Source organism: Oncorhynchus clarkii, chromosome 16 (assembly GCF_045791955.1).
Source record: "Oncorhynchus clarkii lewisi isolate Uvic-CL-2024 chromosome 16, UVic_Ocla_1.0, whole genome shotgun sequence".
Classification (NCBI taxonomy): domain Eukaryota; kingdom Metazoa; phylum Chordata; class Actinopteri; order Salmoniformes; family Salmonidae; genus Oncorhynchus; species Oncorhynchus clarkii.
In genome coordinates, this window is record NC_092162.1 from 67023153 (window position 1) to 67084100 (window position 60948).

Below are 60948 nucleotides of genomic sequence, written 5' to 3' on the forward strand. Positions count from 1 at the left end.
GTGCTGATGGGGCTTTACCTGGTGCTGCTACTCACCTCTTCCCAGTGCTAATCGGGCTTTACCTGGTAATGGGGCTTTACCTGGTGCTGCTGGTCACCTCTTCCCAGTGCTGATGGGGCTTTACCTGGTGATGGGGCTTTACCTGGTGATGGGGCTTTACCTAGTGATGGGGCTCACCTCTTCCCAGTGCTGATGGGGCTTTACCTGGTGATGGGGCTCACCTCTTCCCAGTGCTAATGGGGCTTTACCTGGTGATGGGGCTTTACCTAGTGATGGGGCTCACCTCTTCCCAGTGCTGATGGGGCTTTACCTGGTGATGGGGCTTTACCTAGTGATGGGGCTCACCTCTTCCCAGTGCTTATGGGGCTTTACCTGGTGCTGCTGGTCACCTCTTCCCAGTGCTGATGGGGCTTTACCTGGTGATTGGGCTCACCTCTTCCCAGTGCTAATGGGGCTTTACCTGGTGCTGCTGCTCGCCTCTTCCCAGTGCTAATGGGGCTTTACCTGGTGATGGGGCTCACCTCTTCCCAGTGCTGATGGGGCTTTACCTGGTGCTGCTACTCACCTCTTCCCAGTGCTGATGGGGCTTTACCTGGTGATGGGGCTTTACCTGGTGCTGCTACTCACCTCTTCCCAGTGCTAATGGGGCTTTACATGGTGCTGCTACTCACCTCTTCCCAGTGCTGATGGGGCTTTACCTGGTAATGGGGCTTTACCTGGTGCTGCTGGTCACCTCTTCCCAGTGCTGATGGGGCTTTACCTGGTAATGGGGCTTTACCTGGTGCTGCTACTCACCTCTTCCCAGTGCTGATGGGGCTTTACCTGGTGCTGCTGGTCACCTCTTCCCAGTGCTGATGGGGCTTTACCTGGTAATGGGGCTTTACCTGGTGATGGGGCTCACCTCTTCCCAGTGCTAATGGGGCTTTACCTGGTGCTGCTGGTCACATTCCAGTTCCCTTATTGATAGCAGTTTGATAAAATGTAGGTCTAGATGTGCTGACTAGATGACCCCCTGGGCTTTAGCTGTAGAAGCATACAGATCCCCTGGCGTTGTGCATTCTCTCCAGACTGAAATGTAGATAGATGTCTGTCTGACATGCAGACTCATGTCAGCAAAATTAATTCCTCATGTAAGCAAAATGCACACATTTTGTGTGCTGTTTTGATGTGTTATTATCAGTGTGCAACAGTGCAGTGATGGCTGATGCTTGCTGGGTCTTTGGCAGCACGTAGGTTGTTGTTGTTATTCATGGGAGTGTGGGGCCTTGACCCTCAGTCTCCCGCTCCACTCTGATCCTCTGCCAGAACAAGAAGGAGGGACACTACTTTAGCGTTTCCATATGAACAGAGACCCTTGCCCCTTACCCCTGTCCCAGCCCTCACCTCTCTGAATAACGCGATGCCTAAAGTCAGGCATCAACAGTGAGTGCTGTGATTAATGTCTGCAGTCCTCTGCGCCCCTGCCACACAGTGCTGTCATGCGCATATGGTGCCTTCAAACTGACCTTCGACCCCAGGCCTTAAACAAATTTCCAGTCCCTCTGACTATCGCAGTGGAGAAAACACAGGGCCTGCTTTGAGCTGACCGGGACAGCTTGAGAGGAGAACAGAGAGAGACACATGAAAGAAGAGAATTGTCAGGAAGTCCCCAAAGGAAATTATGGCAATGAGACGAAAACAAGAGACAGATTTGAATGGGGAAGAGGGAGGGGAGGGCTCTTTTTCCATAACGGGAGGCCTGAAAACGCACATCCACAGATACACAGCTCAGTTGGTCTCTCACAGCAAGCAATCACTGCAATAGATTTTCATGTTTTAAAGATAGATTCAGCATAGATGCAGAAATTAAACTGCATAGTGGGTAAATTCCCGCAATAACTAAGAGCGTTGAAGTGCGAGGCTCAACTTCTCTGCTGTTTTGGTGCTCTGGCTACCAGGCTGTAACAGTGTGAAGTTAACCCATGCATATTAGTGAGGGGGGGGGGGGGGGGGGGGGGGGGGGGGGGGTGTATACAGTTACATATTAGGAAATTATTTTTGACAATATATGGTATTCTAACTAAGAGTTGTGAGAGAGGAGAGTTAATTCTAACTAAGAGTTGACTGTGAGAGTGAGGAGAGTTGATTCTAACTAAGAGTTGACTGTGAGAGTGAGGAGAGTTGATTCTAACTAAGAGTTGTGAGAGTGTGGGGAGTTGACTCTAACTAAGAGTTGTGAGAGTGAGGAGAGTTGATTCTAACTAAGAGTTGACTGTGAGAGTGAGGAGAGTTGACTCTAACTAAGAGTTGACTGTGAGAGTGAGGAGAGTTGACTCTAACTAAGAGTTGTGAGAGTGAGGAGAGTTGACTCTAACTAAGAGTTGACTGTGAGAGTGAGGAGAGTTGATTCTAACTAAGAGTTGTGAGAGTGAGGAGAGTTGATTCTAACGAAGAGTTGTGAGAGTGTGGAGAGTTGATTCTAACTAAGAGTTGACTGTGAGAGTGAGGAGAGTTGATTCTAACTAAGAGTTGACTGTGAGAGTGAGAAGAGTTGACTCTAACTAAGAGTTGACTGTGAGAGTGAGGAGAGTTTACTCTAACTAAGAGTTGACTGTGAGAGTGAGGAGAGTTGACTCTAACTAAGAGTTGACTTTGAGAGTGAGGAGAGTTGACTCTAACTAAGAGTTGACTGTGAGAGTGAGGAGAGTTGACTCTAACTAAGAGTTGACTGTGAGAGTGAGGAGAGTTGATTCTAACTAAGAGTTGTGAGAGTGAGGAGAGTTGACTCTAACTAAGAGTTGACTGTGAGAGTGGGGAGAGTTGATTCTAACTAAGAGTTGACTGTGAGAGTGAGGAGAGTTGATTCTAACTAAGAGTTGACTGTGAGAGTGAGGAGAGTTGATTCTAACTAAGAGTTGTGAGAGTGAGGAGAGTTGATTCTAACTAAGAGTTGTGAGAGTGAGGAGAGTTGACTCTAACTAAGAATTGACTGTGAGAGTGAGGAGAGTTGATTCTAACTAAGAGTTGTGAGAGTGGGGAGAGTTGATTCTAACTAAGAGTTGTGAGAGTGAGGAGAGTTGACTCTAACTAAGAATTGACTGTGAGAGTGAGGAGAGTTGATTCTAACTAAGAGTTGTGAGAGTGAGGAGAGTTGATTCTAACTAAGAGTTGTGAGAGTGAGGAGAGTTGACTCTAACTAAGAATTGACTGTGAGAGTGAGGAGAGTTGATTCTAACTAAGAGTTGACTGTGAGAGTGAGGAGAGTTGACTCTAACTAAGAGTTGACTGTGAGAGTGAGGAGAGTTGACTCTAACTAAGAGTTGACTGTGAGAGTGAGGAGAGTTGACTCTAACTAAGAGTTGTGAGAGTGAGGAGAGTTGACTAACTAAGAGTTAAGACTGTTGGTTCATTGTGACTTGCTAGAGTTTGCTTAAAAAGCACAAACTTGTATAGAGGGCTTTCAGCACGAACAGCATAATTATCCAAAGTACAGACAAATCATTTGAGGTAAGTGCCTCAGAAATGATTTTCCATTGTTGCATTTCCTTTCTATGCTTGTTTTAAAAGGATTTTCCAGAACACTACATTTATCCACTCCGCTTCCTGTACTGCTCACAGTAAAGCTGCCGTCCATACTAAACTCCATGAACTCTGGAGCCATAGCTGATAAAAGACAGCTAACTATAACTACAGCTCTCCTTTCTTGAAATTCTCATGATATACGTCATATCCTCTCTTATCACATATTATCTATGTTGTAGTTGAATCTAGGCAGGTCTGTTAGAATTTTGCTCAGAAACAGTATGCCTGAAAATAGACATGAGACATGCATGCCTCATCTGCAGCTCTCTGGAGAACAGGGCTACTCATTTCTCCTACATTGAGATTATCTATTTTCTCTCTCTCTCTCACCTGTCCATCTCCTAATTTGAATTCCATGCTGTCACTGTCCACTCAAACTTAACATTGTCATCTATCGCCCATCAGGTGCCCTTTGAGAGTTCCTCAATGAGCTTGACAACTTGAAAAGCTAATTTCCTGATGGTGGCTCACTGCTCTTCGTACTGGGCGACTTCAACCTCCTGACGTCTGCCTTCTATTAAATTACTTTCCACTGTCATGACCTGTGAGGATCACAATGGGTCAAATCAGCTTGGCAATGGTTGACAATAACCATACCTTCTCTCACCCACAGACGAGGAGAGGAGGGAACTGGTGTGGAGGTTTTGACACCTCACGCCCTGTTGTAAATTTAAGGTAGAAGAAGAATCTCTCCCTCCCTCTTAAAATCCACCAAGGAATGTTCTTTGTTAACAGACTTTTTCCCGCCCGAAACTCAAACAGTTTCTAAAGCGAATACTGGAACAATATTTCTAACATAAGAACATGGGGAAATGTCAGAGACGAGCTATAGAAAACTAATATCATATTGGTTTTTATTTTGTGATGTCATTAAAAATGGTGTAAAGTAAATACTGTAACTTGGAAAGTATATCCCCTTTATCTGTCAAGTTTATATGAAATATGAAAAATGATTAATGTATTTTTGTTAAGATAGAAATGTGATTTTAGGAGGTATAAGAGAATCTCCAAAAACGGTGCATAGTAAGTAGCCATGCCCCGAGTGAGGTCAGAGAGTGTGTCAGACTGATGGAACCGTCCCCTTTCAGAAAAGAGTGCCCAAAGTAAACTGCCTGTTACTCAGGCCCAGAAGCTAGGATATGCATATAATTGGTAGATTTGGATAAAAAACACTCTAAGTTTCTAAAACTGTTAAAATAATGTCTGTGACTATAACAGAACTGATATGGCAGGCAAAAACCTGATGACAAACCATCCAGGAAAAAAATATTCAGCCTACCACTGTTTCCAATGGCTTTCATGTTTAATATGAAGGGAAAACCTCCCATATTGCAGTTCCTATGGCTTCCACTAGATGTCAACAGTCTTTGGAAAGGGTTTCAGGCTTGTTTTTGGAAAAATGAGCTAGAATTTGTAGTTTTTCTAAGTGGCTCCCATTTTGGCTGTAATGTTTTCATGCGCGTGGATGAGAGCGCGTTCTTTGTTGTTTATCTCCGGTAAAGACAATAACGATTCTCCGTCTTTAATTTTATCATTTATGTACGTATTAGGGTACCTGAGGTTTGATTATAAACGTTGTTTGACTTGTTTGGAGAAGTTTATTGGTAACGTTTGGGATTCATTTTGTCTGCATTTTGACGGAGAGAAGATTTTTGAATGAAGCACGCCAGCTAAACTGCTGCTATAACAGCCTCCACTCGTCTGGGAAGGCTTTCCACTAGATGTTGGAACATTGCTTCCATTCAGCCACGAGTATTAGTGAAGTTGGGCACTGATGTTAGGCGTTCCAATTCATCCCAAAGGTGTTCGATGGGGTTGAGATCAGAGCTCTGTTCTTCCACACTTATCTTGACAAACCATTTCTGTATGGACCTCGCTTTGTGCATGGGGGCATTGTCATACTGAAACAGGAAAGGAGATTCCCCAAACTGTTGCCACAAAGTTGGAAGCAGAATGTCATTGTATGCTGTAGCGTTAAGATTTCCATTCACTGGAACTAAGGGGCCTAGCCCGAACCATGAAAAACAGCCCCAGACCATTATTCCTCTTCAACCAAACTTTACAGTTGGCACTATGCATTCGGGCAGGTAGAGATCTCCTGGCATCCGCCAAACCCAGATTCGTGCGTTCGACTGCCAGATGGTGAAACATGATTAATCACTCCAGAGAACCAGTTTCCACTGCTCCGGAGTCCAATAGTGGCAAACTTTACTCCACTCCAGCTAACACTTGACATTGCGAATGGTGATCTTAAGCTTGTGTGCGGCTGCTCGGCCATGGAAACCCATTTCATGAAGCTCCCGGCGAACAGTTTTTGTGCTGATGTTGCTTCCAGAGGCAGTTTGGAACTCGGTAGTGAGTGTTGCAACCAAGAACAGACACTACGCGCTTCAGTATTCGGTGGTCCTGTTCTGTGAGCTTGTGTGGTCTACCACTTCGTGGCTGAGCCGTTGTTGCTCCTAGACGTTTCCACTTCACAATAACAGCAATTACAGTTGACCGGGGCAGCTCTAGCACGGCAGAAATTTGACAAACTGACTTGTTGGAAGGTGACATCCTATGACGGTGCCACGTTGAAAGTCGCTGAGCTCTTTGGTATGGGCCATTCTACTGCCAATGTTTGTCTATGGAGATTGCGTGGCTGTGTGCTCGATTTTATACACCTGTCAGCAACGGGTTTGGCTGAAATAACCAAATCCACTCATTTGAAGGGGTGTCCACATACTTTTGTTGATGTAGTGTATCTCTGTCCTCCAGAGGTGCACCAACCAGAGCTGATGCTGACGACCACACGCGGCCAGGCCACAGTGGCGGGTCTGGACTCCAGCCAGGAGTACGCCTTCCAGGTCCTAGTACTTAATGACACCCTGATGAAAGTCATCAACAAAGAGACTTTTCACCAGTAAGAGATAGGAGAGGAGAAGAGAGGAGAGGAGAGGAGAGGAGAGGAGAGGAGAGTTAGACTGAGTGAATGCATTGGACTTAGAATGGAATTGTGGAGGGTATTTGGTATGGTGGGGTCGATAATGCATAGGCATAATGCATATTTAAAAAAGGAAGAGAGGCTATTAGGGCTGGGAATTGCCAGGCCTCATGATACAAAATGATCACCATACTTAGGTGCCAATATGTGTATTGCGATTCTCACGATTCTATATGTACTGCGATTGTATTGTGATTTGATGTTCCAAACATATTGCTCACTATTTGTCTGCTGTCAGTAGATACATAGATGACAGTAGCTACATAGATGACAGTAGATACATAGACGACAGTAGATACATAGTCGACAGTAGCTACATAGTTGACAGTAGCTACATAGTTGACAGTAGCTACATAGTTGACAGTAGATACATAGTCGACAGTAGATACATAGTTGACAGTAGATACATAGTTGACAGTAGCTACATAGTTGACAGTAGATACATAGTCGACAGTAGATACATAGTCAACAGTTGCTACATAGTTGACAGTAGATACATAGTCGACAGTAGATACATAGTTGACAGTAGCTACATAGATGACAGTAGATACATAGTCAACAGTTGCTACATAGTCGACAGTAGATACATAGTTGACAGTAGATACATAGTCGACAGTAGATACATAGTTGACAGTAGCTACATAGATGACAGTAGATACATAGTCAACAGTTGCTACATAGTTGACAGTAGCTACATAGTCGACAGTAGATACATAGTCAACAGTTGCTACATAGTCGACAGTCGATACATAGTTGACAGTAGATACATAGTCAACAGTTGCTACATAGTTGACAGTAGATACATAGTCGACAGTAGATAAATAGTCGACAGTTGCTACATAGTCGACAGTTGCTACATAGTTGACAGTAGCTACATAGTTGACAGTAGATACATAGTCAACAGTTGCTACATAGTCGACAGTTGCTACATAGTTGACAGTAGATACATAGTCAACAGTTGCTACATAGTTGACAGTAGATACATAGTCAACAGTTGCTACATAGTCAACAGTTGCTACATAGTTGACAGTAGCTACATAGTTGACAGTAGCTACATAGTTGACAGTTGCTACATAGTCGACAGTCGATACATAGTCAACAGTTGCTACATAGTCGACAGTTGCTCCATAGTTGACAGTAGATACATAGTCGACAGTAGATACATAGTCGACAGTAGATACATAGTCGACAGTTGCTACATAGTCGACAGTTGCTACATAGTTGACAGTAGATACATAGTCGACAGTTGCTACATAGTCGACAGTAGCTACATAGTCGACAGTCGATACATAGTCAACAGTTGCTACATAGTCGACAGTTGCTCCATAGTTGACAGTAGATACATAGTCGACAGTAGATACATAGTCGACAGTAGATACATAGTCGACAGTTGCTACATAGTTGACAGTAGATACATAGTCGACAGTTGATACATAGTCGACAGTTGCTACATAGTCGACAGTAGATACATAGTCAACAGTTGCTACATAGTTGACAGTAGATACATAGTCAACAGTTGCTACATAGTCAACAGTTGCTACATAGTTGACAGTAGCTACATAGTTGACAGTTGCTACATAGTCGACAGTTGCTACATAGTCAACAGTTGCTACATAGTCGACAGTTGCTACATAGTTGACAGTAGATACATAGTCGACAGTAGATACATAGTCGACAGTAGATACATAGTCAACAGTTGCTACATAGTCGACAGTAGATACATAGTCAACAGTAGCTACATAGTCAACAGTTGCTACATAGTCAACAGTAGCTACATAGTCTGCAGTAGCTACATAGTTCAGCTGTATTTTACATCCAGTACAGTTCAAGCTTGTCAGAATGTGATTGTGACAGGTTTTCCTATATTTTAACCTCTGTTCATCACTACTGTTTTTCTCAGGTTGTGATGGGCCCTTCAGGAAAAATGGCATGAGAAGGCGTATTTGGGCCCCTGGGAAATGGTGGCCCTCTGGGATATATACAGTTCAGAGAAAAGCAGTGGGTTGAACTGAAATTCTTCTTTATTTAGAGCTTCCTTATTGTTCCACTGTGTTTAAAAAGTTCTACATTTATTTTGAATTCATTTATCATGTTTGCCCTTCGAATTGTTTAAATTTGTATTGTGATCAATTGTAATGAACGTATCTAACATCATGTCAGCATATTGCAGATCTCTGCTGTATATCAAATCAAATCAAATTTTATTTGTCACATACACATGGTTAGCAGATGTTAATGCGAGTGTAGCGAAATGCTTGTATAATTATGCAATTACAACATTGTAGATCACGTATGACCTCTCTGTCTGTTCTGTGTCTAAACAGGGACCTCCATGGGAGAGAATTGTATTTATTTTTATTTGACCTGTATTTAACAAGACAAGTCAGTTAAGAACTAATTCTTATTTATAATGATTTGATTAACTCTGCTGTGATTTGTAATTATAGTTCATTGTTCTTCATCACCACAGTGGCTAGTGTTGGGCGGACCAGGGATGACTGGACCTAGAGTAAGAATGGATGATCTCTAGTGATCCCTCTCTCTATTCCTCCTCCCCTCATCCATCCATCCATACCGTACATCCATCTGTTTCAGGGTATGCCAGTGATAATTAGTAATGGGAAGTCACTACCATCATGGTAGTGAACATTCAACCAACATAAAGCATAGTGCACTTAATGTCAAAAAAAATATCGAAAACAGTGGTTATTTTTTAATAATCGAACCAATGCCGAACTGACCTCAAAAACCACTAATTGCTCAGCACTAATTAGCAGTGGTGGGGATACATTGTCAGTCCTGGTCAGACCACTTCTAGGCGATCAGAGTGTCTTTCATCAGTGGGTTCTTCTTTTCTCAAGGCGAAGAGGTGCCCCCGGGGGGAAAAAAACGCTTAGGGACCAACGTCCAGGGACACAAGGGGATCAAAGGATTTGCAGGTACCTTCAGCACCTGTCTTTCTATGGCTGCGTTTACACAGGAAGCCAATTCTGATCTTTTACCCAGTTATTCGCAAAATATCTAATCTGAATGGTCAATAGACAAATGAATCGCAAAATATCTAATCTGATTGGTCAATAGACAAATGAATCGCAAAATATCTAATCTGATTGGTCAATAGACAAATGAATCGCAAAATATCTAATCTGATTGGTCAATAGACAAATGAATCGCAAAATATCTAATCTGATTGGTCAATAGACAAATTAATCGCAAAATATCAGAATTGGTTTGCCTGTGTTACCGCAGCCTAGAGGAAAACATTTAAATAAAAATATTCAAAAAGGTTCATTGCTGCTTACTGACCATTTATGATTGTGTTTGTGAAGGTCTCCTAGGTCGAGAGGATGGCCAGGCGGGACCTCCAGGCATCGCAGGAGCTGTCGGACAGACAAGAGAGATCGGTCCCCAGCAAAAACAATTTTAAGCACTTATGCCATTGGACCTGATGGGAAGACTGGGGCTGACGAAGCACCACAATAGAGCGTATTTGGTGCGTTGGAGCTAGTCGGTGACTCAGAGACACATGCTCCACTATAAAGGGGAAAAGGAAGTTGACCTGGTGCCTGCTCTTCACCTCTTCCTCTTCCCATGTAACACAAACGTTTCAAGTGTTTTCTCTTACATAAAAAAAATTATGAAATGTACATTTGTACGTATTTGAATAAGTCAACCAAGTGTGTTAACAAAAGTTCTAACATGTTGTATAAGACAACATTTTAATGGAAGCTAGTGGATATTTTGTTAGAAAGTATTTGTAGTAGTTAACTGATGGTCCAAACTTCACCCTGAAAATGTTTGTATGTCTATTAATTATGCTCCATGTTTTATGTTTTCATGCACTCTTTGTGTATGCATGCGCAGCATTTGACCATGAGACTGGCTTTTACATAAATAGTCTTCATGTTTCTACAGTAGGATGACAATGAAGAGTAGTAACACAACCATGTCTATAAAAGTGCACTGGTTCTAACTTTCCTAATCCCCAAACAGTGGGCAAGTTTTTACTTCAACGAGATAATGATTATATTATGTAGTTATTGCAAGACAGTACTATTAAATAGGCTACTGTTACTGGGGAATAACATTTGCAGTTGTGTATGTATGATCAGTATTATCCAATATCTCAAATCAAGAGACGTATTCTTTGTTGCAAGATCGCCACCTAGTGGTAGCTATATTGCTAGGAACAAATTATTTTAAGAATTTGTTGCAGGGGTGGATATTTCTGAGAGCACCCTTATCCGGATCAACATTCCAACATGGCAAGCCGAAAAGGTTCACATCAGAGCCGGGGAAATGGTGATAAATATTCGGTGTTGTTGCCAACTTACAATGAACGTGAGAATCTACCTCTTATTGTGTGGCTACTGGTGAAATACTTCGGTGAAAGGTTAGTAGTCGTTTCAAGTCATTAGCTACACTAGCTGTAGCCCAGAGTGATTGACAAGATCTGTAGCCCAGAATCGGAGATGAGCTGTCACTAAAAATCAGAGTCGCTAGGTGACAGCCAATGGCTTACTTTAACAATCTGCTGCTGAGATTTTCAGCCGGTCATTTGTAATATAATTTTATGAAATACCCCCTGTTTTTTTTCTTTATTTTCCTATACAATATGACTAAAAAATACCTTAATTAGCTTATTACAAATGCCTTACCTCTTCATAACAACAAAAGGAATGATTTAAACATGAAACATTGTACGCCATAGACAAAAAAGACTAATCACATTTTACATGTTGTGCCTTTTTTAAAAGAGTAACGTTAATTCTTGTAAGTTAACTTACTCAATTTGAACAGATCTTGCACGTTTGTAAGACATTTTGAAGATATAACTGGAACAATGCTAGAGTTACTTGTAAAGTCCCTGTTTTAATCAGTTGTCAGATTAGCATTTTATTTGTGTGCTGAGTTGAAACATCTGTTTGCTTGTTATTTACAGTGGATACAACTATGAGATTATTGTAATTGATGATGGAAGTCCGGATGGGACACTTGAAGTGGCAGAACAACTGCAGAAGATATACGGAGAGGACAAGATAGTAAGTGATTGGAATATATATTAGTAGTATTAGTAGTTGTAATTTGACATTCACATACCTGCTGACAATACACATTCGTTCTGTTTTTTTTTTCCCTCAGCTCCTTCGACCTAGAGCAAAGAAACTAGGTTTAGGCAAGTGTCACATACTCATTCATCAAAGTGAACACAGTGTTGCATCTGTATTTTAGCACAATATCTCAGACACACTACACACACGTCTGATAATGTCATTTGATTCTTCATTCAGGTACTGCCTACATCCATGGCATTAAACATGCTACTGGGAACTATGTTTTCATAATGGACGCAGACCTCTCCCATCATGTGAGTGGATCTCCTGTATATCTGGCGGGGACAATACAATAGCAGACGAACAGGGTGGGATAGTGGCTAAGGACCCTGTACATTCAATATGTTTTAGTCCAATACTATATTTAGTTCATTTTACTATTCAGGAGGTAACTTGTGGTGTTATAAAACTTGTTTGGTTGAATAGGCTACTAGAACTAGAAGCACAAGCATTTCGCTACACTCACATTAACATCTGCTAACCATGTGTATGTGACAAATAAAATTTGATTTGATTTGAGGCCTATTTGTATACGAATGCTTCATAGCCAGATGGTCTTTGAAATCCTTTGAATTCATCCATGCTAAAATACATCCGTTTTATATTTTGTTTGCAGCCTAAATTTATTCCAGAATTCATAGAGTAAGTAATCTATTTAAAAATAATCCCAAAATGTTTTTCTTAAATGCACACATTCACTAATACGCTGCATCTCTACCACTTGATCGTCAGTTGCCAAATAGCGGATGTGAATGTGTTTGTCTCCAAGGAAACAGAGAGAAGGCGGGTATGATCTAGTGTCAGGCACCCGGTACAGAGGAGACGGTGGCGTATACGGTTGGGACCTGCGCAGGAAGCTCATCAGGTAACTGCAGTGGCACACGCTCACTTCTGGTACATTAAGACTGTTGGATGGCATTTTTAAAACATGTATTTGACCTTTATTTAACCAGGCAAGTCAGTTAAGAACAAATGACGGCTTAGGGGCAGAACGACAGATTTGTTGACGATCATACCTTGTCAGCTCGGGGATTTGAACTTGCAACCTTCCGGTTACTAGTCCAACGCTCTAACCACTAGGCTACCCTGCCGCACCATTTCTCCTGCTTGTGTTGGCACACAAAGCAAGCACCTAAAGCAAGCACCTAACTCTCATGAGAGTTTAATTAAATATTAAATTTTCCTCATATCTTTCTGTCCTTCCCTTCCTATCTCTCTTACAGTCGGGGAGCTAACTATGTCACACAGGTGCTGCTGAGACCTGGGGCATCAGACCTGACTGGCAGCTTCAGGTAAGTGGCAAAATGTAAATCAGTTTGAAGAACAGCAGGTACAGTTACCACACCTGTATACCGGTATATCAGCCTCTATCTGGGAACTATTGTCGGATGAAAACCTTGTAACTCCATTTATGTCAATAAAAAAAATACTAATATTTAACATGTATTGAAAGCCGTTCTCTAAACAGGACCAATAAAATTCATTCAAAATAACTTCTGAAGTTTCGTAATTATATGTTTGTTAACAGGAAAATATGGCAGTTTTTTTTCTTCTCTTCTATTTCCTGAAAAGTGAATGTTTTGGAGATGAGCGGTTTTCATTCGTCAGCAACGTAGTGGGTGTTATCTCACGTGGGTGTTTGTTCTAATGCATGATGACATCAGGCTCTACAAGAAGGAAGTACTGGAGAGTCTGGTGGAGCGGTGTGTGTCCAAAGGCTACGTCTTTCAGATGGAGATGATTGTCCGTGCTAGACAGGGGAACTACACTGTTGGAGAGGTGTGACCTTTCAACCCTTTGTGTGTTTTGTGTTCGTTGTACCATTTTGAACGCTTGTCATGTCAATAGGTTGTATGTAAGTTAAACTAGAATTTTTTTTCTCTGTCTTCCAAACAGGTTCCGATTTCGTTTGTGGATCGTGTTTATGGGGAGTCAAAACTGGGAGGAAATGAAATAGTATCGTTCCTGAAAGGACTGCTTACTCTCTTTGCGACAACATGATTTATGATGCTCTAGGTTCGGACTCAGCAACATTGCTTATATGATGTTTTTTGTTGTTGTCATTAAGTCAGGGCGTTTAGTGGAGTAATTAGCCAACATCAAAATGGAAAATGACAGACTATGCCCTTTTTTTATAAATCATTGATTATTGGCAAGAAAAGCACAGATGGTAATTAATTAGAATAATTAATATCCTCTCCCTAGAGTCTAGATGTATCTCCAAACCAGTGGAGGCTGTTGAGGGGAGGACGGCGTACAGTAATGGCTGGAACGGAGCAAATGGAATGTGTTTTGATGTATTTAATACCATTCCTCCTATTACGCTCCAGAGATGACCACGAGCCCATCCTCCCTAGTTAAGGTGCCACCGACCTCCTGTGCTCTAAACAGACAGATGTTGAAGCATAATTCCAGATTAATACAGTCACAAGATCCTTATGTATACTTATAGATGAACTTATTTTCACATTTTTCTAAGATTTGTATTCAGCCAAAACTGAGAGACCTGTGATTGTTGTAAAAAAATAAATCAATGGTAATAAATAGTTGACCTTATTTCCTATTATTTTGAATTGGTTGCTGCATGGCTCTTTACTTCATTGGAATCTATGTAAACTGTCAAATGTGCATAGGCAGAAACAAACACAATACACATGGTTAGTGTGCTAATTGGCCCGCATTGTTTAACCTGCGCTGTGTTCATCTGGTTTCCTACACTAACAACAGTGAGTGTGACAGTAATTTCTTTCTTTACCCAGTGATCTGAAGTTCTCACAAAAGATGTAACATGCAAATCAAACACAAAATAGCAGGATGCTTAGGCTCCTGCATGTTTCAACATTGAAAGGATGATATTAGTTTGGAATGTAATGCCCAGAACATGGTGCAATGGGGAGAAGTCAACAATGGCCTTCAATGGGCCTTGCCTTTGCTGCCTTGGAAGATTACAATCCTTAAACATTAAAAAGATGAGACCTTGAAGGAGACCATAACTAATCACCCATTAATTTAAATCCAATATTCACATGATATGGTCCCTCCATCCCTCCACCACCCCAATCTCCCAGAGGCCCATGCCAAGATGGGCAGAGAACAATTTGCACTCAGGCTTGGGAAATACCCCAGACTCAGGAAAGTAGTCCCGGTGAGTTTAGTGTAATGGGAACGTATCATAGAACAGCGCCACCTACTGTTCTCATTGCACTCTGACGTTGGGCAAGTGCAAAGGCACTGTGAGTACTGAGGCACTGTATACATCCGACCCTCTGCAATGTAGGAAGCCAGATGTAATCCTATAACGCATGCGTTCATGCCATGCTAAACTAGAGTGCGCCAGCTGTTGGTTAAATCTAGCAAATGCAGCTCGAGCTTGTTTACCCCAGTCCCTCAGGCATAGAAACTACCGACCCCTGACAGACGTTGAAGAACGACCTAGGACAGCATCTGAGGCCTGTCTTGAAAGGTAAGAGCATATAAAGCTAATTGATTTAACACACTAATTGAGTTGTTTAATAAGGCTCGACTCATATGGATATCACAATGAGTATAAAAAAAATGCTAATCAAACACCTATGTCACTTCCGCCCTTTCAATTGCGCCATTTTGGATAGGGCAGTTTCCAGGCTGCTAGGGGTGTATTGTCTCTATAGGAAGAGACGGGAGTGCGTTATCAGTGAACAGTCACAGAGTTAACACATTCTTGGACGAGGGGTTCCTCGTAATATTTACTACAACGCCAGCCACACTATATGTCCCTACAATGGGCGTTCTATGTGTTTTATCTAGCTAACTAAATGAGTTTCAATGGCACTCCATACCCGGTAGCCGAGAAGGATAGTGTGTGTCGGACAGTAGTGAGAGGAGTCGAGCTCCCTCTCTCGGTGTGGTGTGACCGCTTGGAGAGAAGACGGCAAGGCGGTTAACCCCGGCTGCGTATTTGGAGCAATAGGAGTGAACGTGCCTAACGCATTGTCTCCCTGTTTCTCTTGAAGTGATATAATTTACTACAACAAGAGAGCACCGGATTTGAGACCAGGTAAACACATCATACTCCGCTTTTCAGATAACCTAGCTAGTAAGGATACACAGCTAACTGGGTTTAGCCACCGTAACGTTATGATGATGCGTTGTTCGTTCATAGTTACGGTCGGGGAAGAAGATACATTTTATATATATATATATATACTCTTAACATGACATGTTATGTTGGGTTGATACTTGAGGATAACAAATGAAACAACGTGGAGTATTATGATATAATAGTTAAAAGGTACAATCCATTAAATAAAACAATTAAAAAAAATACAATTATGATAGCGTATATCATAAGTTGTAGGTGAACATGACACCGCTTTTGGCTCGCTAAACTTGGGCACTGAGTGGCGCTCAGAATCAGCACTGACCGAAGAGCTTTTTCTAATACTCGGTTAGCAGCTGCTAGTTCGCGGTGTTTCTACGTGCGCTTCCCTTTGTGGTGGCTCACTACTACACTAGCTACTGCTAGCAAGCTACTATCACCTATCGAATCTAACGTGAGTGGAGAATAATACTAGATCAGATGTCATTTTGGCGTAAAACCACGATGGAAAGATGCATGTAGTAATCGTGTTAGATCTATGTGTATCCTCTTTCGTTGGTCAACCAGATGTAGACATTAAACAATATAAATCATTGACTTCAGTCAAAGCCATAACCACATCAATAAGAGGGGAGATGGAGATAGCTCGTGAATAACCTCCCCTACTCGCTTAGTTATTACTAGTCACATTTGACCTATATTAGGTCCCTTTTCTTATCAAATGTAACCGTATTTTTCTAACATTATTAAAAAAAAGTGAACCGGGATTTATAATCAAGTCTGGTAACGTTACCAGATTCATTCAGCAACTTGAGAGAGAGACTAGGTGACACGGGGTTATTATCCGCACATCGCAGGTTTGATTTTGACTGTCGTGATGTCGTATGAGAAAGTAGTGTCCCGCCTCCTTTATTCACGTCACACAACTATCACAATTGCTATGTGATTTAATGTTCCAGCTTTTTTTTTTATGTACGGTGTCAACATTGTCTTGGAGGTTAGTTGCATACTCTGTTGATTCAACCCTCTGTTCACATGGTCCCTGTGTGAGGGCAATCAGGATGAAGACTGGTGGTGAACTCGATTGAACCTTTTGGTCATTTATGCTAGGTGTTCTACTTAAATGCCAACTCTCTTTATGTGGTGTTTATGGCCATAGATGACCCTTTGCTGACAGGATATGACTGATACAATCCATTTTTGTTTTGTTTTTGGTAAGCAATGTGAGTTTGGAGGATCAGAGGTGACCAGAGCAAATGGCATCATTGATTCTTAGGACAGACATAGCTCCGTTGTATATATGAGATAGGACATAAGGTTTATGGGTAAAATATAGACTACTACTATCTTCCTCTCATCAGCTGTTGAGTGGCTATTCTCTGCCGGCTACCCACCCAGCCCCCACTCCCCTGTAGACACATTGTAGATGTTGGGTTCTGCTGCTGACTCAATAGGAGGCGCCATTCCGTGATCACAGAGAGGCTGCAGAAAAGGGGGCAGGCAGAGCAATGGAGGCCTTACATAATGGAGGCAGAGCTGTCCTCTAGCGCCATCTACAAGCCATGGGAGAAGGCATCGGCAGGAGTAAGCCCAGCCAGCAAGGTAGTCAGGCAGTCAGGCAACATTCAGCTCGGCAAGGTAGTCGGGCAGCCAGACAACATTCAGCTCAGCAAGGTAGTCAGGCAATCAGGCAACATTCAGCTCAGCAAGGTAGTCGGGCAGCCAGACAACATTCAGCTCGGCAAGGTAGTTGGGCAGCCAGACAACATTCAGCTCGGCAAGGTAGTTGGGCAGCCAGACAACATTCAGCACGGCATGGTAGTCGGGCAGCCAGACAACATTCAGCTCGGCATGGTAGTCGGGCAGCCAGACAACATTCAGCTCGGCAAGGTAGTTGGGCAGCCAGACAACATTCAGCTCGGCAAGGTAGTCGGGCAGCCAGACAACATTCAGCACGGCATGGTAGTCGGGCAGCCAGACAACATTCAGCTCGGCAAGGTAGGCAGGCAGCCAGACAACATTCAGCTCGGGAAGGTAGTTGGGCAGCCAGACAACATTCAGCTCGGCAAGGTAGTCGGGCAGCCAGACAACATTCAGCTCGGCAAGGTAGTCAGGCAGCCAGACAACATTCAGCTCGGCAAGGTAGTCAGGCAGCCAGACAACATTCAGCTCAGCAAGGTAGTCGGGCAGCCAGACAACATTCAGCTCGGCAAGGTAGTCAGGCAGCCAGACAACATTCAGCTCGGCAGCAATGTTCCATCTTCTGGAACATACGACAAGAGCTATGGCATCGGTGGGTGGGTGGGTGGATGGATGAAGAGTGTTTGGCCTTGTACTGCTTGTTGCTAAAGCATCTTGTCCTGACCTTTGACCTGAATAGATAATCAATTCTATAGTGTTACCATTGTGCAGCATTCGCTGGAATATAACAAACCAAACAGCCCAGACAGACGTATAAAGGTGGTAGTGGTAAGGTCATAAAGGATAGACTTGAGTGATGCTGCTGAGGTAAACCACTGATGGATTTATGATGAAAGGTGACTGGCAGGCAGCAGGTATTCTTGTGGCATTGTTTCACAGGGGCAGTAGAGTAACAATCACTGAAGTGGATATTAGCTCTAGTGTTATTTGGGAAGTGTGTTTCCATCCCCCAGGGTTTTTGTTTTGGGTCTACTGAAGGCTGCTCTCTACAACAATGATCAGTTCATATGTTGACCTGGGGTGTATTCACTAGGAACTAAATGGAAGCAAACAGAATGAAATGGGGGCGGGACCTGAATTTGTTTTCATTGCGAAACGTTTTCCATTTGGAGTAAATGTTTTCCGTTGCAAAACGTTTAGCAACTGTTTACTACGGTCTTCATCTAATGAATACGCCCCTGATCTCCCCTATTGCTCTTTCCTGTCCACCTACCTGTGTCCCTCCCTTTTCCAGGTGGGCAGAATGTTCCAGCTCCCAGTCAACAACCTGGGCAGCTTACGGAAAGCCAGGAGAAATGTCAAGCGGGTTCTGGGAGACATTGGCCTGGAGTTTTGTAAAGACCACATTGAGGTGAGCTATCCATGTGCGAGCATGCCCCTTGATACACATTATCACACTGAAGAGATAATAGCTCATTCATTAATAGCAAATTTAATTAATCAGTCTAGAAACATTTCAGCCATCAACTTAGGAAGCCTCAAATTTCTCCCGTCTGTTTGACGTTATAATAAATGAGCCCAGTCCGCAACTATGATAGGTCGTCGACTCCTAGCCAATCATCTCTATCAGACTTGACGTTTTGTATTGACTCTATATGAATTGTGATTAATCGTGTATTTCTCTCCCCTTTAGGACTACAAAGACTATGTCCCTGATAATAACGAGTTCTACATCAAGCACACCACCTGGGATGATGTATGTGTGTGGGATCCTTCACTGACCAAATCCCAGGTGAGTGGCTCACTGCCTGCCTGGAGGGGCACACTGGAACACCTTGTATTTTAGCGTTGTTGCTCTTTTGTCTCTTAAAAGCTTTTAACTGGGTTGTTGTCTGTTTATTTTCAATAAATAACGTTTTATTTACATAGAGTAAATGTCATCACACGACTGACCACTGTCTCTATCTCTCCCCCCCGTCCCGTCTCCCAGGACTACAGATCAAAGCCTTTCTGCTGTTCCGGCTGCCCTTTTTCCTCCAAATTTTTCTCAGCGTACAAGAGTCACTTCCGCAATGTCCACAGTGAGGACTTCGAGAGCCGCATCCTGCTTAACTGCCCCTACTGCACCTACAATGGGAACAAGAAGACTCTGGAGACGCACATCAAGCTGTTCCACATGCCCAACAACGTGGTTCGCCAGGGCCCCGGGGGCATGCAGGTGGCAGTGGGTGGGCTGAAGGACGGTATGCAGCTGGGCAAGAGGCCCGGCGAGAGTATCGAGCAGGCGGTGTACTACTGCAAGAAGTGCACCTACAGGGACCCGCTTTACAACGTGGTGCGCAAACACATCTACCGAGAACACTTTCAGCATGTGGCCAAGCCCTACCTGGTTAAGCTTGAGGAAAAGACCACGCCCAACGGTGCCGCAGCAGGTACCACCACGGGCACAGGGAACACAGACCGCAGCAGTAATGCAAACGCCAACAGCAACACCATCCACTGCAAGCGCTGCCTCTTTTTGCCACGCACCTATGAGGCACTGGTGCAGCATGTTATTGAGGACCACGAGCGAATCGGGTACCAGGTGACCGCCATGATTGGTCACACAAACGTGGTGGTACCTCGCGCCAAACCTGTCATCGTGGTATCCCCGAAGACGGGGGAGAAGACTGTCATCGGGGTAGGACCTAAAGGTCAGCTAGTGACCACCACAGTGGGAGGGGTCCGCTCCGTTTCTACCCAGAACCTCAGCAGGGTCGTCATCCCAAAGTCAGGCCTGAGCTCAACGGGACTCCTGTCTGGGGTTCACCTGAAGCAAGGGGCGTTTGGGTTAAAGAGTGGGACTACCCAATCCTTCTCTATAGGCGGGCAGCAGGTGAGAATCACTTTGCCTGGCAACGCAAAGGTGTCTGTGCCCCAGCATTCTCAAGCAGCCAAACAGAACCTCCCTGGTGGTTTGCGGAGCCCCATAGTGGTGAGTTCCTCCTCGTCTACGCTCAACTCCCGGGTCCAGGCGGCTGCCGCCACGGTGGCCTCAGTCACGGCCAAGGGGAAGGGGGGTAACTCTGTCCTGGGCACGTCGTACACACAGAAGTGGAAAATCTGCACCATCTGCAACGAGCTCTTCCCTGAGAATGTGTACAGCTCGCACTTTGAGAAGGAGCACAAGGCCGAGAAAGTACCTGCCGTGGCCAACTACATCATGAAAATCCACAACTTCACCAGCAAGTGTCTGTACTGCAACCGCTACCTGCCCAGCGACACACTCCTCAACCACATGCTGATCCACGGCCTGTCGTGCCCGCACTGCCGCGCCACCTTCAACGACGTGGAGAAGATGGTTTCGCACATGCGACAGTCCCACCCGGACGAGACGGTGGGGCCGCGCACCGATTCCCCTCTGACTTTCGACCTCACTCTGCAGCAGGGCAACCCCAAGAACGTCCAGCTGATTGTCACCACCTACAACATGAGAGACGCACCGCAGGAGTCCGTGGCCCTCCATGCCCAGAGTGCCTCGTCGTCCACTCAGACGGGCAAGAGGACCGTGCCCAGCCAACCCCCAAAGATGCCCTCTGATTCAGAAGATGGCTCGCCTGCCAAGAGTGCACCTCAGGCGGCCGTACCGTACAAGAAAGACGTGGGCAAGACTCTGTGCCCGCTGTGCTTCTCCATCCTCAAAGGCCCCATCTCTGATGCACTGGCACACCATCTGAGAGAGAGGCATCAGGTTATCCAAACCGTGCACCCGGTGGAGAAAAAACTCACCTATAAATGTATCCACTGCTTGGGTGTGTACACAAGCAACATGACAGCCTCCACCATCACTCTGCACCTCGTCCACTGCCGCGGTGTGGGGAAGACCCAGAACGGGCAGGACAGCAGGCCTGCGCCCTCCCCCAGGGTCTCCCAGGCCCAGGGCATTAGCCTCAAACGGGCCGGTTTCGAAAACTGTGACCCAAACGACCCAAAGCGGCGTAAGCTGCCGCCTGGAGAGCCAGAGAGCCCTGCAGCTTTCGTAGAGAATCCAGATGACCCTGTCAACCTGATCCTTGACCCCAAAGGTCACGAGGATGAGTCGTACGAGGCGCGGAAAGCCTTCCTTTCACAGTACTTCAACCGCGAGCCCTACCCAACGCGTAGGGAGGTGGAAAAACTAGCCTCAAGTCTGTGGTTGTGGAAGTCTGATATCTCCAGCCACTTCACCAACCGCAGGAGGAAATGCACGCGGGACTGTGAGACCCAGAAGGCTGAAGTGTTGCTGGGCTTCAACATGCAGGACATCAGCCAGCTCAGCCACGAACTGACCTTCGACTCTGAGTGCTTGTTTGAGGGAAAAGGAGACCGTGGAGAGACAGTGGAGAGGCGGACGTCCAGGATGTGCATCGGACGGTCTGAGCAGGCCATTCAGCGCATGGAGGAGAGGGCTGTGGCTAACGGTGGTGCTACTCCCCAGCTGGGTATTTCAACAGGGTCTGGCAGTGAGGCCAGGGTCACAACCCAGCCCAACTGTGGGGCCAAGAGCGACCAAAACAAGACGATCGGAAGCACCTTAAAACAGAGGGGGCCTAAGTATCTTTCAGAACCCATAGCTATTGACTCAGATAGCAATGAGGATGAAATAGATGATGATGAGGAGGAGGAGGAGAAGGAGGAGGATGAGGAGGAGAAGGATGAAATGGGAGCAGTAGAAGTGAATTCCATGGGTAATGACAGGCTGGCTGCAGGGAGAGAGGGAGAGGTGGTAGGGACAGGGGACCACTCCAGCCCAGACCTAGAGGACATGGAGGAGGAGGAGGAGGAGGAAGAAGAAGAAGAAGAGGGTCATGTAGAGAATGGATATGGCTCAACGCTGCTGGAAAGGCAGGCTAAAGGGAAGGAAGCTGTTGCCAAACTGGGTCAATCGGGAAGTGGAAAAACTAGGGCCCAACTCGGCAAGCATCAGGTCTGACCAATTGACACAAACAGATGACACGACGCGCACAGAGACGTTACATTTGATCCAACAGCTCTGCCTCACCAGAACTTTAGAGCTAGAAATGGTCAATGGTGTCATGAAGGAGACGAGGTGAGAAGGAGAGCCTCTTTCCTTTTCACTTCCACAAGCCATCCAATGATGTTTAAACAAGTCATGTCAAAAGGCCAATTTAAAGCTGCTCTGCAGTCCTAAAGTAGCTGTGAGTGATGTAAGATTTGTGAACAGTTTATATCTTACCTCCAGGGGGTAAGAGAACCCTGAAATGATTTGCCTTCTATTTACTTTACGAGAAAATTCAGATGAGTACTTATTCTTGTCCATTTGGCGACGAGTTTCACTGTGGCATATAACTTGAGTTATTACCATTTACTAGCTTTTAAGAGAAACTAGAGAATCCCCCATTTTTTTTTCGTTGCAGGTATGCAGGAATAGCTAGTGTATATTTGTACAGTCTTTTAGATCTGTTTGGAGAGAAGTTGCTATAGATGTACTCATGAAATAGTTTATTTTCTTTCTGTGTACAAGCTAGCTGTGTATGTTCTACATTGGTTTGCTAGATGTTGCTTTGGTGACTGGTATTTTCTCTGTTTTGTTATTTTTATTTTTTTAACAAAACCATAGCGTTTTTGCTAAATAATATATCTATATATATATATATATATATATATATAAATGCAAATTTTAAATGAACATAATTGATTGCTTTTTTTTTTTCGCTGTTTGTTTACTATGATTGATTATACTTTTTTATTTGCAGTAATAACTTTGGTTCTATTGAAAGAGTTCCTCATATCCTTCTCCTCGTTAGTGGAAGGACCATTTGGACTGATCTCTGTAGCCCTGTGCTTTGTAGTCTAGACTGTACTTCTCTTCACTCACCTATTCCTTATTTTACCACCGAGAATAGACGTTTGCTGTCGCCTTTGAAACAGAGAGCATTCGCTATTAATATGACGTTTCTGTGTGTATGTTTTAATTTGTGATCTTCAATTTGATTTGTTTTTTGTTTTTAACTTGAGCATCTATGAACAATAAAGTGTTGCGTTGTGCTTCTCCTAGTCCAACCTATTTTCCTATGTCTTATGCTCTGATGTGACACACCCCTTTTTTTTAAATGGAGACTAGATATGGTTTGTCCTAAGAAGTAGCACTTCAAGTCAGGTTTTCCCAAACCCTAACCCATGAGCTAGCTGTAAACGGTCACTGGTGGTACAAATCCTATTGTCTCCGGTATTATTACAGTTCATTTTGACCGTAAATTACACACGGTTAAACACGGTTTTCGGTGTGTAAAACAAGGGGTTCATGAGTTTAGTTCGTGTGAGCTGCTATGCTATTCTGTGAGACTGGAGCATGAGGCGTCTTAGTGGACCCACTACTGGTTGAGATGGTGACGGTTGATGAGAAATCAACAGTAGATTGCATTAACCCTTTGTTGAGGCTAATTTGCTCTAGTGTGTAATCAATCTGGTGCCAAACCCCCAAAAATGATGACAGTTCCATAATTGACTCAGCTTGTTTTATAGTGATGATTTTATATACGAGTTATTCATTATGCTACAAATGTGTTTTGTATGCTTATGTTCCATACCATAGATTGTCTCTAGCCTCCTGGTAAGAATGATATAAGATGGAGGGAAATTGCCCCTCTGCGAGAGCGCATCCTCCCCCTTGCTGGCTTGCTCAGTGTTGCTATGCTGGTATGAGGGGAGGGAGGGAGTGGCAGGGGGAGGCTGAAAGAGAGGCCTAGCAGACTGGGAGATGTGAAGGCCTCATCTGCAGTGTTGTGAGCAGCAGGAGTGCTAAGCAGACTGAGGGGGAAGGGAGACTGGGGGGGAGGTGAGGGAGGGAGAAAGGGTGAGGGAAAGGGTAGGGAGGGGGGAAGGAGAGACAGAAGGGGAGGCAGGCAGGTGAGAAGGGAATGTAATGGGAGAAAGAAAGACTGGCAGAGGAAAGAGAGGGTGGGGGAGACAGGGGGAAGGCAGACAGAGGGGGATGGGAGAACAAGAGAGGAAAGGGAGAATGAGGGTGAGGGGGGAAGGGAGACCGGGAGGGGGGGGGGCAGAGGAGGGAATAGAATGGGAGAGGAGGAAAGAGAGGGTGGGGGAGACTGGGAGAGAAAGGGGGAGGGGGGGCAGAAAAGACGAGGGAGGGAGGCAGGCGAGGAGGGAATAGAATGGGAGAGGAGGAAAGAGAGGGTGGGGGAGACGGGGGAAGGGAGACTGGGGGAGGGGGGCAGAGAAGGCGAGGGAGGCAGGCGAGGAGGGAATAGAATGGGAGAAAGGAAGACAGGGAGAGGAGGATAGAGAGGGTGGGGGAGACTGGGAGAGAAAGGGGGAGGGGGGGGGCAGAAAAGGCGAGGGAGGCAGGCGAGGAGGGAATAGAATGGGAGAAAGGAAGACGGGGAGAGGAGAAAAGAGAGGGTGGGGGAGACAGGGGGAGGGGGGGCAGAGAAAGCGAGGAGGGAATGGAATGGGAGAAAGGAAGACGGAAAGAGAGGGTGGGGGAGACGGGGGAAGAGAGACCGAGAGGGGGATGGGAGAACGAGAGAGAAAGGGGAGGGAGATGGAGAACGAAAGAGAAAAGGGAGGGAGGGGAGAGAAGGGGAGGGAGGGGAGATTAGGGGGAGGAGGGAAGGGAGTGAAGTAAGAAAGGGAGGGAGGGGGAGGGGAATGGAGTGAGGCAGTGAGGAATTGAAGCTCCTACTGATGCCCCCTGGAGTTAGAGTGTCTCTGTACTGTCTCTCGAGTTAAACACAACACACTGTAAGTATGGCGTCAACAAGAGCACCAAAGGTTAGGAACAGTCAGCACAGTATTTGGGATGAGTTTTTACCTGTCTGTGTTACATCTATTTCGGCAAGGGTGATTTCATATCGGTGGTTCAATGGTGTCATCGTGGTGTGGCTGTTGTCCAATTTGTTGACCAAACTGTGATCTTGTTAAGAAAATATAAAACTCCAGGGACATAGCCATTGACTGGAGCACATCATCTTCAGCAGGAGCTTTAGATTGCAATGACCTATGAAATAGCCAACTGTGAAGCGCTTTAATGGAAATAATACACCAATGAGTATTAAACGGAACAATACCATCTGTCGTCAATGTGTCACAGTATTTGAAGACACCAGATAAATCATAAATATTCCGGGATTATTCATTTTTAGTTGATGTGGACATCCCAATCAGATTGAGCAACAAAAAAAAAAAAAAATCTAAATAATGGTTTAATGCTCTCTAATTGTCAGTGTTAGAAAACGGGACATTATTTGTGTTTTTATCTAAACATGCAAACACCTATCAGATATAATTCCGAGCGAGCAGTGCACTGGAAATAACATTCAGATGAACTGGAATGACATTCACTTTCATGAGATGGGTGGTCCAAAAATAACTAACTGAAAGCGACACTTCTAAGAAGCCACGAGAGTGACTGCATTGAGGCATATGTCACTGGGCTTCAATGGCTGTGTGCACTGACACTGCCTACTTAATTTGTTCAATTAGCAAACAAGTGTCAACACACCTATATTTTAGCTTTAATTAGCTTTAAAAAAATGCATGGCAAAATGTCTAGAATAACATAAGATTAGCTATAAAACTGCAAATATTTTATCTTTGCCCCATAGCAAAATGTGTAGAATTGCAGGAAGTTAGCGGTTTTCCCAAAACAATAGTTTTATAAAAAATTGTGGGGCCCACCCAAATTTCAGCAGGCCCACCTACCAACGAATTTCAGGCTACGCTACTGGTTGACATTTTGTATGTCAAATTGAACTTGCAAATTGAAACTGGTACTCCCTGTATATAGCCGTGCTATATTCTTCTGCCTGTATATAGCCGTGCTATATTCTTCTGCCTGTATATAGCCGTGCTATATTATTCTGCCTGTATATAGCCATGGTATTTTACTCTTGTTAATCATTATTCAGTGTGTATTTATTCCTCGTGTCACTATTTCTATTTTATATATTTTTATATTTAACTCTTGAGTTGTTGGAAAAGGACTCGCAAGTAAGCATTTCACTGTTAGTCTACACTTGTTGTTTACGAAGCACGTGACAAATAAAATGATTTTTCATTGTATTTTGCTGAATTATATATTTTGAAGGAAACTGTCTGCGCTAACAACAGATGGCGCAATTTAACAACATACAAACATCAAGCAGTTCGGGAAAGGACCTCACTTTGGCCAAGGTGAATTGTAAAGGTTTATCTTCGATGTACACGACAGTGACAGAAAACCTAGCGCATTTCCTTATGCTTTACTTTCTTCGTACTTTAAATACTTTACAAGGCATTTTAGACATGTATTCACAATATATGACATGCAGATAAACATTTTTAAAAAACGTAGACAAGATTATGTGGACAAAAGACAAAACACAAAACATTTATTGACTTTTCGGTTACGTCATATTATCAAAAGAATTGTACAGGACCTTATTAAAAGTGATCAAGATAAGTTTGACTTGATTCTGACAGTCGCGGGAGTGTGCGTGTTGGAAACGAGGCTCCAGGCAGGGGCCGCTTCCTGGGTGCGTTAGAAGCGTCACGCAGGACAGCGTTGAAGTGGTTAAACGGGCGATGTGACGGCGAGTTTTGAGAAGATAAGTTTAGAGCAGGTTGGTTGTGGAGGAGGACAATAATCCAAACGAGGGAATTTCAGTATTTTATAAGGACACACAGCTAACTGGAATAACTTGTGTTGATATAATTTGGGATAGAGGGCAGACGAGGGCAGCCCCGTGAGGGCAAGTGTGTGCTGTGGCGCTCCTGTTAGCGAAAGATGAACAAGAACCACCGAGTGCCGAGCAACCGGTCTCTGGGCGCCGTGGAGGTGAAGAGCAAGGTGCGTTGTTTGCTAAATTAGCTAGCTAGTTGCCAACACAGAACAGCTAGCTATGTAACTATTGTATGTGTGAGTTATCGAAGTCTTCAAACCCCTTACTTTCAAATCATTGGTAAATGTACCTGCTTATTCGCTTGTCAGAAAATTATGATGTTGTAATTATCTCGTCTGCGCCAGTTTGCAAACTATCTAGAAAGCTAACTGGTTGGCCAGTCAGTTTATCTAGCCAGTGAATGAACAAGTGTCAAATGTGGATTGGTGTGAGGAAGGCGTGTGTTTGGTAGCCAATGTTTGGAATCAATGTTTTATCACCTTCTATTATTTGTACGAATTCCATTATTAGTTTGCGGTCGGATTAGGCAATGTTGTGACTACCCAGCCAGGCACATAATGAGCCAATACTTGTCAGCAAACGAGACATTACTGTGGTTGATCCATTGAGGTTGAACAGTATGTTCCACAATTGCATAGGATGTGTTTGGTTATACATTTATGATTTACAAACTAGTTTAAGTTTGAAATGCTAGAACCGTAAGATTCAAAAGCATCTGAGACACAGATTGTATGGCCTACTGACCGGTTGGTAATGAATCTGTATTGAAGGTTGTTGGCCTAGGACGCTGATAAATCACTGTGCTGTTTTATTGTCCTTTGCGCAGGAGTCACAGTTGATCTCGGTTCCTTCCGCAATGGATCGCTTGTAGTAAACACGTTTCGCTATTTGCGTACATATTTCATACGTATTAACTACAGTTTCCTTGATTGCGATATCCTCAATGAATAGCCACAACCACTATTGCACTGTCACATAATAATAATTCAGGGTTACTTCCAAGTACTAACTTATATGTATCAATCAGCACTCGTCAATAATGATATGCTATCAAGACTAGACATGAAAAGGATGACAATAGTACCACTCTTTAGTTTCCCAAGTGCAGATAAAGAAGAATACAATTTGCTTGTTTTCTTCAGCCTGGTTAGACAAGGGGTCACGAATCTAGCATTGTGTAGCACTAACCACAACACTGCTAGTCGCTGTGGGTGCCATCACAGGGTTTAGCCAACGTCTATCCATTTAAAAGTGCGCCTTTGCAGAGCGAAATATGTGTGTTTTGATATATATTGTGCAAGGGACAATACACATCACAGTGATTTATCAGTGGTGTAGGCCCACATGCACATTACCAGTCGAGTTTGGACACGCCTACTCAGTCAAGGGTTTTCTTTATTTGAACTATTTTCTACATTGCAGAATAATAGTGAAGATGTCAGAACTATGAAATAACACATTGAGTCAAGTAGTAACCAAAAAAGTGTTTTGATATCTCTTGGCATTCTCTCAACCAGCTTCACCTGGAATGTTTTTCCAACAGCACCATGCTGGTTAAGTGTGCCTTGAATTCTATATAAATCACTTAGTGTCACCAGCAAAGCACCATCACACCACCTCGTCCTCCTTGTTTCACACATGCGGAGATCATCCGTTCACCTACTCTGCGTCTCACAAAGACACGGCAGTTGGAACCAAATATCTCACATTTTGGACTCATCAGATCAAGACAGATTTCCACCGGTCGAATGTCAATTTCTTGTGTTTCTTGGACCAAGCAATTCTCTTCTTCTTATTGGTTTCTTTACAACAATTTGTCCATGAAGGCCTGACTCACGCCGTCTCCTCTGAACAGTAGATGTTGAGATGTGTCTGTTACTTTAACTCTGAAGTATTTCTTTGGGCTGCATTCTGAGGCTGGTAACTCTAATGAACTTCTAATGAACAGCAGAGATAACTCTGGGTCTTCCTTTCCTGTGGCGGTCCACATGAGAGCCAGTTTCATCATACCACAGCAGAAGTAACTCTGGGTCTTCCTTTCGTGTGGCGGTCCACATGAGAGCCAGTTTCATCATACCGCAGCAGAAGTAACTCTGGGTCTTCCTTTCCTGTGGCGGTCCACATGAGAGCCAGTTTCATCATACCGCAGCAGAAGTAACTCTGGGTCTTCCTTTCCAGTGGCGGTCCACATGAGAGCCAGTTTCATAATACCACAGCAGAAGTAACTCTGGGTCTTCCTTTCCTGTGGCGGTCCACATGAGAGCCAGTTTCATCATACCGCAGCAGAAGTAACTCTGGGTCTTCCTTTCCTGTGGCGGTCCACATGAGAGCCAGTTTCATCATACCACAGCAGAAGTAACTCTGGGTCTTCCTTTCCTGTGGCGGTCCACATGAGAGCCAGTTTCATCAGAACGCTTGATAGTTTTTGCGACTACACTTGACATTTTCCAGATTCACTCACCTTCATGTCTTAAAGTAATGATGGACTGTCATTTCTCCTTGCTTATTTGAGCTGTTCCTGCCAAAATATGGACTGGGTCTTTCTCCAGATAGGGCTATCTTCTGTATACCACCCCTACCTTGTCACAACACAACTGATTGGCTCAAACGCGTTAAGAAGGAAAGAAATTCCACAAATGAACTTTTAACAAGGCACACCTGTTTATTGAAATGCATTCCAGGGGACTGCCTCTCAACTAGCATGAAGCTGGTTGGGAGAATGCCAAGCTGTCTTCAAGGCAAAGGCTACTTAGAAGAATCTCAAATATTAAAAATATTTTGAATTGTTTAACACTTTTTTTTTTTTGGTTACTTCATGATTCCTGTATGTTTTATTTCACAGTTGTGATCTTATTCACTATTATTGCACAATGTTGAAAATAGTACAAGTAAAGATATACACAGTGCCTTGCGAAAGTATTCGGCCCCCTTGAACTTTGCGACCTTTTGCCACATTTCAGGCTTCAAACATAAAGATATAACACTGTATTTTTTTGAAGAATCAACAACAAGTGGGACACAATCATGAAGTGGAACGACATTTATTGGATATTTCAAACTTTTTTAACAAATCAAAAACTGAAAAATTGGGCGTGCAAAATTATTCAGCCCCCTTAAGTTAATACTTTGTAGCGCCACCTTTTGCTGCGATTACAGCTGTAAGTCGCTTGGGGTATGTCTCTATCAGTTTTGCACATCGAGAGACTGACATTTTTTCCCATTCGTCCTTGCAAAACAGCTCGAGCTCAGTGAGGTTGGATGGAGAGCATTTGTGAACAGCAGTTTTCAGTTCTTTCCACAGATTCTCGATTGGATTCAGGTCTGGACTTTGACTTGGCCATTCTAACACCTGGATATGTTTATTTTTGAGCCATTCCATTGTAGATTTTGCTTTATGTTTTGGATCATTGTCTTGTTGGAAGACAAATCTCCGTCCCAGTCTCAGGTCTTTTGCAGACTACATCAGGTTTTCTTCCAGAATGGTCCTGTATTTGGCTCCATCCATCTTCCCATCAATTTTAACCATCTTCCCTGTCCCTGCTGAAGAAAAGCAGGCCCAAACCATGATGCTGCCACCACCATGTTTGACAGTGGGGATGGTGTGTTCAGCTGTGTTGCTTTTACGCCAAACATAACATTTTGCATTGTTGCCAAAAAGTTCAATTTTGGTTTCATCTGACCAGAGCACCTTCTTCCACATGTTTGGTGTGTCTCCCAGGTGTCTTGTGGCAAACTTTAAACGACACTTTTTATGGATATCTTTAAGAAATGGCTTTCTTCTTGCCACTCTTCCATAAAGGCCAGATTTGTGCAATATATGACTGATTGTTGTCCTATGGACAGAGTCTCCCACCTCAGCTGTAGATCTCTGCAGTTCATCCAGAGTGAGCATGGGCCTCTTGGCTGCATCTCTGATCAGTCTTCTCCTTGTATGAGCTGAAAGTTTAGAGGGACGGCCAGGTCTTGGTAGATTTGCAGTGGTCTGATACTCCTTCCATTTCAATATTATCGCTTGCACAGTGCTCCTTGGGATGTTTAAAGCTTGGGAAATCTTTTTGTATCAAAATCCGGCTTTAAACTTCACAACAGTATCTCGGACCTGCCTGGTGTGTTCCTTGTTCTTCATGATGCTCTCTGCGCTTTTAACGGACCTCTGAGACTATCACAGTGCAGGTGCATTTATACGGAGACTTGATTACACACAGGTGGATTGTATTTATCATCATTAGTCATTTAGGTCAACATTGGATCATTCAGAGATCCTCACTGAACTTCTGGAGAGAGTTTGCTGCACTGAAAGTAAAGGGGCTGAATAATTTTACACGCCCAATTTTTCAGTTTTTGATTTGTTAAAAAAGTTTGAAATATCCAATAAATGTCGTTCCACTTCATGATTGTGTCCCACTTGTTGTTGATTCTTCACAAAAAATACAGTTTTATATCTTTGTTTGAAGCCTGAAATGTGGCAAAAGGTCGCAAAGTTCAAGGGGGCCGAATACTTTCGCAAGGCACTGTGTGTGTGTGTATATATACATACATACATACATACATACATGAGTGGACACACCGACTCATTCCACGGGTTTTCTTTATTTTTACTATATATTACATTACGAATGTGGATCTGCTGTTGTATTAGTATAGGTGACACACTACAGGCACACCCACAGATGCATATCGAACGTTCTCACTGACGCACAGATTGTACTCGTCTTTTACACTAATAAGCCAAGGACACATAATCATCATTAACGCTCTGGGCTTCTAGACTCAGAACAGGTTTAGGGTTATTCAATATTGTCTGGCTGAAGGACGAGTGGGCGGGTGGTGGGCTGGTTGAATAAAGAGAAACGATACCTAATGTAAAATATACTGTCTCTGTTAAATATATGTCGATTCAGAACTTTTGTGAAACGGCGTAGTTAAAAAAATATGTGACAAATACAAATGAAACTGGATGGTTTTCAGAGAGAGATGGTAGGAGGGTTGAGGGTAGCTGAAGGATGCGATTAAAAAAAAAAAAAAAAAAAAAAGATAATTATTGTAAAATACATTGTGTTCGTAAAATGCATATAGTATGTAGAAGCCTAAGTGTTGTTGTACATTAGTTTACTCCAATTAGGGGAGGGGTGGAAGGGTTAGGGGAACATATATTTTCAAAAACATATTTTCAAAAATATTTACATTTACAACAACAAAAAATACATGGGATTGTAAATGATGCAGACTATACAGTAATGGAAGCCACAATCTATCTGCAATATTAAAGCTGATCTATCCCCTGAAGGAAAAAATATGCATATGGATGTTTAAGGTATCTTTCTTATGCAATTTATATCTATATTCTGCATTGTGAGGTCTTAGGCTAAAATAATTTATCTGCTATTAGTGCATAGGCCTAAGCTTTAACTCTTAACTGTACCCGTGCCAAATAGCGTACACAGCCAGTCGCCAAATAATGATTTTGGGAATGGGCAGGCAAGGTTAACGTCCGTCCACGGAGGCAAAAAGGTCGTTGTTGAAGTTTAATTCAATGAGACAAAAGCTGCTGAAGGAGAGGTGAAAATAAACAGAATGGAGGGCCAGAAAGGTCATGTTTGGTAAAGGTCAGGTGGCGTGGTTAAAGAGGATGATAGTGGTGTTATGTTGTTAGGTCAGGTGATGTGGTTAAAGAGGATGATAGTGGTGTTATGTTGTTAGGTCAGGTGGAGTGGTTAAAGAGGATGATAGTGGTGTTATGTTGTTAGGTCAGGTGATGTGGTTAAAGAGGATGATAGTGGTGTTATGTTGTTAGGTCAGGTGGCGTGGTTAAAGAGGATGATAGTGGTGTTATGTTGTTAGGTCAGGTGATGTGGTTAAAGAGGATGATAGTGGTGTTATGTTGTTAGGTCAGGTGGAGTGGTTAAAGAGGATGATAGTGATGTTATGTTGTTAGGTCAGGTGATGTGGTTAAAGAGGATGATAGTGGTGTTATGTTGTTAGGTCAGGTGGCGTGGTTAAAGAGGATGATAGTGGTGTTATGTTGTTAGGTCAGGTGATGTGGTTAAAGAGGATGATAGTGGTGTTATGTTGTTAGGTCAGGTGATGTGGTTAAAGAGGATGATAGTGGTGTTATGTTGTTAGGTCAGGTGGAGTGGTTAAAGAGGATGATAGTGGTGTTATGATTGTTAGGTCAGGTGACGTGGTTAGAGGATGATAGTGGTGTGATGATTGTTAGGTCAGGTGACGTGGTTAGAGGATGATAGTGGTGTGATGATTGTTAGGTCAGGTGACGTGGTTAGAGGATGATAGTGGGGTTATGTGTGATGATTGTTAGGTGACGTGGTTAGAGGATGATGGTGGTTTTATGTGTGATTGTTAGGTCAGGTGGTGTGGTTAAAGAGGATGATAGTGTTGTGATGATTGTTAGGTCAGGTGACGTGGTTAGAGGATGATGGTGGTGTTATGCGTGATGATTGTTAGGTCAGGGGGGCCGTCTTCATCATAAATGCTGATAGCATTTCAACCACACAAAATATGCATCGAAGCCGAGCTTAAATCTTATCAGAAACACTTGGTCATTTTCACAATTGTCTATTTCCTTGCAACCGGTCAAACTGATGTCATTTGGACATTTTTTATTATTTTTTTGTACAGAAAATCTTCCCTTTTTTTGTGTTATTGTATTTTCTCCCCGGTCCCTAAACATCTTTGCTCTGCTAAAGATGACAGAGAACTTTACTGATGTCAACTAGATAGATTGATAGAATGAATGCTTCGATTACATTATTCTGTTGAGCAATGGTTTGTTTTGTCTTCTAGGGCAACATATAATGACCGAAGAGAAGCTACGTGTATCTAATTATAGACAAGTTGACTAACAAATAGCCTACAAAAATGTTGGAAATTACAAGCAGAAACGTATCTAAATTAGGCAAAAAAAACATCCTGCATCCACGGTCCAAAAAAAATTGTTCCACCGTATTTGACTGTAGCCTACAGCGCGGGTTGGGGTTGGGGTTAGGGTTGGGGTTGGGGTTGGGGTTAGGGTTGGGTGAAGACCTCAGATTTTCACTTTATCACATCTAGTCGGGTGGTTGCGGATGAACAAACAGTTGACCAGCACACCCCTAGTCCCCAAACACATTCAGCTGCGGACAATTTTTTTCTTGAGCAGATGGATGGGGGAGGGGGGGTGGGGGGGCAGTGTGTAACATAATTATAAATAATTTGTACAATGGTAATTGACAGCAAGAGGCCCAAACACATAGTATTTGACAAAAACAGAATTCATTCAAACCTTGATTACATGGGGCGGCAGGGTAGTCTAGTGGTTAGAGCGTTGGACTAGTAACCGAAAGGTTGCAAGTTCATCCCCGAGCTGACAAGGTACAACAGGCAGTTAACCCACTAGGCATTGAAAATAAGAATATGTTCTTAACTGACTTGCCTAGTTAAATAAAAGTCAAATAAACATGGGGATGTGATCACATATGGTTTGTTTCTCTAGTTATGCGTGGGAACAGATTTCCTCAATTAAAATCACTTTGGGCTGATTTCGTTGTGATTTTAGTCTTATGTCCGACAATGAATTTTCAACAATAACTTGTTTGTGGCTGAGAACTCAAAAGGGTCAAATAAAATCTCCTGCCGGTTTGTGAACTCTGCTCCGTCACACAGCAGTCATGAGTTAATTGCTTTAGAGCTGTGTGCTCTGGAAGAGGAGGCCTACTGCTTAAACAAACAGGCAATTTGCCTATGTCAACCACTGTGTAATGTCTGTCTTGTTTGTTGTTAACTGTTTCCTGCTAAATTCTTTCTACAAACACCAAGGTCATTATCATTCCTCCAATCCCAAGTGTGTCACATTTCTGTCTCTCTGTCTCTCTGTCTGTCTGTCTGACTGTCAGTTTGGGGCTGAATTCCGCCGGTTCTCCCTGGACCGGTCCAAGCCGGGCCGGTTTGATGAGTTCTATAGGCTCCTACAGCACATGCACCGGATCCCAAACGTGGACCTGCTGGTGGGCTATGCTGACGTCCACGGTGACCTGCTGCCAATCAACAACGATGACAACTACCGCAAAGCCATCTCCGTGGCTGACCCCGTGCTACGCCTCTTCCTGCAGAGGAAAGGTACAACCTAGCCTCAGGGCAGTTTGTTACATTTTGGACCTTTTATTTTTATCCCTCCATTATTAGTATGACATCTTCAACGTTGCTAATGGAACAGAGGTCGTACAACATATCGACATACATTTTTATTGGTTGAGTAGACATTTTGCAGGGAAATGCTTATGTTTCTAGCGCCAACAGTGCAGTAATCCTCCGTATGGATAATGTGGTCAGCCTGAAAGGTAAGGAAGGATGCATGGGCCCTGATACATAACATATAAACGCAACATGTAAAGTGTATGGTGTTGTGTAGGTGAGCAGTTCGCTGATGTCAACATTGTGAACAGAATGCCCCATGGTGGGGTGGACAACAAATAAACATTTACATTTTAATCGATGGCCATTTCGATGCACAGAGAGAGCGTGACGAGATCCGGAGGCCCATTGTCGTGCCATTCATCCACGGTCATCACCTCATGTTCCAGCATGATAATACACCTCCCCATGTCGCAAGGATCTGTACACAATTCCTGCATGCTGAAAATGTCCCAGTTCTTCCATGGCCTGCATACTGACCAGACATGTCACCTGTTGAACATGTTTGGGATGTTCGAAAGCGTGTTCCAGTTCCCGCCAATATCCAGCAACTTTTCCCCCTTTTTTAAAATGTTATTATTATTATTTTTATAAAGCTGTCTGTGTCCAACACATGTCCAACACATGCATATGTGTTCCCAGTCAGGTGAAATCCATAGATTAGGGCCTAAGGAATTTATTTCAGTTGACCAGTTGACGATTTTCCTTTAATGAACTGTAACTGAGTAAAATGTTTTGAAGTTGTTGCGTTCAAATGGCCCTGATACCATACAGGAACGATATGTTTTAGTTTCACACGTTTCGGTTTGATTAGAGAACGAATTGATGCGATATGACACGTTTCAATGCATTAACATGTGTTGTATAAACACATTCATTTTCCATTCTAAATTCAAACCCGCTGCTGATGGAGGTCAAGGTGATTGTAGTGTATTTCTTCATTGCTTAGTTACACAGGTGTTCCTTGTTCAGGTGAGTTAGCTTGTTTTTTAAAATTTATACCAGCTTTCAGTCACATGGAATATTCTAGGTGTGTGTGATTCCAGTCTTTCCCCCATTTCCTAAACTATCTCTGAGGTTTCCTTCTTTTCCTTCAAGTGTCCTATTCCACACTCGATATGGTCATTGCCTTCTGCTATTGTAAATGCCTATACGTTCTGGATTGTTTCAGTATGACAACATGTGTTCTGTAAATAGGCCTATCAAGCTACTGCCTAGATCATGTTCGGACTGCACAGGGAGTATTCGATTTAGCCTGCTGTCTCACCGCGGTACTGTAGCATCCTAGACATAGTTGATAGTCGTTGAGCAGTGATTTTAGCCTTAGTTGTGTGTGTGCCCGTTCAGTCATTTTTGTTGTTGATCATTTCTGTTTTTAGCGTTGGTGTTGAACTCCGTCTTCGTAGTCTTGTTGTTGATCATTTCTGTTTTTAGCGTTGGTGTTGAACTCCGTCTTCGTAGTCTTGTTGTTGATCATTTCTGTTTTTAGCGTTGGTGTTGAACTCCGTCTTCGTAGTCTTGTTGTTGATCATTTCTGTTTTTAGCGTTGGTGTTGAACTCCGTCTTCGTAGTCTTGTTGTTGTCGTCATAATTGAGTGTAGGGATGGACGTGGCTAATGGAATATCCAGATATCCAAACGGACATTGGTATTAGATCACTCACTCAAGTATTCGTTATTGGAAACCCATTTTTAACAATGAAAAATCTTTGTCTAAATCATCCATGTGACATTTTTACCTACAAGAATATACCATAACGTTTGAAATTCTTAGTTGAATAAAACAAACTTCTGTAATGTTGCGTCGAACTGCTGCCACACTATTTCTGCACATTATATCAATGGTTACGTCTTCGAGGACCCCAAACAGTTTAACGTTGATAGGCCATTGTGGAGTGAATTTACAAAGGGTTTAATTTGACACGTACAATCTAATTTCTTTATTTATCAATAACAAATAGCCATCTCTTAACAAATTCCTTAGCTTTTCTCAAATGAAGAGCTATACCATCGGCCTGTATGCCTATAATTTGGTGTTATTTTGAAACGGACAGATATGAGGGTTTAATTGAGACGGCTTATAACAGCGGCCCCTGTAGCCCAATTGTTGCCATTATTTTTGACCAAGTTACTCACTCAAACTAGCCTCTAGTTTGTGTGCCAAATTAGAAAAGAAGTGACCAATCTATGCTTATTTTTTAGACTTGGTCAAATAACATGTATGCCATTTTTTCAGATATTCCAGATACTTTAAAATAAATATTGTTATTGTCCGAATTAGTATTTATATATATTTATACACGTGATTGTTATTGTCCGAATTAGTATTTATTTATATATATATTTATACACGTGATTGTTATTGTCCGAATTAGTATTTTTATACTAATTCGGACAATAACAATATTTATTTTAGAGTATCTGGAATATCTGAAAAAATGGCATGAAATGATTTGAATAGTTAAATAGTCTCAAATGCCCCGTTCCTTATTAAATATTTAGTGTGATCTGTTGAATCCAAAGGCACTGGGCTGTTGTCTGTGAGTCTAAGCTGTCTTGCTGTGCCGTATGACCTATAGATGCTAAGCCACTTTGTCAGGAGGGGATTACAGTGGTCTCTGTGTAACACCGTGTAGGCCCTGGGTTTCAATTACACGCTAGACACTCGTAACGTCATGCTGGGTCTCTGTGGCTGCAGCCCCCCCCCCCCCCCCCCCCAACCACACACACACTTTACATTGTTACCCACTACCTTTCCCCGACAGTGTCGGGAGAAGTTAGGGACTAGCCATAGGGACTTGTCTTGATGTGGGTTCACATAGTGTCTCCTTGTACTAATGGGTTATGGACCATTAGGCTAAATGGTGTCAGGGTTCTTCCTCTGGGCTAAGCCTGTTTTTAGAACGTAAAAAGCAGGTTGTCCCTGTCTTTTACTCCCATCTGTTGTGTTGTGCTGATTTGTGTCTAGATTTGATACGTTTGTTTGAGAGGTGAAGAACGCTGTATGTGTTTAGCAAGAATGTTTCCCCTCCAGCCATGGCTGACATTGTCCCTGTGGATGTAGGCCTAAAGGGATCTTTCTCCATGGGCAGATTTGAAGAATTACAGTTGTCATGGTATTGCTGTGTGGAATGCTTTACCGATAAGCTGTTGATGTGGAATATTGTACATCTTCTGTGGACTGTGTATGGACTTAATATGTTGGCAACGCACTTATGCTAAACACGCAGTGGTATTCACATAATCTGAATGAAACATGTTCTTTGTGTACACGTGCCACTTCTCTGGGCTTCATGATGTGGCAAAGATTGTTTCTGGACCAGATAGGTGTCACTGCTGATGGTAATGTTTGACTAGAGCTGTGACGGTCATGGAATTTTGAATGCAAGTTATTGGTCAGCCAAATGACTGTGGTCACCAATATAATCATTTGAAGAGTTTATTTTATTTAATATAGTTTATTTTATTTAATATAGTTTATTTTTAAGATTCACCGTTTTCTCCTCTGCTCCTGACTGTATGTTCTGCTGATGCAGGAAGGGGGTGGGGGGGGGGTTGCCCAGGCAACCAGCATCATTTGCTACACCTTGCTTGTTTCAGCAAAAGGTGTCAAGTTTCATGTTGTAAATAGTCCATGTTACCTCTGAAACGGACTCAAATGCACGGCCGTCCCAAATACATGTTTGTTTATTTTATTTTTAAGAAGGTCGTCCTCCATAATTGTCAATTTACATGATTATACAGTAATTATTCCAGCCCTGTGTTTGACTGCATTCTTGGGCAGTGTTGGCTTGTCTTCTTTGTGTGTTTGTGTGTGTGAGAGAGAGAATCACTAGGTCATTTCTCTATCAATAGCTTGTCACACTGAAATCATTTGGACACAAACACAATGTCTGGACGGCTGCAGTGCAGCGCCACCAGTCCCCCCCCGCCTGTTTACCTGTTACCATGGTAGCCCTGAAGAGGCCCATTGGCTTAATGGGTATTGTTTAGGGCTGATGGGAGCAGCATGCTGGGGGAAATACCCCCCCCCCCCCCCCCCCCACACCCACCCACACACACACACACACACACACACACACACACACACACACACACACACACACACACACAACAATAATAGTTTAAACTTTTTTGTTTTACCATTTTGTGTTTTGAGGTTTACTCAATGTGTGAACTTCAAGGGTTATGAATGATGCATTGTGATTTTCCTTCGCATGACAACTTGGTTGCTGTTTGAAAAGTCCAGTTTGCTGCATCTGGTCCCAGTGCAGTTTGCTCTAAATTCACGTTGTTTTTGTTTAGTTGTACTGAATGGGACGAGCACGAGAGCATTGTGCCTTTTCCCATACCTCCCCCATGCCCCACAGGCACACGGGTTCTGCTGAGGTCAGTGTAACATGTTGTTTATTGTGGTCAGCCAGAGAACGAGAGCTGTTCTCATCACCTCCACTCTTCTCAGATACAGTGGCTAAGGCTTATCAGTTGTCACGATGATGGTGTGGTGTACAGGGGACGTGTGTTGGACAATTGGAACACAGGGTTTGTCAAAAGAGAATTCCGTTGTGGTATGACATCATCTTAATCGGTGTCTTCACCTCCTGTCCTCGCAGCATGAGACTGTCCAGATTTCCATACTGATTGAACCCAGTCGTTATTCAGGGAATCTGAGTGGGTGTGTTTTGTTGAACTAATGATGTCATCACCGTCATAGTTTCAGTTGTGAAAAGCACAAGTGTTTTTATGAGGGTCGAATAGAATTAGTAACCATGCCTCATAAAGAGCGAACAGCACTGCATAGTGTTTTAGTAAGAGATACTCTCTACCCACACAGTAAAGCAATCATTGAAGCATGATAACTGTGGGTTTTAAGAGTGACCGAGTAGACGGTGTGATATGGAGGCAGGGAGACGTAACGGAAGAGAGTGAAGAATGCAGAGTGAGGCCCTAGATGGGGGATGGGGAGCTGGAAGAGGGGGCCTTCATTGAGTGGAATGTGGCTAGCCTCTGATCACCACTGCTGGGTAGATTAAACTGGACAGTAGGCCATACACAACACTGGAGCCATGGGCCAGAAGTTAGCTGGGCTGCCCCGCCAGGGACGGAGAAAGGGAGCTAGTGCTGAGCTACTGAGGCCCAGTGGAGAGAAAGAGAGGGAACTAGTGCTGAGCTACTGAGGCCCAGTGGGGAGAGAGGGAACTAGTGCTGACCTACTGAGGGCCAGTGGAGAGGGAGAAAACATTAGGGGTGAGGCAGGGAGAGGGGGAACTAGTGGTGAGCTACTGAGGGGCGAGGGAGGGAGAGAGAGGGAACTAGTGCTGAGCTACTGAGGGGCGAGGGAGGGAGAGAGAGGGAACTAGTGCTGAGGGGCGAGGGAGGGAGAGAGAGGGAACTAGTGCTGAGCTACTGAGGGGCGAGGGAGGGAGAGAGAGGGAACTAGTGCTGAGCTACTGAGGGGCGAGGGAGGGAGAGGGGAAGAGTGCTGAGCTACTGAGGGGAGAGGGAGGGAGGGAGAGGGAGGGACTAGTGCTGACCTACTGAGGGAGTAGGGAGGTGGAAGACTAGTGCATAGCTGCTGAGGGGCGAGGGAGGGAGAGAGGTAACTAGTGCTGAGCTACTGAGGGCCAGTAGAGAGGTGGAAGACATTAGGAAGGAGGGAGGGAGAGAGGGGGAACTAGTGCTGACCTACTGAGGGCCAGTAGAGAGGTGGAAGACAGCAGGAAGGAGGGAGGGAGAGAGGGGGAACTAGTGCTGACCTACTGAGGGCCAGTAGAGAGGTGGAAGACAGCAGGAAGGAGGGAGGGAGAGAGAGGGAACTAGTGCTGACCTACTGAGGGCCAGTAGAGAGGTGGAAGACATTAGGAAGGAGAGAGGGGGAACTAGTGCTGACCTACTGAGGGCCAGTAGAGAGGTGGAAGACAGCAGGAAGAAGGGAGGGTGAGAGGGGGAACTAGTGCTGACCTACTGAGGACCAGTAGAGAGGTGGAAGACAGCAGAAGAGAGGGGGCGAGGGTGAGAGGGGGATCTAGTGCTGACCTACTGAGGACCAGTAGAGAGGGGGAACTAGTGCTGACCTACTGAGGACCAGTAGAGAGGGGGAACTAGTGCTGACCTACTGAGGACCAGTAGAGAGGGGGAACTAGTGCTGACCTACTGAGGGCCAGTAGAGAGGTGGAAGACATTAGGAAGGAGAGAGGGGGAACTAGTGCTGACCTACTGAGGACCAGTAGAGAGGTGGAAGACCTTAGGAAGGAGGGAGGGAAAGAGGGGGAACTAGTGCTGACCTACTGAGGGCCAGTAGAGAGGTGGAAGACCTTAGGAAGGAGGGAGGGAGGGAATGGGAAACAAAATGCCAAAGGGAAGTACAGGTGGTATTGTTTACCATCTTGGTCAAAGGCCTTTATGCATTGTACCACTGTAACTTAGTGATGAGAGATATTTCCTCCTAGCTGACATTATCTCACCGTAGGGCTGGGCCTTATCCTCATCTTGATATAAATGTTGGAAATATGATTTCATCATTCCCTGATATTGACACTAGTTCTCCACATACTGCCGACTACCATGGTGAAGTTCAGTTTGGTGATAATGTTATCAAATGGAGGCTGTTGATGTGCCACATGAACATGGTCACATAGGAATACACCTTATTCATATAGATACATGGTCACATAGGAATACACCTTATTCATGTAGATACATGGTCACATTCATCATATTGTTATCCAGGATGTGACGGGGATATTTGTCTCCATCGCCCAGCTCTAAATAGGCAGACGGTCCAGTATAAAATGTATATGTGATTTATAAACTAACCTGTCCCTCAGAGCCCAGATCAAAGTGACAACTGGGCTCCCTGTCTCTGCAGAACCCCAGGAGGATGAGCGATGTGGTGAGGGAGACCGAGGTGTTCTGAGCCAGGCTGCATCACCAGTAAAGTCTTTGTTCAGGAGAATGAGCGACAGGGTTGCCCGGATAGGGAAGGGAATTACTGACCCACGTGCCTGCTCCTCCCCCCCTTCCTCCCCTCTGTCTTCCCCCTCCTTACCCCTCGCCTTGGAGGCTGCGTGTACAGGCCGCAGCAGGAAGCTGAAATTCAGCACAGGCATGGCCCAGCAGCATCATCAGTCCCCATCAGACAGCGGTGAGAGACAGGGCAGAGAGAACCAAGCCAGTCTGGATGAAAGGGGACAGAGGGCGAAGCAGAGACTGCAAGAGGCATCGAGAGACTGAGGGAAGGACAGAGAGAAAGGGACAGTAGGGTGGAGAGAGAGGGAGAGTTTGGTCAGCAGAAGTACACTATGTTACAGTGATGACAAAGGGACAGTAGGGTGGAGGGAGAGTTTGGTCAGCAGAAGTACACTATGTTACAGTGATGACAAAGGGACAGTAGGGTGGAGGGAGAGTTTGGTCAGCAGAAGTACACTATGTTACAGTGATGACAGAGGGAGAAAGTCTGTTCTTTGTCAGTCTGTCTTACACAATAAAGTCTAATTAAAGAACGGAATGCATTGCCTGTGCACCTCTTATAAGACAAAGCAGTACAGAAAGATCTCTCTACACTACAGTACTGTAATAATGCTGGAGATGTAAACAGTTGAAGAGTGATGACCTGCTAATTGATTTAATATTCATTTGGAGTTTGTGAATGTTACCGGGCCACTTTTGGCTCATGAATGTGTTGTTGTACAACATGATATGAATTATATCGTTGGAGCTTAAGCTTAGTCTGTGTGTTATTTTGTCCTTCTTCTGGTCTCTGCTCCCTACTTCCCTTTACCTTAGACCTGGCTTACCCCTCTCTTGCTCTCTCTCTCTCATTCTCCCCACTGCTTTTCTCCTCCCCCCTCTCTCTCACACTCTCCCCTGGAGGGGCGGCAGGTAGCCTAGCGGTTAAGAGCATTGAGCCAGTAACCGAAAGCTGGCAAGGTGGAAATAACGCCCGTTCTGCCCTTGAGCAAGGCAGTTAACCCCCAACAACTGTTCCTAAGGTGCTGATATCGAGAACTTTGATTGAGAGGAGAGGACAGGAAGCAGGAGAGGAGAGGAGAGGATAGGAAACTGGACTGGACAGGACAGGACAGGACAGAACAGAACAGGAGAGGACAGGAGAGGAAACAGGAGAGGAAACAGGAGAGGAGGAGAGGAGAGGAGAGGAACAGGAGAGGAAACAGGACAGGAGAGGAGAGGAAACAGGACAGGACAGGAGGGAACCCCCCCGCGCACCTCTGATTCAGAGGGGTTGGGTTAAATGCAGAAGACAGTCCTCTCCTGTTTTCTGTTCCCTCTCCTGTTTTCTGTTCCCTCTCCTGTTCCCTCTCCTCTCCTGTCCTGTCCTCTACTCTCCTGTCCTGTCCTCTACTCTCCTGTCCTGTCCTCTACTCTCCTGTCCTGTCCTCTACTCTCCTGTCCTGTCCTCTACTCTCCTGTCCTGTCCTCTACTCTCCTGTCCTGTCCTCTACTCTCCTGTCCTGTCCTCTACTCTCCTGTCCTGTCCTCTACTCTCCTGTCCTGTCCTCTACTCTCCTGTCCTGTCCTCTACTCTCCTGTCCTGTCCTGTCCTCTCCTGTCCTGTCCTGTCCTCTCCTGTCCTCTCCTCTACTCTTCTGTCCTCTCCTGTTTTCTGTTCCCTCTCCTCTCCTGTTCCCTCTCCTGTTCCTGTCCTGTCCTCTACTCTCCTGTCCTGTCCTCTACTCTCCTGTCCTGTCCTCTACTCTCCTGTCCTGTCCTCTACTCTCCTGTCCTGTCCTCTACTCTCCTGTCCTGTCCTGTCCTACTCTACTCTCCTGTCCTGTCCTCTACTCTACTCTCCTGTCCTGTCCTCTCCTCTACTCTTCTGTCCTCTCCTCTACTCTTCTGTCCTCTCCTGTTTTCTGTTCCCTCTCCTCTCCTGTTCCCTCTCCTGTCCTCTCCTGTCCTGTCCTCTCCTGTCCTGTCCTCTACTTCCTGTCCTGTCCTCTACTCTCCTGTCCTGTCCTCTCCTCTCCTGTCCTGTCCTCTACTCTCCTCTCCTGTCCTGTCCTCTACTCTTCTGTCCTCCTGTTTTCTGTTTCCTCTCCTCTCCTTTTCCCTCTCCTGTTCCCTCTCTTATCAGCATACAGCTTATATCTCAGCTGTACCAGGGAGGTATGTTCATTACTCACAGAATAGAAACACTTTTTTTTTTTTTTCACCCCTCCCCCTTCTCTTCATTCTTTAATAAGCACCGTCCCCCCCCCCCACTCACTCCCTCCCCCGTTTTTATCGCTTCGTGCCTGGAACACCGTGGTACTCACCATGTGTGGGATATCCAGGCCTGTCGTCAGCTTCTGAGACCGTTTCCAGAGCAGTTCTTATTGAGCAACATTCAGTCCAGAGCAGAACAGATGTATTCTCTAGAGTTCAACACAAACCTAGTCATACAATATTAAAAATGTACAGTAACTACAGCCATATTCCAGATCTACATTTGGATGACAGACACATTGGTTGTTTTAGCGTCATTAACTCCCAATGCTCTGATGGTCATGACAGAACAATGGATTTAGAATGTATGGCTCTGGGTTTATGGGTGATTGACAGTCCTGTTGCTATGTGAAGGTAATTGCTGTCACCTGATAATGGTGTCCCATTAACGCTGACATGGCCCTCTGCTCTGTCTGTGACCTAGCAACACACAGGATGTCCGGTGGCTCCGTCAGGGATAATGTCACCGGGCAGCACAGTGTTCGGTACTAGGACCCTCCCTTTTCCTGAGATATAGATATTGTAACGGTAGCCTTTTGAAAATATTATTTAGACTTAATATCTGACTGATATAGGTCCCTGTGTTTTGCGCAATCATGTGACATAGCAAGATGTTATCCTGTACTTTAAAGCATCATTGAAAAATTTGAATTACACAAGAAGTTTAAGGATGGTGCTGGACTATCTGACATAAAAAATAAAATGGGACAGTTTGATGAAAAATATTTTATTAACAGGTTTAAATCCAGGCATGTCACTTGTTTGCTCAAAACACAGGGCCCTACAGTGAGGGGGGGGGAAAAGTATTTGATCCCCTGCTGATTTTGTATGTTTGCCCACTGACAAAGAAATGATCCGTCTATAATTTTAATGTTTTATTTGAACAGTGAGAGACAGAATAACAACAATCCAGAAAAACATATAAAAAATGTAAGAAATTGATTTGCATTTTAATGAGGGAAATAAGTATTTGTCCCCTCTGCAAAACATGACTTAGTACTTGGTGGCAAAACCCTTGTTGGCAATCAGAGGTCAGACGTTTCTTGTAGTGTGCAAACCTGGTGGCCAACATCTCAGGAGGGATTTTGTCCCACTCCTCTTTGCAGATCTTCTCCAAGTCATTAAGGTTTCGAGGCTGACGTTTGGCAACTCAAACCTTCAGCTCCCTCCACAGATTGTCTATGCGATTAAGGTCTGGAGACTGGCTAGGCCACTCCAGGACCTTAATGTGCTTCTTCTTGAGCCACTCCTTTGTTGCCTTGGCCGTGTGTTTTCGGTCATTGTCATGCTGGAATACCAATCCACGACCCATTTTCAATGCCCTGTCTGAGGGAAGGAGGTTATCACCCAAGATTTGACGGTACATGGCCCCGTCCATCGTCCCTTTGATGCGGTGAAGTTGTCCTGACCCCTTAGCAGAATAACAACCACAAAGCATAATGTTTCAACCTCCATGTTTGACGGTGGGGATGGTGTTCTTGGGGTCATAGGCAGCATTCCTCCTCCTCCAAACACGGCGAGTTGAGTTGATGCCAAAGAGCTCCATTTTGGTCTCCTCTTGTAGCCCTTTCCAGCCTTGTGTAGGTCTACAATCCTGTCCCTGACATCCTCGGAGAGCTCTTTGGTCTTGGCCATGGTGGAGAGTTTGGAATCTGATTGATTGTGGACAGGTGTCTTATACACAGGTAACAAACTGAGATTAGGAGCACTCCCTTTAAGAGTGTGCTCCTAATCTCACCCCGTTACCTGTATAAAAGACACCTGGGAGCCAGAAATCTTTCTGATTGAGAGGGGGTCAAATACTTATTTCCCTCATTTAAAATGCAAATCAATTTATAACATTTTTGACATGTGTTTTTCAGATTTTTTTGTTTGTTCTGTCTCTCACTGTTCAAATAAACATACCATTAAAATTATAGACTGATCATTTCTTTGTCAGTGGGCAAACATACAAAATCAGCAGGGGATCAAATACTTGTTTCCCCCCCCCCCCCCCCCCCCCCCCCGCTGTATCTAAGGGCTAGGAGCTGATCACATGACCTGATTTGGGATAAACACTCCTGGCCCCGTTTTATCAAGCGCCTCAGAGTACAATAGGAGTGCTGCTCTATTATCCTGTCCATATAATCTTATTCATTATTGTCTGAAAGGCTGAACTGATTCTAGCTCAGCATTTCTACTCTGAGAGGATTTTGACCTAAATAGTGAGTTTTTATGTGTTTGGGTAGAACAGACCGTGGTCAGTGGGTTTTATGTGATGTTTGGGTAGAACAGACCGTGGTCAGTGGGTTTTATGTGATGTTTGGGTAGAACAGACCGTGGTCAGTGGGTTTTATGTAATGTTTGGGTAGAACAGACCGTGGTCAGTGGGTTTTATGTGATGTTTGGGTAGAACAGACCGTGGTCAGTGGGTTTTATGTGATGTTTGGGTAGAACAGACCGTGGTCATTAGTGAATGAAGGTGGACTGAGTTTGAACTCCTGTACTGAGAGCAGAGTCCCTACTTTAAACACCCTGTGGGGGTTGGAAATGCAATAGTGTGTGTGTGTTCATTCTGGTCCTGTCTTTACCATCCTCTCTCCAATGACTATTCTAATCAAATTTGATTTGTCACATTCACGTGGTTAGCAGATGTTATTGCGGGTGTAGTAATTGCTTCTTGTTTCCGACAGTGCAGTAATATATCTAACAATTTCACCACAAATACCTAATAGACACAAATCAAGTAAAGGACTGGAATTAAGAATATATAAATATATGGACGAGCAATGTCAGAGCGGCACAGACTAAGATCGTTGTCTGTGAAATTGTAACGTTCAGAATAGTTTACCCTTTCAGACCCATGGAAAAATGTCTAGCTGTTGGATTTGGTCCAGAAAACACACAGGTTTGATGTTGTTTCTACTAAATGACTGTCAAATTCAGACTTTACAAGCCAACAAATACAACCAAATGGCCTTGTGTCCAACCCTGACGCTCACCCTGGAGGCCTTGTGCCCAACCCTGACGCTCACCCTGGAGGCCTTGTGTCCAACCCTGACTCTCACCCTGGAGGCCTTGTGCCCAACCCTGACGCTCACCCTGGAGGCCTTGTGCCCAACCCTGACGCTCACCCTGGAGGGTTATGCTGGTGTTTACTTCCTACACAGTTATCACTGATTGGTTAGATTAATTATTAACTCACATATGCTAACTTACTCAATTGCGTTCCTGAACGTTTGTCACCTTGAGCATAAAGGTGAACTCATATCTGCAGGTGAGATGTGTATTTTATCAGCCAACCGTTGAACAAAATGAGTTGAGACTGATCAACGGTCTCAAGACACTGAGCGTGACCCCGGCGGCCCGGCCCAAAGGTAACTGTGATATTATGACACTGACCCCCAAAGGGACACACCGAGACAGTCACAGACTATTAGTCTGGGTCCTGGGGCATTAGCTCCATGGTATTGACTATTTACGCTTGCTTTATCGACCATAGGAAACCAGTGGTGGCGGGTTGGAGGGATAACATTTAGGAAAGGTCTAATCTTTGATCAGGTGTGTGTAAAATATTAGAAATTACTCTTTAAAGCCTTGCTAGTTGCTGTAATGAGACTGAAAGCCTTGCTAGCTGCTGTAATGAGACTGAAAGCCTTGCTAGTTGCTGTAATGAGACTGAAAGCCTTGCTAGTTGCTGTAATGAGACTGAAAGCCTTGCTAGTTGCTGTAATGAGACTGAAAGCCTTGCTAGCTGCTGTAATGAGACTGAAAGCCTTGCTAGCTGCTGTAATGAGACTGAAAGCCTTGCTAGTTGCTGTAATGAGACTGAAAGCCTTGCTAGTTGCTGTAATGAGACTGAAAGCCTTGCTAGTTGCTGTAATGAGACTGAAAGCCTTGCTAATTGCTGTAATGAGACTGAAAGCCTTGCTAGTTGCTGTAATGAGACTGAAAGCCTTGCTAGTTGCTGTAATGAGACTAACAGCCTTGCTAGCTGCAATTAGGGTTAAGTGCCTTGCTCAAGGGCACATCGACAGATTTCACCTAGCTCTGGAATTCGAACTAGCAACCTTTCGGTTACTGGCCCAACCTCTTAACTGCTAGACTACCACCCAGTTTTCACACTCCTTTTTCCACATTTTGTTGCTACAGCCTGAATGTATTAAATGTTGTTTTGTCACTGGCCAACACACAATACCCCAAAATGAAAGGCTGAAATGTCTTTAGGCAATAAGTATTCAACCCCTTTTGTTATGGCAAGCCTAAATAGATTCAGGAGTAAACATTTGCTTAACAAGTCACATAAGTTGCAATAATGTTGTTTTAACATGATTTTTGAATGACGACCTCATCTCTATAACCCCCACACACAATTATCTGTAAGGTCCTTCAGTTGAGCAGTGATTTTGAAACCAATTCAACCACAAAGACCTGGAAGGTTTTCCAATGCCTCCCAAAGAAGGGCACCGATTTGGTAGATGGGTCAAAATCAAATATCCCTTTTGAGCATGGTGAATTAATTAATTACACTTTGGATGGTGTATCAATAGACCCCGTCACTACAAAGATACAGGCGTCCTTCCTGACTCAGTTGCCATGAGCCAAAGGTGACTTTAAAACAGTCACAGAGTTTAATGGCTGTGATATGAGAAATCTGAGGATGGATCAACAACATTGTAGTTACTCCACAATACTAACCTAACTGACAGAGTGAAACGAAGAGATCCTGTGCAAGATACAAATATTCCAAAACATGCATCTTGTTTGCAACAAGGCACTAAAGTAAAACTGCAAAAATGTGGCAAAGCACTTTTTGTCCTGAATACAAAGTGTTGTGTTGGATTTGCCCCAAACATATCACGGAGTAGAACCACTACATATTTTCAAGCATAGTGGTGGCTGCATCATGTTATGGGTATGCTTGTCATCGTTAAGGACTGGGGAGTTTTTCAGGATCAAAAGGAAACGGAATGGAGCTAAGCACAGGCAAAATCCTAGTGGAAAATCTGGTTGTCTGCTTTCCAACAGACACAAGGCCAAATCGACACAGGAGTTGCTTACCAAGAAGACAGTGAATGTTCCTGAGTGGCCGAGTTAGTTTCAACTTAAATCTGCTTGAAAATCTATTGCAAAACCTGAAAATTGGTTGTCTGGCGATGATCAACAACCAATTTGACAGAGCTTGAATAATTGTTTTAATAATAACGGGAAAATGTTGCACAATCCAGGTGTGTAAAGCTCTTATAGAATTACCCAGAAAGACTCACAGCTGTAATCACTACCAAAGGTGATTCTAACATGTATTGACTCAAGGGTGTGAATACTTCTCTAATCAAGACATGTTAGTGTTTTTTATTTTTACATTTTTTTTTACAAATATTATAATTTTACATCCACTTTGACACAGTATTTTGTGTAAATCTTTGACCCCAAAAAATTACAATTAAATCCATTTTAATCCCACTTCGTAACAGTCAAAGGAGTGTGAATATTTATGAAGGCCCTGCCGGCTTCCTCTGTGTTTACATCATACGGATTAGCTGAGTTTGGATTAACATATCAGTGTGTGTTTTTGTGAATATGCAAACCTATATTTTGTATGCATACAGTTGTAATGTCTGGACAGTAAGGAGGCAATGAACTTATGTTTCATGAGAACTGAAATGGGATACTCCTCTACACTTGATCCTTTGGTTTTCTGGTTGAGGGGAGGGGGGGGGGTCTGTCAACATGAGGGCTGGAATCCTTATCGACAACCTGCCTGCACCCTATCCCAGAACACACACACACACACACACACACACACACACACACACACAATTACTGATGATGCTTAGGTCCAAAGAGTTTATCCACATCACCTGAGAGAACTGCACAGTGTGTACATACACTACAACACACCACGGGATACGAGAACATGTCGACCAGTTCTTATAGCCTTTAGCCGTACCCTTATCCTACTCTTCCTCTGTTCCTCTGGTGATGTACAGGCTAACCCAGGACCTGTAACCCCCAGTTCCACTCCTATTCCCCAGATGCTATCATTTTACTTCTGTAACTGTAAAAGCCTTGGTTTCTTGCATGTTAACATCAGAAGCCTCCTCCCTAAGTTTGTTTTTATTCATTGATTTAGCACACTCTGCCAACCCGGATGTCCTAGCCGTGTCTGAATCCTGATTTAGGAAGGCCACCAAAAATTCTGAAATTTCCATCCCCAGCATTTTCCACCAAGATAGAACTACCAAAGGGGGTGGAGTTGCAGTCTGCTGCAGAGTTCTGTCCTGCAGAGTTCTGTCCTGCAGAGTTCTGTCCTGCAGAGTTCTGTCCTGCAGAGTTCTGTCCTGCAGAGTTCTGTCCTGCAGAGTTCTGTCATGCAGAGTTCTGTCCTGCAGAGTTCTGTCCTGCTATCCAGGTCTGTTCCCAAACAGTTCAAGCTTCTACTTTTAATAATCCACCTTTCCAGAAATGTGTGTCTCACTGTTGCCGCTTGTTATAGACCCCCCCTCAGCTGCGCCCTGGACACCATGTGGGAATTAATTGCCCCCCATTTATCTTCAGAGTTTGATACTGTTAGGTGACCTAAACTGGGATGTGCTAAACATCCCGGCCGTCCTACAATCTAAGCTTGATACCTTCAATCTCACACAAATTATCAAGAAACCTACCAGGTACAACCCTAAATCCATAAACATGGGCACCCCCATAGATATCATCCTGACCAACCTGCCCTCTAAATATACCTCTGCTGTCTTCAACCAGGATCTCAGCGATCACTGCCTCATTGCCTGCGTCCGTAATGGGTCTGCGGTCAAATGACCACCCCTCACTGTCAAACGCTCCCTACAACACTTCAGCGAGCAGGCCTTTCTAATCAACCTGGCCCAGGTATCCTGGAAGGACATTGACCTCATTCCGTCAATAGAGGATGCCTGGTTATTCTTTAAAAGTGCTTTCCTCACCATCTTAAATAAGCATGCCTTATTCAAAAAATGTAGAACTAAGAACAGATATAGCCCTTGGTTCACTCAATACTTAACTGCCCTTGACCAGCACAAAAACATCCTGTACTGCATTAGCATTGAATAGCCCCCGCAATATGCAACTTTTCAGGGAAGTTAGGAACCAATATTCACAGGCAGTTAGGAAAGCATCTTGTAGCATAAACTCCAACATTTTCTGGGAAATTAAAGTTCATGGAGAATAAGAGCACCTCCTCCCAGCTGCCCACTGCACTGAGGCTAGGAAATTGACACCACCAATAAATCTATTATAATCGAGAATTTCAATAGGCATTTTTCTACGGCTGACCATGCTTTCCACCTGGCTACCCCGGTCAACAGCTCCGCAACTCGCCCAAACCTCCCCCACTTCCCCTTCACCCAAATCCAGATAGCTGATGTTCTGAAAGAGCTGCAAAATCTGGACCCCTACAAATCAGCTGGGCTAGACAATCTGGATACTCTCTTTCTAAAATTATCCTCCGCAATTGTTGCAACACCTATTACCAGCCTGTTCAACCTCTCTTTCTTTCGTATCGTCTGAGATACCTAAAGATTGGAAAGCTGCCGCGATCATCCCTCTCTTCAAAGGGAGAGACACTCTAGACCCAAACTGCTACAGACCTATATCTATCCTATCCTGTCTTTCTAAGGTCTTCGAAAGCCAAGTTAACGAACAGATTACCGACCATTTCGAATCCCACCATACCTTCTCCGCTATGCAATCTGGTTTCCAAGCTGGTCATGGGTCCACCTCAGCCACGCTCAAGGTCCTAAACGATATCATAACCACCATTGATAAAAGACAATACTGTGCAGCTGTCTTCATCGACCTGGCCAAGGCTTTCGACTCTGTCAATCACCGCATTCTTATCGGGCAGACTCCATAGCCTTGGTTTCTCAAATGACTGCCTAGCCTGGTTCACCAACTACTTCTCTGATAGAGTTCAGTGTGTCAAATGAGAGGGCCTGTTATCTGGACCTCTGGCAGTCTCTATGGGGGTGCCAAAGGGTTCAATTCTCAGGCCAACTCTTTTCTCTGTGTACATCAATGTTGTCGCTCTTGCTGTTGGTGATTCTCTGATCCACTTCTACGCAGACGAAACCATTCTGTAAACATCTGGCCCTTTGGAAACTGTGTTAACAAACCTCCAGACGAGCATCAGTGCCATACAACACTCCTTCCATTGCCTCCAACTGCTCTTAAATGCAAGTAAAACTAAATGCATGCTTTTCAACTGATCTCTGCACGCACCCGCCCGCCCATCTAGCATCACTACTCTGGACGGTTCTGACTTAGAATATGTGGACAACTACATATACCTAGGTGTCTGGTAAGCATCTCCAATCCAAAATGTTAATCTAGAATCGGCTTCCTATTTTGCAACAATGCATCCTTCACTCATGTTGCCAAACATACCCTCGTAAAGCTGACTATCCTACCGATCCTTGATTTTGGCGATGTAATTTACAAAACAGCCTCCAACACTCTACTCAGCTAATTGGATGCAGTCTATCACAGTGCCATCTGTTTCGTCACCAAAGCCCCATATACTACCCACCACTGCGACCTGTATTCTCGTTGGTTGGCCCTCGCTTCATTCCTGGTCGCCAGACCCACTGGCTCCAGGTCATCTATAAGTCTTTGCTAGGTAAAGCCCCGCCTTATCTCAGCTCACTGGTCACCATAGCAGCACCCACCCGTAGCACGCGCCCCAGCAGGTATCTCTCACTGGTCATCCTCAAAGCCAACTCCTCCTTTGGCCACCTTTACTTCCAGTTCTCTGCTGCCAATGACCGGAACAAATTGTAAAAATCATCAGCTGTCAGAGCAGCTTAACCATCATTGCACCTGTAAATAGCCCACCCAACTACCTCATCTCCTTGTTATTTTTTTTTCCTTCTCCTTTACATCCTAGTATCTCTACTTGTACATTCATCTTCTGCACATCTATCACTCCAGTGTCAATTGCTAAATTGTAATTATTTTGTCACTATGGCCTATTTATTGCCTTACCTCCCTAATCTTACTGCATTTGCACACACTGTATATACAGTGCCTTGCGAAAGTATTCGGCCCCCTTGAACTTTGCGACCTTTTGCCACATTTCATGCTTCAAACATAAAGATATAAAACTGTATTTTTTTGTGAAGAATCAACAACAAGTGGGACACAATCATGAAGTGGAACGACATTTATTGGATATTTCAAACTTTTTTAACAAATCAAAAACTGAAAAATTGGACGTGCAAAATTATTCAGCCCCCTTAATTTAATACTTTGTAGCGCCACCTTTTGCTGCGATTACAGCTGTAAGTCGCTTGGGGTATGTCTCTATCAGTTTTGCACATCGAGAGACTGAATTTTTTTCCCATTCCTCCTTGCAAAACAGCTCGAGCTCAGTGAGGTTGGATGGAGAGCATTTGTGAACAGCAGTTTTCAGTTCTTTCCACAGATTCTCGATTGGATTCAGGTCTGGACTTTGACTTGGCCATTCTAACCTGGATATGTTTATTTTTGAACCATTCCATTGTAGATTTTGCTTTATGTTTTGGATCATTGTCTTGTTGGAAGACAAATCTCCGTCCCAGTCTCAGGTCTTTTGCAGACTCCATCAGGTTTTCTTCCAGAATGGTCCTGTATTTGGCTCCATCCATCTTCCCATCAATTTTAACCATCTTCCCTGTCCCTGCTGAAGAAAATCAGGCCCAAACCATGATGCTGCCACCACCATGTTTGACAGTGGGGATGGTGTGTTCAGGGTGTTGCTTTTACGCCAAACATAACGTTTTGCATTGTTGCCAAAAAGTTCAATTTTGGTTTCATCTGACCAGAGCACCTTCTTCCACATGTTTGGTGTGTCTCCCAGGTGGCTTGTGGCAAACTTTAAATGACACTTTTTATGGATCTCTTTAAAAAATGGCTTTCTTCTTGCCACTCTTCCATAAAGGCCAGATTTGTGCAATATACGACTGATTGTTGTCCTATGGACAGAGTCTCCCACCTCAGCTGTAGATCTCTGCAGTTCATCCAGAGTGATCATGGGCCTCTTGGCTGCATCTCTGATCAGTCTTCTCCTTTTATGAGCTGAAAGTTTAGAAGGACGGCCAGGTCTTGGTAGATTTGCAGTGGTCTGATACTCCTTCCATTTCAATATTATCGCTTGCACAGTGCTCCTTGGGATGTTTAAAGCTTGGGAAATCTTTTTGTATCAAAATCCGGCTTTAAACTTCTTCACAACAGTATCTCGGACCTGCCTGGTGTGTTCCTTGTTCTTCATGATGCTCTCTGCGCTTTTAACGGACCTCTGAGACTATCACAGTGAAGGTGCATTTATACGGAGACTTGATTACACACAGGTGGATTGTATTTATCATCATTAGTCATTTAGGTCAACATTCAGAGATCCTGACTGAACTTCTGGAGAGAGTTTGCTGCACTGAAAGTAAAGGGGCTGAATAATTTTGCACGCCCAATTTTTCAGTTTTTGATTTGTTAAAAAAGTTTGTAATATCCAATAAATGTCGTTCCACTTCATGATTGTGTCCCACTTGTTGTTGATTCTTCACAAAAAAATACACTTTTATATCTTTATGTTTGAAGCCTGAAATGTGGCAAAAGGTCGCAAAGTTCAAGGGGGCCGAATACTTTCGCAAGGCACTGTACATTTTTCTATTGTGTTATTGACTGTATGTTTGTTTATTCCATGTGTCAAACTGCTTTGCTTTATCTTGGCCAGGTCGCAGTTGTAAATGAGAACTTGTTCTCAACTGGCCTACCTGGTTAAATAAAGGTGAAATTTAAAATGTAATTAATTCTAGAACATACATAGCAAGTGGGAGGAAGAAGAGACAGAGCGATGAAGGGGGGGGCTGGGGCACAGCCCAGGAGGGAATGAACGTTATGATATTAATGTTTGGCATCCGTATGCTGGTGGTTAACCATTAGAGAGCCATGGCCCTGCTTCTCCCTCTTCTTAGACTTTCGATCGAGTCTTGAACTCTGTCCCCGCTCTACACCACGCTCAGGTGAAAGTCCAGGTATTTCTCAGAGCAGCTCAGTTGCCGTGAGTAAGCCTCTGAAGAATTCCAAAAGCCCTACCACGAGAGACCGGAGTCGACGCTTGCTTTTACTACACATGAAGAATAAGCCCAGGGAAGAGATGGGGAAAGCCCTGTAACAAGGCAAGGGAGGGGCTCTAAGATAAAGGAACCCTAGGCCTCAGGCTTAGAGCAACACCATCGCTTTTGCATAACTACAGCATAGTCTGTGGTAGAATGTCAGTAATGATTTATACTTCCACCATAAAGATCAGTAAGCATTTACGGTGTGAGATTAGATCCTGTATCATGTGATATCGATATGGTTCTGATGCATTGTTCTCTTCCCTCCCCCAGAGGAAGCCGACTACTCTGCGTTTGGTCTGGACTCTCTGACCCGTCCCAAGAAGACGGTCCTAGCGACCATGTTGCTACGGCCTGATGCCAACCGGAAGAAGCCCCTTGTGATCATCAGCCTGCCCAGGGACTTCAGGCCCGTCTCCTCCATCATCGACGTGGACATCCTCCCTGAAACACACCGCCGGGTTCGCCTCTACAAGCACGGCCAGGAGAAACCGCTGGGCTTCTACATCCGAGACGGCTCCAGTGTCCGGGTCACGCCCCAGGGCCTGGAGAAGGTTCCTGGGATCTTCATCTCCCGCATGGTGCCTGGGGGCCTGGCTGAGAGCACTGGCCTGCTGGCCGTCAACGACGAGGTTCTGGAGGTCAACGGCATCGAGGTGCAAGGCAAGTCCCTGGACCAGGTGACAGACATGATGATCGCCAACAGCCACAATCTCATCGTGACGGTGAAGCCGGCCAACCAGCGCAACAACATCGTACGGAGTGGCGGGGGCGGGGCAGCGTCCGGGAGCTCGGGGCACTCGTCCGACAGTGGCACCAGTTTCTACGGCTACTCCTCCCCGGGCATTGCCGTGGCGACGACTCCGGCAGACATCATCCAGAACTTCCATCCAGAGGAGCTGGAGAGTGATGAGGATGATGAGGACCTTGTGATAGAGGTGGACGGAGAGGCCATGCCCATCCCACGGACCTCCTCGGCCAGCTGTACCATACCCTTCATTCCTCGCTACATGCCCCACCTGGACCTTCGCACCACCAACGGAGCCCTGGCCTCCCACAACCGCTCCGGCTCACTGGGCACGCTCAGCACTGCCGACAGGGGCCTGGAGGGAAGGAGCTTAGAGGAGGAAGGCACCGTCATTACACTGTAAACACACACTGTCGTAGTTGCATAGTATTTACGGGAACGCAAACACATAGTCTGACATACACTGAAGCGTACCGTCATGCATACACAAAGAACGACAACATCCACACATGCGTTGCCATAGTATCGACACCGCCCTCCCTATGCTGTCTGACAGACACATTGATTACCCGTGGTGTTTTGTGTGGAGGAGGAAAGTGACTCTGCCTCGGAGAAAGGCCTCCAACTTCTCATTGACAACCATAAAAAGCACTTGTTTCTATTTAGTGAGGGATGAGACTTTCTGTGGTCTTCCACTTGAGGGCAGCAATGAGATGCTACACTGTTGTTTTTTCAATTTTGTGAACCATAGGAAAGGACTGATTTTAATGAACAAACAAATGAATGAATGAATGCAGACATCTTTAGGCTTTGACCTTACCCTAGCTTTTCTGCCCTGGTTTGTTTGATAGAGGAGACTACATTTCACAATCTGCTTTTGCCTTGTCACTTTGCAAACGACAACAACCATTCCCCTAGGAGATTACAGCTTGTGATTTTGGGAACAAAAGTAATGGCTTCTATCCTACATGTTACCATAGTAACTACCAAAGAGTAGAGGTCTGCAATAACACTCAGATTTTAGTCTGAGGAGAAACGATGTATATGGGTCTCTCTTCATGGACCCGGACATTAACCACTATTCCTGTGTTTCGTCTCCAAGCTTTTAATGTTGTTTATCACAAGAAAAACACTAGAAGCAATTATGTAAAGCAACTGAAATTACAAAATCTCTTAAAGGGGCAATCTGTAATTGCTACATCCAATTTTAGACTTTTAAATGAATGTATGTATGTATGCATGTATGTATGCATACATACATATTGATTCTTGAAGAATATAACTAATAAAAGCCTTGTGAGCTTAGTTCAATTGTCAAACCCCATCAGAATCCAAAATATAAGCTTGTTATACCTCTTTGTTTTGTAGACTAGGTAAATACAAACAAACACTGTATAGCGTCAACATGGTTAGAACTATCATTTTGTTATCATGGATTGTCATTCCTTGTATCCGTAGATCTGTCCATGGGTTCGAGAGTGTTTTCAATTCTATAAACCCCATCCTTCAGCCTTCTACCAAAATAGTGGCGGGGAGTCAGTTTTGTTGTTTTGAAATTCCAGATTTCCGCTCTAAATATTTTAATTCTATTTCTTTTACGGTTTTTATTTCAATCTAAAATGGTTCACAGTATGATTTTTATTTTATTTAGTTCAAAATAAGTATCTCAATTCACTGTCACGGACCAACACCTCATCTGACAGGTGTGCTGTCCCTGCCTGGATGAAGATCCATCTTGTTTTTCATCCAACTTCTCTTTCCTCACGACAAGGGCAATTTCCCCACTTCGTGTACATAGTGTGACAGAATGTGATTGTAAATGTGATTCTCTGATTTCTCAGACCGTGACGCTTCACTCATCTCAGCATGTTCTCTCTCTCGCTCTCTCATCTGTCTGTCTGGTTTGGGAGGATGTATTTGTAACAACAGATGGTGGCTTTCTTAGTTTTCCAACTCTTGAGTTCACTTGGATGTGGCCTGAATCATTCACATTTGAAGAGTGTTCTCGCTTCATGTACAGTATTTATTCACTATTTCATTGTATATTGTTTGGAGTAACCCCTCAGTCGATCTTCAACAGAATGTGATACTGGTATAGATGACTAGCTGGACTGCGACACTGAGTACCACAGAGATGTTACGTAACTTAGAGCCAGGACGCTAATGACCCCAGCGAGGATGTCTGGGACTGTTATAGAACCCAGTCTGCAGGAAGAAGTTAGATTATTTTGTCTTGCACACGCTCTCACACATACCGACCCGGTTTCTGTGTTTGAGTAAGGTGGTGTTTGTCTAGCGCTATGCATTATGACTTGGATCAGGTGAGCACAGGTCTATTCCCACTTGTTCCTGGTCACATGACATCACCTGATGACTGCACCTACCTGTTCAGGAAGGTGAACACCAGCAAGTTCATTAGAATGTCATTAGTGTAGAGCCAAAACACTAGACAGGATAGCACTGCAGAACATCCTCATTCCAATAGATTGTAGTTTTATTCTGTGTTTAGTTGCCAGTGAGCTTGTTGTGAAGTATAATGAGAATTTAGACTAAGGCTGGACTCAACATGTAAACATTAAATGACGCTAACAGACTCCACTGAGAGCAGATGGTGTATCGATGTCCATTTCTCCTATCGCTCTCACACATCTGACTCAGCCTCTGTGTTTGAGTAAGGTGGAGTTTGTCTAGCGCTATGCATTATGACTTGGATCAGGTGAATACAGGTCTATTCCCACTTGTTCCTAGTCACAGAATATGTATTAACAATATAAGCCATTTCGCAGACGCTTTCATTCAAAGCAATCCCGGGAATCAAACCCAGTACCTTGGTGCTACAAGTACCATGCTTTACCAACTGAGCTACAAAGGGCCACATGTACTGACCCCTGATTACTACACTGTTGTAGTTCAGGAGGGTCAACACCAGCAAGGGGATTTAGAATGTCATTAGTCTAGAGCCAAAACACAAGACAGGATAGCACTGCAGAACATCCTCATTCCAATAGATTGTAGTTTTATTCTGTGTTTAGTTGCCAGTGAGCTTGTTGTGAAGTATAATGAGAATTTAGACTAAGGCTGTACTCAACATGTAAACATTAAATGACGCTAACAGACTCCACTGAGAGCAGATGGTGTATCGATGTCCATTTCTCATTGCTTTTTACCATCCTCTCTGATGGGGAAACAAAATGTACTGGGAACAGTTGCCTCCCTCTCCCCCCTCTCTCCTCCTCAGTCTGACTGCAATGGGTCTTACCTGCAGAAATACCTGATGAGAATCATAAACACTGGATCACTGTAATCAGACATGCCATCTACCCAGAGTAGGGTATCATGTGAACTCCACTAGCCCTCCCTATCAGACATGCCATCTACCCAGAGTAGGGTATCATGTGAACTCCACTAGCCCTCCCTATCAGACATGCCATCTACCCAGAGTAGGGTATCATGTGAACTCAACTCCCCCTCCTTTTCAGACTGTGAGGTACAGTACTACTCTATTCTCTGTTATGGTACAGGGTGTTGAAGAGTTGCGATTGCTCTCTCCCTCTCATTCCAAACAGTTCTGGAACATTCAAGGCATGATGAGTCACATTTTAGAATGGAAAGTTTTTTTTATTTTTTAAATCTGTTAATTTATTATTGTTTTAACTACACAGGACATGGGGATCGTAACCACAACAACTATTTATTTTCTAATCATGTTTCTGTATATTATTTTTCATTGCTAAGTCAGTAAACATTTTAATGTGTTATAACTGATCCACTGTGTTTAATTCATGGTTTAATTTCATTTTCTAATCTGTTCTTTCCCTTTTTTTCAAAAGTGATTTTGTTAAATAGCTTATTTTCTGTACAAACAGCTTCTAGGGTTTTAGATTATGACACTTTTCCTGTACTGTGAATTCCTCTATTCCTGGGAGAGACCTGTATGTTTCAGAGAACACTAACCAGGCTGGGAGAGACCTGTATGTTTCAGAGAACACTAACCAGTCTGGGAGAGACCTGTATGTTTCAGAGAACACTAACCAGGCTGGGAGAGACCTGTATGTTTCAGAGAACACTAACCAGGCTGGGAGAGACCTGTATGTTTCAGAGAACACTAACCAGGCTGGGAGAGACCTGTATGTTTCAGAGAACACTAACCAGGCTGGGAGAGACCTGTATGTTTCAGAGAACACTAACCAGGCTGGGAGAGACCTGTATGTTTCAGAGAACACTAACCAGGCTGGGAGAGACCTGTATGTTTCAGAGAACACTAACCAGGCTGGGAGAGACCTGTATGTTTCAGAGAACACTAACCAGGCTGGGAGAGACCTGTATGTTTCAGAGAACTCTAACCAGGCTGGGAGAGACCTGTATGTTTCAGAGAACACTAACCAGGCTGGGAGAGACCTGTATGTTTCAGAGAACACTAACCAGGCTGGGAGAGACCTGTATGTTTCAGAGAACACTAACCAGGCTGGGAGAGACCTGTATGTTTCAGAGAACACTAACCAGGCTGGGAGAGACCTGTATGTTTCAGAGAACACTAACCAGGCTGGGAGAGACCTGTATGTTTCAGAGAACACTAACCAGGCTGGGAGAGACCTGTATGTTTCAGAGAACTCTAACCAGGCTTTGGAATTTGGTTTGTCTGTTCTTT

At 44.1% G+C, this 60948-nt stretch overlaps 3 protein-coding genes and 1 long non-coding RNA gene across 6 annotated transcripts; all 4 read left to right on the top strand.

Moving 5' to 3' along the window:
• The first annotated feature begins 8444 nt into the window (after positions 1-8444).
• Positions 8445-9423, top strand: LOC139367754 (uncharacterized). The gene is made up of 3 exons (XR_011626884.1): positions 8445-8542; positions 9015-9140; positions 9412-9423. It is a non-coding gene; the product is annotated as an uncharacterized lncRNA (long non-coding RNA).
• A 1257-nt stretch (positions 9424-10680) lies between these two features.
• Positions 10681-14204, top strand: LOC139367755 (dolichol-phosphate mannosyltransferase subunit 1-like). Of its 2 annotated transcripts, XM_071106077.1 has the most exons (10): positions 10681-10937; positions 11487-11586; positions 11687-11720; positions 11836-11912; positions 12275-12300; positions 12428-12523; positions 12882-12950; positions 13323-13437; positions 13555-13674; positions 13864-14025. In XM_071106077.1, the coding sequence occupies exons 1-9, from the start codon at positions 10807-10809 to the stop codon at positions 13657-13659; spliced, it is 753 nt and encodes a 250-aa protein (XP_070962178.1). In that variant the 5' UTR covers positions 10681-10806; the 3' UTR covers positions 13660-13674; positions 13864-14025. The 2 variants fall into 2 exon arrangements, with proteins under 2 accessions (XP_070962178.1, XP_070962177.1); XM_071106076.1 differs by having other exon boundaries at positions 10683-10937; positions 13555-14204.
• An 812-nt stretch (positions 14205-15016) lies between these two features.
• On the top strand, positions 15017-23020 carry LOC139368949 (activity-dependent neuroprotector homeobox protein-like). Of its 2 annotated transcripts, none has more exons than XM_071108475.1 (4): positions 15017-15121; positions 18672-18788; positions 19071-19169; positions 19368-23020. In XM_071108475.1, the coding sequence occupies exons 2-4, from the start codon at positions 18681-18683 to the stop codon at positions 22326-22328; spliced, it is 3168 nt and encodes a 1055-aa protein (XP_070964576.1). In that variant the 5' UTR covers positions 15017-15121; positions 18672-18680; the 3' UTR covers positions 22329-23020. The 2 variants fall into 2 exon arrangements, with proteins under 2 accessions (XP_070964576.1, XP_070964575.1); XM_071108474.1 differs by lacking the exon at positions 15017-15121 and adding an exon at positions 15321-15694.
• Positions 23021-26937: 3917 nt separating this feature from the next.
• Positions 26938-59915, top strand: LOC139368950 (partitioning defective 6 homolog beta-like). The gene is made up of 3 exons (XM_071108476.1): positions 26938-27206; positions 34929-35151; positions 55826-59915. Exons 1-3 carry the CDS (start codon positions 27144-27146, stop codon positions 56701-56703), a joined length of 1164 nt encoding a protein of 387 aa, XP_070964577.1. The 5' UTR covers positions 26938-27143; the 3' UTR covers positions 56704-59915.
• Positions 59916-60948: the final 1033 nt, after the last annotated feature.

Bases quoted from the DNA above. Each gene is read 5' to 3' on its own strand.
- LOC139368950 (XM_071108476.1), top strand. From the start codon at position 27,144: ATGAACAAGAACCACCGAGTGCCGAGCAACCGGTCTCTGGGCGCCGTG. The intron at 27,207-34,928 runs GTGCGTTGTTTG...TCTGACTGTCAG, and splicing joins CCGTGGAGGTGAAGAGCAAG to TTTGGGGCTGAATTCCGCCG. The intron at 35,152-55,825 runs GTACAACCTAGC...TCCCTCCCCCAG, and splicing joins CCTCTTCCTGCAGAGGAAAG to AGGAAGCCGACTACTCTGCG.
- LOC139368949 (XM_071108475.1), top strand. From the start codon at position 18,681: ATGTTCCAGCTCCCAGTCAACAACCTGGGCAGCTTACGGAAAGCCAGG. The intron at 18,789-19,070 runs GTGAGCTATCCA...TCTCCCCTTTAG, and splicing joins TTTGTAAAGACCACATTGAG to GACTACAAAGACTATGTCCC. The intron at 19,170-19,367 runs GTGAGTGGCTCA...CCCGTCTCCCAG, and splicing joins CTTCACTGACCAAATCCCAG to GACTACAGATCAAAGCCTTT.
- LOC139367755 (XM_071106077.1), top strand. From the start codon at position 10,807: ATGGCAAGCCGAAAAGGTTCACATCAGAGCCGGGGAAATGGTGATAAA. The intron at 11,587-11,686 runs GTAAGTGATTGG...TTTTTCCCTCAG, and splicing joins TATACGGAGAGGACAAGATA to CTCCTTCGACCTAGAGCAAA. The intron at 12,951-13,322 runs GTAAGTGGCAAA...TGATGACATCAG, and splicing joins GACCTGACTGGCAGCTTCAG to GCTCTACAAGAAGGAAGTAC.